The 60,948-nt window shown below is 47.0% G+C and overlaps 4 protein-coding genes across 13 annotated transcripts in view; 1 reads left to right on the top strand and 3 right to left on the bottom strand.

Annotated features, from left to right (window-relative positions):
• Positions 1–395: 395 nt before the first annotated feature.
• On the bottom strand, positions 396–32,468 carry TIMELESS (timeless circadian regulator). Of its 2 annotated transcripts, none has more exons than XM_003824910.4 (29): positions 32,313–32,468; positions 17,299–17,456; positions 16,998–17,151; positions 16,763–16,877; positions 16,606–16,668; positions 16,251–16,352; positions 15,598–15,753; positions 14,703–14,836; positions 14,111–14,198; positions 13,335–13,511; positions 12,128–12,345; positions 11,792–11,895; positions 11,479–11,648; positions 8,252–8,389; positions 7,999–8,150; positions 7,038–7,135; positions 6,825–6,948; positions 6,515–6,716; positions 6,088–6,233; positions 5,347–5,432; positions 5,140–5,257; positions 4,968–5,050; positions 4,592–4,734; positions 4,204–4,375; positions 4,054–4,122; positions 3,810–3,928; positions 1,402–1,627; positions 1,175–1,276; positions 396–1,056 (listed from the first exon to the last, which is right to left on the bottom strand). In XM_003824910.4, exons 2-29 carry the CDS (start codon positions 17,393–17,395, stop codon positions 986–988), a joined length of 3,627 nt encoding a protein of 1,208 aa, XP_003824958.3. In that variant the 5' UTR covers positions 17,396–17,456; positions 32,313–32,468; the 3' UTR covers positions 396–985. The 2 variants fall into 2 exon arrangements, with proteins under 2 accessions (XP_003824958.3, XP_024786977.3); XM_024931209.3 differs by having other exon boundaries at positions 15,598–15,750; positions 32,313–32,448.
• Positions 32,469–32,504: 36 nt separating this feature from the next.
• Positions 32,505–37,973, bottom strand: MIP (major intrinsic protein of lens fiber). Its single transcript, XM_003824912.4, has 4 exons — positions 37,614–37,973; positions 36,951–37,115; positions 36,432–36,512; positions 32,505–34,484 (listed from the first exon to the last, which is right to left on the bottom strand). Exons 1-4 carry the CDS (start codon positions 37,971–37,973, stop codon positions 34,299–34,301), a joined length of 792 nt encoding a protein of 263 aa, XP_003824960.1. The 3' UTR covers positions 32,505–34,298.
• A 13,876-nt stretch (positions 37,974–51,849) lies between these two features.
• Positions 51,850–54,321, top strand: SPRYD4 (SPRY domain containing 4). Its single transcript, XM_003824913.4, has 2 exons — positions 51,850–52,011; positions 52,374–54,321. Exons 1-2 carry the CDS (start codon positions 51,927–51,929, stop codon positions 52,910–52,912), a joined length of 624 nt encoding a protein of 207 aa, XP_003824961.1. The 5' UTR covers positions 51,850–51,926; the 3' UTR covers positions 52,913–54,321.
• Positions 53,047–60,948, bottom strand: part of GLS2 (glutaminase 2) — an 18,662-nt gene continuing 10,760 nt past the window's right edge. For 5 of the 9 annotated variants that reach the window (XM_003824911.4, XM_008978585.3, XM_034935648.2 and 2 more), the window contains 11 exons: positions 59,280–59,312; positions 58,959–59,017; positions 58,379–58,445; positions 58,181–58,231; positions 57,885–58,061; positions 56,796–56,927; positions 56,561–56,653; positions 56,024–56,085; positions 55,457–55,533; positions 55,111–55,174; positions 53,047–54,979 (listed from right to left, as the gene is read on the bottom strand). In XM_003824911.4, the coding sequence (XP_003824959.1) occupies positions 54,823–54,979; positions 55,111–55,174; positions 55,457–55,533; positions 56,024–56,085; positions 56,561–56,653; positions 56,796–56,927; positions 57,885–58,061; positions 58,181–58,231; positions 58,379–58,445; positions 58,959–59,017; positions 59,280–59,312 (972 nt within the window). In that variant the 3' untranslated portion in view covers positions 53,047–54,822. Of the gene's footprint in view, positions 54,980–55,110; positions 55,175–55,456; positions 55,534–56,023; positions 56,086–56,560; positions 56,654–56,795; positions 56,928–57,884; positions 58,062–58,180; positions 58,232–58,378; positions 58,519–58,958; positions 59,018–59,279; positions 59,313–60,948 lie in introns of all 9 variants that reach the window. The other 4 variants (XM_034935645.2, XM_063593417.1, XM_063593419.1 and 1 more) reach the window with 2 other exon arrangements.

Genomic DNA, 60,948 nt, shown 5'->3' with positions numbered 1-60,948 from the left:
TTTTTTCTTTTTTTTTGAGACAGAGTCTCGCTCTGTCGCCCAGGCATATGCACTGGCGTGACCTTAGCTCACTGCAACCTCTGCCTCCTGGGTTCAGGCAATTCTCCTGCCTCAGCCACCCGAGTGGCTGGGATTACAGGCGCGTGCCACCATGGCCGGCTAATTTTTGTATTTTTAGTGGAGGTGGGATTTCGCCATATTGTCCAGGCTGGTCTCAAACTCCTGACCTCAGGTGATCCGCCCGCCTCAGCCTCCCAAAGTGCTAGGACAACAGGTTTGAGCCACTGTGCCGGTCTGTTGGTCTCTTTTTACCCTAAAATTGTTAAGTTCTTCTTTCAAGAGCACAGCAGGGGAAGGGCTGGGGAACTTAGACATATCGACAAGTCAGACTGAGATGAGAACTTCTAATCTTACATGTTTAATACCAAACACAAAGCAAACACATTCATCATCTAGAGTACTATATTCCAACCCTATCTCAAATGCAGGAATGGGCCTCTATCTGGTATCTAGAGGATGATCATAGGAAAGAAAATGAGGACAGAGGCATCTGGTATCTTCTAAAAGTGGTACAAAACTCCCGCCTGTCATGTCATAAAGCTCCCCATCTGGTGCTGCGACCCACCTCCAAGAGAAAGCCAAAGGAACAGACCAATAAAAGGGGTCCAGGGTGCTTTCTCTATTTCACTCACTCCTCTTATTTGCTAAGGAGCTCCAATAACCAAAAGAAATGGTTCCTAGAAGAGAACTAAATCTCCAGAGAGCTGCTGGGGCATACCGATAAAAACTGGGAGAAACAAAGACTGACAGCAGAGAAGTCCAATACTGCTGCTGAAGTTTCTCAGCCTAAATCCGTGGAAGAGCCTGGGATTCTACTGCTCTGTCCAGTAAGAGGAGCTTCCGGGTCCTGTATGACCCTTCCAACTCTGACTTGAATGCACCATCTAAAAACGTGTCTATCTCTACCCCTAGGCTTCTTAGCTCTTCAGTCATCCTCATCATCCTCAATCTGATATCGTTTCTTCTTTTGGATTCCTGGAGCTCCCAACTCTGGTGCTGTGGGAACGATGGGGGTGAGAGAGAGAGAATATCTAAATATGTTAAGGGGTAAGGACGTGGTAGAGTTTGTCTTCAGGATTAGAGAAGAAAAAGAAGGTCCCATTAAATTCCCTACCTCTGTTCCTGCCCTCATCTTCTTCCTGTTCCTCGTCGCTGTCCAGCAATTGTCGTTTCTTGGGTGCTGCCTTCAGCGGCTCTTTACCAATAGCGTCTTCCTCTGCAATGACCATAAATGACACAAAATTAGGAACTTGGTCCTCATATTCTCAGAACACCTTTCCTGCCCTCTAGACCAACATGGCTGACACGTTAATACTCAGAAGATGGCTGTCGCACTATTACCCTCTGGGGATGCCAGGCCCGCTTTCTTCTTGTGGGCTAGCAAGAGGGCCCTCAGGGCTTGTGCTCGGTGCTCTTTACAGTGCTCCTCATCAGAGCCTTGCTCTCCAGGGACTTTAGGCTGTAGCTCTGGCTGCAGCTTCTGTTCCTCCTCTGGTTGACTCAAAGAAGCTGCTACCCTCCGGAGCTGGGTAGGACTCAGCTTGGCTGGAATTCGCCAGAAGGTTTCCTACAGGGGCCAAAAAGTTGAAAAGGGAAAGGACCAGCTTTTTGTTTCCCAGAGTATGATATTCATTGAATATATATGACCCAACATTGGTGAAGATCCACAAGGGTTGTGAACTCTACTTATTATAATACTTACTATCTAATATATACCCAGTGCCTAGCACAGTGCCTGCTACATTAGGAGGTTCCCAGTTATAGGTTTTTTTGGTTGTTCTTTTTTTTTTTTTTAAATGAGAAGGGGTCTGCCTCTGTCACTCAGGCTGAAGTGCAGTGGCACAATCATGGTCCACTGTAGTCTCGATCTCTTGGGATCAAGCTATCCTCCTGCCTCAGCCTCTCAAGTAGCCAGGACCACAGGGGTGCATGCCACCATGATGCCCAACTACTTAAAATTTTTTGTAGAGACAGGGTCTTGCTGTGTTGCCCAGGCCAGTCTCAAACGATCCTCCCACCTCAGCCTCCCAAAGTGCTGGGATTACAGGCATGAGCCACTACACCTGGCTATAGTTGTCAATTGAATAAATAAATAAATAAATAAATCCTGGGGATGTAAAGGTGAATCAGGTATGATCCTTGCTATCAAATAACTCACAATCCAGTGGGAAAAAGAACAAATGTACTGTAATATCACAGGATTTTTTTTTTTTTTTTTTTTTTGAGGCAGAGTCTCACTCTGTTGCCCAGGCTAGAGTGCCGTGGCAAAGCAATAAAGGCTCACCCTCCTGGGTTCAAGCAATTCTCCTGCCTCAGCCTCCCAAGTAGGTGGGACTACAGGTGCCTACCACCACACCGGGCTAATTTTTGTATTTTTAGTAGAGACAGGGTTTTGCCATGTTGGCCAGGCTGGTCTTGAACTCCTGACCTCAGGTGATCCGCCTGCCTCAGCCTCCCAAAGTGCTGGGATTACAGGTGTGAGCCACCGTACCCAGCAGATTCCACAGGATTAAGGCTGCATCAGGGGCATGAACAAATCACAGCTGCAAAAGTGATTTTTTTTACTTCAGGGGTTGAAAGAATGACAAGGACTGCTTCTCTGACAAGGTGACAATTGAGCAGACTCTTGAAGACTGGGTAGAGGTCCATCAGTAAGACAGATGGAGTGTGTGTGTGTGTGTGTGTCACCTTGTGTGCACGGTTGCAGCCTTCCAATAGAGGGACTGGCATGATTAACCATTTGGAGGCATGAAAAAGCCTACCAGGGTGACTATGATGTAAAGTCGGTGTGTGAGTGGTGTGGCTGTGAGGCTGCAAAGGTTGGCCAAGAATGGGGATGCCATTTGGAGTTTGTGGATTCTGTCCTGCAAGCAGTAAGGAACCATCAATGGCTCTGGACAGGGGACTTGACCCTCCATATCCACAAGTTCTGAGTCTGTGGATTCAAACCACTGTAGATCGACATATTAAAAAAAAATAACAATACAACATTAAACAATAATACACAGCCTGGGCAACATGGCATAACCCCATCTCTACAAAAAATACAAAAAATTAGCTGGGAGTGGTAATATAGGCCTGTAGTCCCAGCTACTCAGGAGGCTGAGGTGGGAGGATCACCTGAGTCTGGGAGGTTGAGGCGACAGTGAGCTGAGACTGAGCCACTGCACTCCAGCCTGGGTGATGGAGTGAGACTCTGCCTCAAAAAAAAAAAAAAAAAAAATTATATATATATATATATGTGTGTGTGTGTATATATATATATAAATAAAATGTATATATATATTTACAATACAGTATAACAATTATTTACCTAACATTTACATTGTATAGGTATTATATGTAATCTAGAAATGACGAAGTATACAGGTTGTACCTAGGTTATTTACAAATACTACAAAAAGGGACTTCAGCATCTATAGATTTTGGTATCTGTGGGCAGGGGGGTCCTGGAACCAATCCCCTCTCAGATACTAAGGGACAACTGTAATCAAGACTATATTTTAAAAAGATAAATCTGGAGGCAGTCTGGAAGATGGATCTAGGGGAAGGGGAGATTAGAGAGAGGAAAAGAAGACTAGCAGAATGGCTGCTGCAGGAATCTTGGTCAGAGATGACAAGACAATGAGAAGGACCAAGATGACGATAAGGATGATAAGGAGGACCACCATGACAGTGAGGAGGAGGAGGAGATGTATTTGGAAATAGGACTAACTCGCCTTGGTTGACACTGTAACTGACATATTTACCTGCCCAGAGGCAGGGGGCCGAACCCCTAGCTTGCGCAACAGCTGCTGAAACTGTTCGTTTTCCATGGCTTCCTCATTTTCCTCTGTGAGTGGCACCAATGGAACGGCCTGGGAGCAGCCTAAGACAGGGTCAATAGTCATATGGTGAAGATATAAGGGAAGAACTGGTTCTCCATCCCATGACCAGGTAGGTCTCCAATAGCCTCCAGGGCTCTTCTCCTAAAAGTGTCACCTGTCCACTCACCATCCTCTTCCCGATCATCAGCTGCTCGGATCAGGCAGTTCTGGAGCCATAGGAGCGGGATAGAAAAGCCTAAGGAAATGAGGGAAACTTACATTTGACCCTACTCCCAAGCCCTCCACCTGAGACATCTCTCCCAGCCAAAGTCCTCACCTTCCTGATGCAGGCTTTGACCAAGGTTTTCATTTGAAAGGACTAAGCTACCCTGGACTTGTTCTGCTTCTGAGCCCCCTTCTTCTTCCTCTTCGCTGTCTTCCTCAGGCAGGTTTTCCTCTTCTTCCAGATCTTCCTGGCAAAAATCTTTCAGGGACTCCGCTCCATTTGGCTAAAATTCATTGGGGGTTGGGGGAATGAAAATGAAGGCAACACAAGGAACTTAGTGGAGTCTCCTCGTTCCTGACCGCCGCACCCCCCCGCGCCTGCTCTCTCGGAAGGACCTGGTCAGAACAGCCTCAGGCAGGAAGAATCCGGGTGGACTGCTCCTAAGGAGCACTTCAAGGGAAGCGAGCCCATGCCAGCAGAGCTAGGGTCAGATTGTTACCAAGATGGAGGATGCCAACTTTTTCCGCCGTTTCTTGTACAGCTCCCGCCGCTCAGCCACCAGCCCCAGAGCCAAGAGTTTATCCACTATTCGGGCCCGTGAGCGTTTGGCTGTGATATTCTTCATGATATGACCCAGGACATCTATAAAAAGCAAGCATGTGAATACCCAAGGGCAACAGGGAAAGAGATGAGTAAAATAAATCAGAGGTCTCTGGAAAGAGGGTACCTCAATTCATCCAAAAATGACACTTACAAATATAGTAAGTGAACAGAAGGGATGGGAGAATCTTTCCTTGGGAATAAAAGGCAGCCCCAAAATAAATGGATAGCTTGGCTTTCATCTCAAAGGTCCCCTGAGTTTCCAGCTTACTCACCATCTGAGTCCCGGAATTCCTCAAAAAGCCGCTGCAGCTCCAACTCCTGATCCCCCGTCCACAGTACAATATGGGTTCCTTTCCTGATTAGGAAGGTGTCAGTGGAAGAGGAAGCCCAGGAAGTGATCACGAGTCCCCATCCCAATAGCCACCAGAGCATGTGCCTCTCTACCTTTGGAAGTCCTTGACACTGTCAGCCAGTCCCATCTGTACCAGATGGTGGATGATCTGCTTGCGTGTTCGAGGAACAGTATTCAGGTGGGCCAAGATGGCTTCCACCACATCCTGCCCTGGCGTGGGGAAGGACTAAGGCAGTAAAGAAGGTCCCACAGCTCAAGCTGCCCTCCTCATAAACTCTCCAGATCCCAAGGCCTCTCACCTTCCACGTCCTTATTGGCGAGGTACAGCTCCCGAAGATGAGCCTCTTCTTCGGGGCTCCATGTAGGTGCTCTGCGACTGGAAGACCTGAATGGTGAAAGGAGAAAGGGAGCATATAGGTTCTTGGCCCAAAAAGAGGAGACCAAAGGCCTTCTCTGATCAGTTCTGAAAAGAACAGGAAGGATGAGGCAGGTAACTGAAAGAAGCCAGCCAGCAGAGGCCTACAGTGTGCCTCCTTCCCCTCACTTTCCTTCCACCTAAGAACCTAAAAGTCAAACTAAGAGATTTTCCAGGTTGGGCCAATGGAACCCTGACCATTCTGACTCTAGGGACTGAGAATATTATGGGAAAAAGAGACTAAGTGTGAAAGGAGAGGGGCTGAGATACTAAGGGAAAGAGGACAAACATTTCTACAAATCCTCATGGTTTCCCAGCACATTTTGGGAGAGGTCGCACACAGACTCTCTCTGGGCAACCACCCAGCTCCCAACAGTGACTACCTCTATGGAGGCTGGTGATGGAGAAGGAAACTAGATACACACTAGACTTAGGCTCCAGTCCCTGCTCCTCTCTTGGATAACTTTAGGTAAAGCATTTTACCTCCTGAGCCTGTTTTCTCACCCATGATAGGGAAAGAAACAGTGGGCTAAATGACATGCAAGCTCTTAACAGCTTTGACATTCTGTGACTCTGCATCAAACTTCCCCTACCCCCACCCACCCTTTGCCAACTTCAAGCTCACCTGTCATCCAGGGAGCCGTAGCCCTCAGTCATCTCTCGAACCACAGCTGTGTTCTTCCAGAACAACAGCTCCACAAAGGCTTTTTGGTTGACTGCAGCCAGTGCAAAAAATTTGCCCAGGATGTATTTGGCAAAAGTCACTAGCTCCTGTAGGAGAAGGAGGTTACTATGAGGCCTCTCTGGTCCAATGCAGACCCGAACCTGGCCCTCTAGGTATTTTCTCTATAGCTGTTCCCAGCTGCCCCCTCCTCACTCACTCTCTTCTGTCCTTCTCCATGCAGCTCCCTCAACCTGCCTGTCTACTTTCTCATTGTTTTCCCATCTTCCAGCCCTTGACACCTCTCAGCACCTTCTATCTCCTGAAGATTATTTATTTACCTGAGGGTTCCCATACCCTTCCAGAACCCCATTCCTTGTTATCCCCTCACTTTGTAGGCTCCAGCAGCAGGGTCACTAAGCAGACGATTGAAGAGGCAGAAGACTGACAGCTGAAAAAGTAGGGCTTCCATTTTGAGGTCATGGGCCAGCCGGTGCAGCATCTTCACAATGCAATGGTTAGTGTGAGCACTATTCTGCTGGTAGCTCCTTAGTAGCAGCACATAGGCTCGAACGACAGTTGAACATGCAAAGCTGCACCAAAACAAGGAGGGAGAGGATGTCAGCATAAGGAAGACATAGCTCATCCTTACAGCCGCACAATTGCCATTCTAGGACCAACTCAGGCCTCTCAGCCCGCACCGTTTCAGGTAGTCCAGAAAATTAAATTCTTTCTCCGACACCTGGACCACTTGCAACTCCTCCTCTTCCTCCTCCTCCTCCTCTTCTTCTTCCTCTGCCCCACGTTCCTCTGGGCCCTGCTGCCCTATAGACAGAGGGAGGATTACTGAGTCTCTGTTATGTTGGTGCTAGAAAAGAGCTGGAAGGAGACAGATGTGAAGGGTGGAGACTCACGGGGAAGTGGAGCAGAGAGGATTTGTTTCAGCAACTGGATCTCTTCCTCTGGAAAAATGTCTTGAGAGCCAAACACATCTCCTTCAGGCCACACCTCCCTGGAGCACAGATAGAAAAAAGGCTTTACCCAGGGGAAATCTGGCTTTAAATTTATAATTCGAAGTAGAAGAAGGAATTTAGACTTATTTCTTTTGTTGGCCAGAAACAGAATGCAAACTGTTACCTCAAATGAAACAAAGACTCCAGGGAAAATTTTCCTCATAAGCCACAATTCAATAAAAACCAGGTAAGAACAAAATGCAAACAATCTAAATGTTTGACACCTGGTTGAACAAATGTACATATTCACACAATGGTGTTTTAAAGCCATTAACACTTACAGAAATATATCTGATGAGAAATCATGCTCATAATATACTGAGAAGTGAAAAATTACTATAAATCAGCATGTACAGTATTTCATTTTTGTAAAACAAAGTATATACGATATTTTTACATGTAACAGAGCAAAAAAACCTCTGGATGGTTACTCATCAAAATGTTAATGATGCATATCTTTGGCTACTAGAATTAAAGTTAAGTCCACCCTTAATGTCTTCAATAGGTTCTTGGATACTGCCACTTTAAGTGAAACAATGTATAACAAAACCAGTTTTTTTTCTCTTAACGTTATAAGAAACATGCTGTAGGTCATTTTACTCAAAGCTGCAATTACCAAGGACTTATTGATGATGTCAAGTGAGGATTTGCTTTATTTTTTTCTCAATTAACTATGCTTTTTTAATGTTTTTCAGAAACAAAAAAACCCAACAAACCAATCAAAACGCCCCAGGAGTCAGTTGGTATACAGTCCCAGAGCCTTGATGAGATGACTCTCTTTTGAAGACTGAGAACACTGTACCGCAGTGATGGCCTCCTCCTTCCCCCAAAGCCCAAGAGGATGAGCAGGCAGGGTTCTTACCGAGCAGACCTCAGGAGAGTCAGGGCCTGTGGGGCCTGGCCAGCCAGGAGACAGTCTTGGATCCGTACCATAGCTTCTGCCCGCTGCTCCTCCACTGGCACCTCTGAGGCCGCATCAAAGGGAACCACGGAGTCCATGCTGAGCTCAGAATTCTAGAGATGGATAAAGCTATGGGAGCGGAGGGAGTGGAAAACCCAGATTGTATACCCTGAGCACTATTCTCAAAAAAGACAGGGTTTCTGTAACCACCTACCTGGGCACAGCACTGTAGCTGCTCAGCCAGGGCTGGCCACACAGCCTCCACTTCTTCTGGGCTAGATGGGACATTACCAGAAACAATGGCCTGGTCTAGGACCTTCTTCTTCTTCTTCCTTCTCTTCTTTTGTTTGTTCTGTGGGGAAAGAATTGTATTAGGATGTCAAGAGAGCTAAAGAGGCCTTTTCCCCATCAGTGTCTTTTCTATTACAAAACTAATTAACTGGACATTCGCAGAGTGCCCATTATCTGCTATCCATCGGTAATAGAAAGCAATAGTGAACAGCATATTTCCTTCCCTTTGAGGAGCTTTTACTCTAGTGGTGGAGACAGGAAGTAGAAAGGTAATTACACTAGAGTGTGGATAAGAGCTATAATGTGAGTGAGCATAAGATGCCATGGCAAAACTCCTGACCCATTTCCTGAGTTCAGAGGTTTGCCAAAAGCAGTGCTATCTCAAGAGGTCTATAGAATAAGCAGATGCTATGAGGATCAAATAAGACACATGGAAAAGCTTCATAAAATGCAAAGCACTATGTAAATAAAGCCTCTAATTTTTTCTCCTGAAAAGTGGGACAGCCAGGCGCAGTGGCTCACACCTGTAGTCCCAACACTTTGGGAAGCCTAGGCAGGTGGATCGCTTGAGGTCAGGAGTTCAAGACCAGCCTGGGCAACACAGCGAGACCCTGTGTCTACAAAAAATACAAAAATTAGCCAGGCATGGTGGTGTGTACCTGTAGTCCCAGCTACTTGGGAGGCTGAGGCAGAAGAATCACTTGGGCACGGGAAGGAGAGGTTGCAGTGAGCTGAGATTGAGCCACTGCACTCCAGCTTAGGTAACAGAGCGAGACCCTGCTTAAAAAAATAAATAAATAAATAAATAATTAAAAAAAAAGAAAAGCAGGAGAGTGAGTCAATACCCAAATCCTGCTTCTCCCAAGTCAGGGCTGTGAACCAGTCTTTGGTGTGGGTGCTCAAAAGTCAAACAGGATGAACTGAGAGGCCCCTGAAGGTCATGCTCCATTAAAGAACTTACAATCAAACACACCAAATCTTAGGAGCATGGAGTCCAGCAGATCTGGATTTGAGTATTGAACTAGTATTACTAACAAGACTTTGGACAAGTTGCTTAACCACTTTGGGCACATGTGCTACTGTGAGGATTACATGAAAACGTCAGCACAGTGTCTGACACACAGTAAATGCTCAATAAATGATAGTACCTAGTATTACAGATAATACCACAGAGCTCTGAGTGCAAAAATACCCTTTAGCAAAGTCTCGTTGGTACTACTGCATCTTTCAAGTCCAGTTATGACAGAATTTTAAGCTGTAGCAACTAGAGTTATAGGAAGGTTCTGGTACAAAATCTTTTTTTTTTTTTTTTAAGACAGAATTTCACTCTTGTTGCCCAGGCTGGAGTGCAATGGCGTGATCTCGGCTCACTGCAACCTCTGCCACCTGGGTTCAAGCGATTCTCCTGCCTCAGCCTCCCAAGTAGCTGGGATTACAGGTGTGTGCCACCACACCAGGCTAATTTTTGTTCGTTTGTTTTTTGAGACGGAGTCTTGCTCTGTTGCCCAGGCTGGAGTGCAATGGCATGATCTTGGCTCACTGCAACCTCCGCCTCCCGGGTTCAAGTGATTCTCCCACTTCAGCCTCCCAAGAAGCTGGGATTACAGGTGCGCATGACCATGCCTGGCTAATTTTTGTATTTTTAGTAGAGACAGGGTTTCACCATGTTGGCCAGGCTGGTCGTGAACTCCTGACCTCAAGTGATCTGCCCGCCTCAGCCTCCCAAAGTGCCGGGATTACAGGCATGAGCCACCGCGCCTGGCCCAAAATCTGTTTATACAAAGCAAAGTCTCTGTGTTTCCAGGATACAAATTCCTTGGAGTTTGCATTTTGTCCCAGGGTTTTTTTTATTTTAATGTGAACCAATAATTTTATTTTTCAGAGATAGGGTCTTGGTCTCGCCCAGACTGGAGTGCAATGTCTCAATCACAGCTCACTGCATCCTCAAACTCCTAAGTTCCAGTGATCCTCGTGCCTCAGCCTCCTGAGCAGCTGGGACTACAGGTATGTGCCACCATGCTGGTGAATCGTTTTTGTTTTTTGTTTTTTTTTTTTGAGACAGAGTCTTGCTCTGTGGCCCAGACTGGAGTGCAGTGGCATGATCTTGGCCTACTGCAACCTCTGCCTCATGGGTTCAAGCAATTCTCGTTCCTCAGCTTCCCAAATAGCTGGGACTACAGGTGCGTGCCATCACACCCAGCTAATTTTTGTATTTTTAGTAGAGAAGGAGTTTTGTCATGTTGCCCAGGCTGGTCTCAAACTCCTGGCCTCAAATGATCCACCCACTGTGGCCTCCCAAAGTGCTGGGATTACAGGCATGAGCCACTGTGCCCAGCCTGTCCTAGGCTTTTCACTGATTCTACTTTGGGTTCATGGACAACTGTCACAATCCCAACTTTATGGATCTGGAGACCGACACGACCAGCTTGAGCTTATTCCAATAATAACCAATACAGGACTAGATTCCAGACTTTCTAAAGTTCAATTTAAGGCTCTTTTTGTGTTGCTGTTGAGACAGAGTCTCACTGTGTCACCCAGGCTGGAGTGCAGTGACATGATCTTGGCTCACTGCAATCTCCACCTCCTGGATTCAAGCGATTCTGTCTCAGCCTTCTGAGTAGCTGGGATTACAGGTGTGCATCAACACGCCTGGCTAATTTTTGTATTTTTAGTAGAGACGGGGTTTCACCATGTTGGCCAGGCTGGTCTTGAACCCCTGACCTCAAGTAATCTGCCCACCTTGGCCTCCTCAAGCGCGGGGATTACAGGTGTGCGCCACCATGCCTGGCCGCAATTTAAGGCTCTTTCCACCTCACCACAATGCTTTCAAGGTATAACCAGAAAATGCTATAGCATAATTATTAGACTCTAAAATTATGAATCCCCAGGGTTTTTGTACTTGGCATGTGGTAGGTGTTCAATAAATGTTTCCTGACTGAACTAAAATATTTATGGCAGATCAGAGATTATTCTAATGGGAGAAGGAAACTGTAGTAGACTCACACTGGCCAACACCCACAAACCTCTTGCTGTCGTAGTTCAGAGCACGTTTAACAGATGAACTTAAGCTGTACAAACTGTGAGAAGAAAGAGCCCCCCTTCCTTGACTCTCCCTTACAGCTCTTTCTACATTGTGGGGCTGCCCAGTACCTGCACCACCAGGTTCCCACGGCTCCGACAGAATCGCTCCAACATTTTGAGGAAGAGGTGGGTGGTCTCCACCAGGTCACGAAGGAAAGAGCGGGGCTGGCATCTCTCATCAAACTTTCGAAAAAGTGCCAGGAATAGTTCTCGGTACTCCATCACATAGAAAATATTGTCTAGGAATGGGGAAGAGAAAGGGATGGAAGGGCTATTCTGGAAAGCTTGAAAAGGAGAGATGGATGAAGCTGGGACTGGGAAGAATGAGATTCTCATCACGAGATGGGACAGGCTGGGATCGGGGACCAGGCCAGGGCCTCACTCTTGATGATGCGGCTGCTCTCCCTCACAGCCTCATCTGGAGATATGTCCATCTCATTCACTGTTGCCAGCAGCTCCTGATAGGCCTTCAGAGCCAAGTGCATCCTGAGAGTTGACGGGAAACGGTGAAATGGAGGACAACTTAGGGCAATGGCCCATGGAAACAGCAACTTCCCACAGCCAAAAAAAAAAAAATGTGCCACCCAAACTAAATTTCCCAGCCAGTCCTTGCTCCCCAGACTGATCACCTGAACCCTGAATCAGGAAAAAAGCACCAGCCAGAATTCAAGCATTCAGATCCCTAGCTCACTCTATCTCCAGTAACCATCCCACTCACCGGCGTGCCCAGGAGGCAGCTTCCTTGCGGTCAGTCAGCATCATCTCATAGTAGTTGGTGAGGTTCTGCTCAATGAAGTGGAAGGTACGGACACTGAGGGTCTCAGAAACCAGGCCTGGTCGGAAGGAGGCAGCTCGGTTGAAGGCCATGAAGAAAGCCAAGGCCCACATATAATAGGTCTCATCATGCTGCTGAGCTTTCTCCCGAAGCAGGTGATCCTGACATTTAAAAAAGAAAAAAAAAGATCACCATGACTTCAGGGCTTCCAACTTCTTCCTTCCTGTCCTATGATGATGGAATGGATGCTGGACACCACTGTCATAATTTTTTTTTTTTGAGGCGGAGTCTCACTCTATTGCCCAGGCTGGAGTGCAATGGCATGATCTCGGCTCACCGCAACTTCCACCTCCTGGGTTCAAGCGATTCTCCTGCCTCAGCCTCCTGGGTAGCTGGGATTATAGGTGCCCGCCACCACACCCAGTTAATTTTTTGTATTTTCAGTAGAGATGGGGTTTCACCATGTTGCAGGCTGGTCTCAAACTCCCGATCTCAGGTGATCCACCTGCCTTGGACTCCCAAAGTGCTGGTATTACAGGCGTGAGCCACTGCGCCTGGTCTTTTTTTTTTTGACAGTCTTGCGCTGTCATGATGAGGCTGGAGTGCACTGGTCTGATCTCGGCTCACTGCAACCTCTGCCTCCCAGGTTCAAGTGATTATCCTGCCTCAGGCTCCCGAGTAACTGGGACTACAAATGCACATCACCATGCCGGCTAATTTTTTTTTTTTGTATTTTTTTTTTAGTAGAGATACGGTTTCACCATATTGGCCAGGTTGGTCTTGAACTCCTGACCTCAAGTGATCCACTGCCTCAGCCTCTCAAAGCGCTGGGATTACAGGTGTGAGCCACCACGCCGGGACACCGCTATAATACTCTAGGATCCACAATTTCCAACTCTCTCCTGTTCTCCCTTTCCTCTCCCTCTGAGGCAATTTTTCCAGAGCCTCTTTTGTCATGCCAGGAGCCCACTCGCTCCTGGCATTTTCACTATCTCTCAGGGACATCCTAACTGTATATCCTTCCCACCTACGAGTCCACATTCCAGGGGCAGCCTCCCCGAGCTCCTCCCCACTTCTTACCCACCAACAGCTGCATCATCACCTGTCTATTCCATTCCTGATTATCTCCATATCCTTCACAGGTTCTCACCTTTACTGATCCCATGAGCCGGTTGTAACAGTTCTCCAGGAACTCAGAGCAGAAGTCTCTGAGGAAGAGCCTCACATTGAGGGCAGAACGGCGCTGAATGGACAGCTCTCGGGCGGCCTGGCGACGTTTAGGCACCTTTTTCGGCTGCTTTCCCAAATCTGAACTGTAGTTTCGTAGCTGGGTGTGTCGGTTGGGGGATCAGAATTACTCCTAAATACCACCTTCCCCTTGCAGCTCTCGTCAATTTTCTCAGAAGAAACTAATTTTTGTTTTTGTTTTGAGACAAGAACTTGCTCTGTCACCCAGGCTGGAGTATAATGATGCAATCATAGCACACTGGAGCCTTGAACTCCTGGGCTCAAGGAATCCTCCCACCTCAGCCTCCTGAGTAGTCAGGACCACAGGCGGGTGCCACCATGCTCAGTTAGTATTTTTCACTTGTTGTAGGGACAGGGTTTTGCCATGTTGCCCAGGCTGGTCTCGAACTCCTGGGCTCAAGCAATCCTCCTTCCTTAGCTTCTCAAAGTGTTAAGATTACAGGCATGAGCCATTGCACCCAACCTTTACTTTAATTTTTTTTTTAGAGACAGGGTCTTGCCATGTTGCCCAGTCTGATCTTGAACTTCTGGGCTCAAGCAATCCTCCTGCCTCAGCCTCCCAAAGTGCTGGGACCACAAGTGTGAGCCACCAGGCACAGCCAAGAACTCTTAAGATGATTACCCTGCTTAAGCTATGCAACTCCACTATGTTCCCACTCCAGATGTAAGAATACTCACGTTGTGAAGGCCTTTGTGAAAGATGAGGTCCCTCTCCCCAATGGATTTCAACCCCTGGACAATATAGGAGCCCCCAAATCGAGAATGCCTGCAGAAACAAAAAGGTCCAAGGTGATTTTTCAGTTCTCTGGAAACTTTATCTCCATTCTCTATCATCGGCACATTGGAGCAAGTTAAAACTACAAAATGTTGGTCGGGCACAGTGGCTCACGCCTATAATCCCAGCACTTTGGGAGGCTGAGGCAGGCGGATCACCTGAGGTCGGGAGTTTGAGACCAGCCTGGCCAACATGGTGAAACCCTGTCTCTACTAAAAATACAAAAATTAGCCTGGCATGGTGGCATGCGCCTGTAGTCCCAGCTACTGAGGAGGCTGAGGCAGGAGAATCGCTTGAACCCAGGAGACGGAGGTTGCAGTGAGCAGAGATCGTGCCAGTGCCCTCCAGCCTGGGCGACAAGAGCAAAATTCTGTCTCAAAAAAAAAAAAAAAAAAAACACTAAAATGTTGTTCAATCACCCCACCTTAGAATTTGCCTTCTATGCCCTCAGCATTCCATGATGTAGGAAAAAGAACCTGCCTCTCTGTCACTCACCTGTTGCCTCGCTGGAGGGCTCGAGTCTTCTTTTCTGCCATCTCTCGCTGGCGCAACACCTCCAGTTCTGCAAAATCTGCACTCCGCTCCTGAGCTAAGCGTCCCTGCCCTACTCCCGCCAGCTGCTCGGGGTTCTAGATTGGAACAAAGAGGGAAGAATCAGGAGGACAGTCATTCCTTATCCTGAGTTCACGCCTACTGGGGATGCAAAGAGTGAACAAAATAGAACCCCATTAATGGGGCATTGTGCTGTCGTTCTCCCTTATCTGAGGGGGAAATGTTCTAAGACACCCACTGGATGCCTGAAACTGCAGACAGTGCTGAAATATATATATGTATATATTCATATATATATATATTTGTATGCGTATACACATATACATAGAACATGTACGTTCTATGTTTTACAGAATGTATATATGTGCTATATATATACGTTATCAGAAAACAGAACATGTATACATATATATATACGCACACACACATATTCTATTATGTTTTTTCAATTTGATAACCAAGATGGCTAGTACGTGACTAACAGGCAGGTATACAGTGTGGATATGCTGGGCAGAGGGATGATTCACATCTTGTTTAGGACAAACAGGGACAAAAGATTTCATCACACTACTCAGAACAATGTACAGGTTTAAAACTTCTAAAATGTTTATTTCTGAAATTTTCCACTTAATATTTTCAGACCATGGTTGACTGTGAGTAACTGAAATCAAGGAACGAAAACCATGAATAAGGGGGTACTACTGTACTCAAGACATGGCTACTCCTGCTGTCGCCTGCCTTCCCCAAATAATGCAGCCGTTATCACAAGAGCAATTCTGGCTGTACAGCAGAAAAGTACATGGGCGGAGGGGACTCGGACAATAGGCCGGGGTCTCACCTGGTCACGAAACATAAGGGAGACAATCTCTAGCACATGTAGGCTCCATTGCTCCTCAGCAGACGAGCTGGCCAGAAAGAGGAGCAGGTCATCCAGGCCGCTGAGGTGAATCGCCCAGAGGAGCTGGTCATGGGCACTGGCGTCATCATCAATCTTCTAAGCAGTGAGTGGTGAGGGTAGAAAGGGAGCTCATTCAATCCCACTGCCCTGCCTTGAAGCTCTCCAACTCATTCTTTGACCAAGCCTCCTCTCCCAGACTTGTCAGAGGACAGAATAGCCCGAAAAGGGCAGCTTGGCTGGGCGCGGTGGCTCACGCCTGTAATCCCAGCACTTTGGGAGGCCAAAGCGGGTGGATCACAAGGTCAGGAGATCGAGGCCATCCTGGCTAACATGGTGAAACCCTGTCTCTACTAAAAATACAAAAAAAAAAAATTAGCCAGGCATGGTGGCGGGAACCTGTAGTCCCAGCTACTCAGGAGGCAGAGGCTGAGGCAGGAGAATGGCGTGAACCCAGGAGACGGAGCTTGCAGTGAGCCGAGATCACACCACTGCACTCCAGCCTGGCGACAGAGAGAGACTCCGTCTCAAAAAAAAAAAAAAAAGGCACCTCAACCTAACCATGCACAAGAACACAGAACACCCAAGACCCTCACCTTCTCCTGATCAAGGTCAGCTGGGACATGGAGAATATTTCTGACCAGCAGTAGGATCCGTTCAATCAGCAAGTTGTCTTCCTCCTGCCGTTCCTCCCAGCCCTAACCAGAAGAGAGTAAGAGGAAGAGACTCCCTGTGGAAGGCAGGCAGTATGTACTCTGGCTGGAAGACCCAGGCATAGAAGAGAAGCAGGATTAAAAAGAAAGAGTTCAAACAGTACTGAGGCAGCCAGAGACTATGGATCGGACTACCACATCCCCAAGGACTGGGACCATATCTCAGCATCTCCTCCTCTGCCTGGAGAAGGTGCAAAATGCTGTCCCATGGCATCCTGTAAGGTGAAGACTCACTCACCAGCTGCAGCAGCTCATACAAGGTTTCACTGAGGACTCCAAAAGCCTTCTCACTGGCAAAGGCCTGTGAAATAGGGAACCTGATCTTCAGTAGCAGTCATCCACTTCTTCACCACTGCCCCATATTCCGCCCCAGGGACTCCAAAGGAAATCCTCACCTCTTTGTAGGCCTGCAAATAAGTTAGCACCTGCAAAAAATGGTGCCGAAAGCTGGGCTCCTTAGGCAGATTGCCAAAACAGAGCAAGGCTGGTTGTGTCAAGTTCACCATCAGTCTGGGAGACAATGAAGGAGGGAGAAGTTGTTAAGTTTCCTTACCAGCTCAAACGCCAAACCTATCAGCTCAAACACCAAAGCCTGGCAGGTGGCAAAAGTTTAAAAGCTAGGGAGGCAACCTGATAACAGCATCAAAGAGAGGCTTGTCCTGGTGGTGCTGGGTGAGGATGGGCAGAAGGTCGCTCTGTAGGATCTGGGCTGCCCCCAGCTGCTGCCGCACATCTCGTGTCTCATCCTCATGCCTCAAATAGCGGATCAGATCCTTCACACTCTCTTCAGAGACAGAACAAAACATGCATGTGGAACCTTGGAAGAAGCTCCATCCAGACCCACATCTTTTCACACCCATGGTTTGAGGAATTCAACAGACCTCCTTAATTCAAGCCAATTTTTTTCCTGTTTCATCAAAAAGGTACTCACCTAAGCAATCTGGTTCCTTATGGTAAGTGTCTCCCTCCAAGTACCCAAGGGCACTACATGTGGCTAGAAGTTCACAGTTCATCATGTGCAAGTCCATATATCAGTGGACCAACCAACAGAGAAGGAAGTGGAGAAACAGGAGACAGAAATGATGAGGCCTGGAGAGATAGAGAAAGATAAAAAATCTAAGTTCCTCTCCATGAAAAGAAGACAGGAACAGGACGAGGCCCTAATGCTCAGAATATTCTGAACAAGATCCTCAAATGTTTGACTTTTGTCACAACCAAAAGTTCTGCTCTCAGTCCCAGAGAAAGTTTTAAATAATGGCTTCTACCTGATCAAAACCAAAGAGGCTCCAGCCTATGAATTAAGCGCCTGCCCTGGCCAGGCGTGGTGGCTCACGTCTGTAATCCCAGCACTTTGGGAGGCCAAGGCGGGCAGATCACCTGAGGTTGGGAGTTCGAGACCAGCCTGACCAACATGGAGAAACCCTGTCCCTACTAAAAATACAAAATTAGCCGGGCGTGGTGGCGCATGCCTATAATCCCAGCTACTCGGAAGGCTGAGGCAGGAGAGTGGCTTGAACCCAGGAGGCAGAGGTTGTGGTGAGCCAAGATCATGCCGCTGCACTCTGGCCTGGGCAACAGAGCGAGACTCTGTCTCAAAATAAATAAATAAATAAAATTGTTAGACCCTGGCTGGGCACAGTGGCTCATGCCTATAATCTCAGCATTTTAGGAGGCCAAGACATGATGATCATTTGCCCCAGTGTTCAAGATTAGCCTGGGCAACAATGTGAGACCCCATCTGTACAAAAAGCCAAGCGTTGTGGCACACACCTGTAGTCCTACCTACTCAGGAGGCTGGCTGAGACGAGAGGACTACTTGCGCCTAGGCGTTCGAGGTTGCAGTGAGCTGTGATTGCACCACTACACTCCAGCCTGGTCTACAGAGTCTCTGGAAAAAATAAATTGCTCAACCCTGTCACCCTCCACCTTCTGTGGCTCTTCCATGCAGACACAGCTCTGATGTACCACAGGAATTAAAAAAACCGAGCTCTGGCCATACAGTGATTCCACCAAGGATCTAATACATCTCAGGAGCCCTGAGGCTTCTGAGACACTGCGAATGTGTAGAGAAAGGTCCTTCACTCTCCTCTCCAAAGTTACTCTTAAACCTTGGTAATTTCAGTAGAAATCAGCATCTAACAGAACAGGTGAGGAAATGGAGTGAATAGAAACTGGTACATTCCCTATCACTATCTCCCAAAGAATCATCTTCCTTTAAAAAAAAGAAAAAAGAGAAACAGGGTTTCACTCTGTTGCCCAGGCTGGAGTACAGTGGCATGATCACAGCTCATTGTAACCTCAAATTCCTGGGCTCAAGCAGTCCTCCTGCCTCAGTCTCCTGAGTAGCTATGACTCTGGGCATGTGCCATCATGCCTGGCCTTTTAAAAAATTTTTGTAGGCCAGGTGTGGTGGCATCCCAGCACTTTGGAAGGCCAAGGCAGGCAGATCACCTAAGGTCAGGAGTTCGAGACCAACTTGGCCAACATGGTGAAACCCCATCTTCTACTAAAAATACAAACATTAGCTGGGCGTTGGCCGGGCGCGGTGGCTCATGCCTGTAATCCCAGCACTTTGGGAGGCTGAGGCGGGCGGATCATGAGGTCAGGAGATCGAGACAATCCTGGCTAACACGGTGAAACCCCCTCTCTACCAAAAATACAAAAAATTAGCCGGGCGCGATGGCAGGCGCCTGTAATCCCAGCTACTCAGGAGGCTGAGGCAGGAGAATGGAGTGAACCCGAGAGGCGGAGCTTGCAGTGAGCCGAGGTCGCGCCACTGCACTCCAGCCTGGGCGACTGAGCGAGACTCCGTCTAAAAAAAAAAAAAAAAGAAACAGCTTGTTTAACACTCCGAAAAAGTATACAGTATATGATATAATCTCAGCTATGTCCTTTAAAATCCATAATCACTATGAAAAACTCCATACTGTCTATGGAAAAACCAAACTCTGACAAATATTTAAAGAGACTTATTCTTAGCCAATGAGTAACTGCAGTCCAAGAAAACACTAATTTAAGAAGTCTTGGCTGGGCGTGGTAGCTCATGCCTGTTATCTCAGCACTTTGGGAGGCCGAGGTGTGTGGATCACCTTAGGTCAGGAGTTCAAGACCAGCCTGACCAACATGATGAAACACTGTCTCTACTAAAAATACAAAAATTAGCTGGGTGTGGTGGTGTGCACCTGTAGTCCCAGCTACTTGGGAGGCTGAGGCAGGAGAATCACTTTAACCCGGGAGGCAGAGGTTGCAGTAGGCCGAGATCACGCCACCACACTCCAGCCTGGGCCACAGAGCAAGACTCCATCTCAAAAAATAAATAGAAATAAATAAAAATAAAGAGTTGGAGTCAGTAAAAAGGAATGTTTAATATTAGTGTAACTTAGTTAAGGAAGTCTGCTAACCATAGTGTGATTGATGCTATGCCAGAGTCAAGTTATGAGAGCAAGCCATAACATACTGGGTCCAAGTGACCTGTTTAGCAAGATGGATGGGCTGCAGACATGGCTCTCTCCAGGCTCCTCAGAAAGGAATTTAGAACACCGAACAGTGGTCAGAATTCAGTAAGAATACATTATCCTTATTTTTCTCATTTCACTTCAGACGGATGGAAATGTCATCATATATTAGTGTTCTTCTAGCATTTAGAAATCATTGATTTATATAGTAAAAATCATAAACCAGTCCAACAAAAGGAAAGCTCCATGCTGCAGGGCTTCATTTTGTTTTGCTCATTGCTGCATTCTCCAGTGCCTAGAATAGAGCTTGGCATATAGCGAGCATGCAATTTTTTTTTTTTTTTTGAGACAGAGTCTCACACTCTGTTGCCCAGGCTGGAGTGTAGTGGCGTGATCTCGGCTCACTGCAACCTGTGCCTCCCACGTTTAAGTGATTCTTTGCCTCAGCCTCCCAAGTAGCTAGAATTACAGGTGCATGCCACCATACCAGGCTAATTTTGTATTTTTAGTAGAGACGGGGTTTTACCATATTGGCCAGATGGGTCTTGAACTCCTGACCTCAGGTGATCCACACACCTCGGCCTCCCAAAGTGCTGGGATTACATGCTTGAGCCACCGCGCCCAGCATGCAATAAATACTTGCCGAATTTTGAATCAACAGATTATCCTGGGTCATACCCTTTGAAACAGTAAACTCATTTCGGAAAATATAACCGAAGAAAATAATTCATAAAAGAAAGGAAATCATTTGTACAAAACCAAAAATAGTAATACCTTTTCCTAGTACACTCGAGTTTGCAAAATGATTTTATAGCTTTTTTTTTTTTTGAGACAGGGTCTCACTCAGGCACCCAGGCTAGCACCCAGGAGTGCAGTGGTACAATCACGACTCACTGTAACTGAGGAAGCAGAATACGGAAAATGAGGCAGGATAATAGTAAAGGCAATTTAAAGTTGGATAAAGGGCAGAATGAGTAAGAATATGAGAGCAGAAGCAAGGTGAAGGGGTAGGTGAGCAAGAAGCAAGATAAAAGGCAGAAGTTAAGCAGACCAAAACAAAAAGTAAGCTAAGAGAAGCAAGCAAGGACCCCATGGCCCGCAGGATCAAGTTGCAAGCACTAAGCAACACACCCATCAATCAAAAAGGCAGACACTGACTAGAGATTAGGCAGCCAAAAAAAACACATAAAAAGACCCAAACTACACCAAACTAACGCTGATCTCATTTTGCAGAGGTCAGTCTGCTCTCTCGCTCCGAGAGTGTTAATACTGGGCTTGATAAACATTTTTTTTTTTTCTGAGACGGAGTTTCGCTCTGTCACCCAGCCTGGGGTGCAGTGGCACGATCTCGGCTCACTGCAACCTCCACCTCCCTCCCGGGTTCAAGCGATTCTCCTGCCTCAGCATCCCAAGTAGCTGGGATTACAGGCATGCACCACCATACCCAGCTAATTTTGTATTTTTAGTAGAAACGAGGTTTCTCCATGTTGGTCAGGCTGGTCTCAAACTCCCGACCTCTGGTGATCTGCCCGTCTTGGCCTCACAAAGTGCAGGGATTACAGGCGTGAGCCACCGTGCCTGGCTTGCCCAGCTAATTTTTTGGTATTTCTGGTAGAGACAGGGTTTCACCATGTTGCCCAGGCTGCTCTGGAACTCCTGACTTCAAGTGATCCTCCTTCCTCCTAACTATGCTAACTCAAATTTAAAAGTCTATATTTAAAAAGGGCGCAGCCAGGCTCAGTGGCTCACGCCTGAAATCCCAGTACTTTGGGAGGCCAAGGCGGGAGGATCACTTGAGCCCAGGAGTTTAAGACCAGTTTGGGCAATATAGTGAGACCTCGTCTCTACAAAAAATTTAAAAAACAAAATTATCCGAGTGTGGTGGTGTGGGCTTGTGGTCCCAGCTACTAGAGAAGCTGAGGTGGGAGAATTACTTGAGCCTGGGAGGTGGAGGCTGCAATGGGCTGATATTGCGCCACTGCATTCCAGCCTAGATGACAGAGCAAGGCTCTGTCTCAAAAAAAAAAAAAAAAAAAGGAATGGAATACTGACTGATACATGCCATGAAGTAGATGAAACTTGAAAACATGTTCAGTGAAAGAAGCCAAACACAGCCGGGTGCAGTGGCTCACACCTGTAATCCCAGCACTTTTGGAGGCCAAGGTGGGCAGATCACCCTGAGGTCAGGAGTTGAGACCAGCCTGGCCAACATGGTGAAACCCCGTCTCTACTAAAAATACAAAAAAATTAGCTGGGCATGGTGGCGGGAGTCTGTAATCCCAGCTACTCAGGAGGCTGAGGCAGGAGAATCGCTTAAGCCCTGGAGGTGGAGGTAGCAGTGAGCCCAAATCGTGCCACTGCACTCCAGCCTGGGCAACAAGAGTGAAAACTCCATCTCAAAAAAAAAAAAAAAAAGAAGCCAAACACAAAAGGTCATATATTGTATGATGGAATTTATATGAAATGTCCAGAATAGGCAAATGCAATAGGCTGATATGGGCACAGTGGCTCACGCCTGTAATCCCAGCACTTTAGGAGGCTGAGGTGGGCAGAAATGGTTGTACAACTCTCTGAATATACTAAAAATCACAGAATTGTACAGGGTTTTTTTTTTTTTTTTTCTTTTGAGACAGGGTCTCACTCTGTTGACCAGCCCAGGCTGGAGTACAGATCAATCATGACTCGCTATAGCCTCAACTCCTTGGCCCAAGCAATCCTCCCACCTCAGCCTCCCAAGTAGCCGGGACCACAGGCATTCAATACCACACCTGGCTAATTTTTAAAATTTGTATAGAGCTGGTACCTCCCTATGTTGCCCACACTGGTCTCAAACTCCTGACTGGCCTCAAGCAATCCTCCTGCCTTGGCCTCCCAAAGTGCTGAGATTACAGGTGTGAACCACCACACCTAGCCTGAATTGTACACTTTAAAAGGGTGAATTTTACAGTATATGAATTATATCTCAAACAGCCGTTATAAACAACACTCCACACAATTACTATACGCATTCTGTTTCTACCATTTTAACACCAAAAAAACTATAGACAAAAATCTCAGGATAAAATACTGTCCTTTAAATTTAATAAATATGACTTCATGAAAAAATTCATTACATTGACTTTATTTTCACATTTCATCATAGACCAGGTGAGAACTTTGTCAAACACCACAGAGCCAGTGGATCTGGACATTTAAAAGGGATGTTAGTTACTTTTCCTACTCAACTAAGTATCAAGCAGTTCAGATGAAGCAATATGCATCTGAAATCAATACTTGGAGGCATTAAAATGCAAGAACCAAAAGAAAACAACAGATAAAATATTAAATGTATTTGCAATTCAAATTAACCTTTTTTTTTTTTTTTTTGAGACAGAGTCTTGCTCTGTCGCCCAGGCTGGAGTGCAGTGGCACGATCTCAGCTCACTGCAACCGCCACCTCCTGGATTCAAGCAACTCTTCTGCCTCAGCCTCCCAAGTAGCTGGGACTACAGGCGTGCGCCACCATGCCCAGCTAATTTTTGTATTTTTAGTAGAGATGGGGTTTCACCATATTGGCCAGGCTGGTCTCGAACTCCTGACCTCATGATCTGCCCACCTCGGCCTCCCAAAGTGCTGGGATAACAGGCATGAGCCACTGCACCCGACCAAATTAACTTACTTTTTGAAGACGAAACAAAACACTCTACCTGCCCCAAACCAACTCTGCTCCAAGGATCCTCTTTGAGACCCAGTAGTACGAACAAAATGGCATCTAGCACTTAAATTCCAATTCTGTCTGGTACTAAATTGGTGAACTTGAGCAGGTGGCTTAACTAAATCTCTTTCCTTATCAGTATACTGAGGAAATAATAATAATACCCACCCTCACAAGATATTAGGGAAGTGTAAATGAGATAATGTAAAGCAATGCTACTCAAACCTTGGTCTTCAGACCACTGCCAATCCACAAACTATTAGCAGTCTGCATCAAGGTAAGTACAGAAAGAAAGCATTAGCACTTAGAACATCTTAGGGCAATTTGACAGGCAGTTTACAGTTTTGTTTTGAGACAGGGTCTCCCTCTGTCACCCAGGCTGGACTGCAGTGGTGTGATCTTGGCTCACTGTAACCTCTGCCTCCCGGGCTCAAACTATTATCGTGCCTCAGCCTCCCAAGTAGCTGGGATTACAGGCCTGTGCCACCATGCCAGGCTAATTTTTTTGTGTTTTGTAGTTGAGATGGGGTTTCGCCATGTTGCCTAGGCTGCTGAACTCCTGGCCTCAAGTGATCCACCCACCTCGGCCTCCCAAAGTGCTGGGATTACAGGCATGAGCCACTGCCCCCAGCCAATGTTTGTTGAATCTAATAATGATAATAATAAAAAGCCTGTATTCTTTATGTCTTTTTAAATGTTATTTTTCTAGTAATTTTACTTTACAGAAGTGCTTTTAGAACACTACTGATCTGCAACAGCTTGAGGGAAAAATCTACCTGGTCCTTTACCAAGACAGTTTGAGAAGCAGTGATATTAAGCACTCTACCCAGTGCTGAGCACAAAGTAAGAATCCCTGGCTGGACATGGTGGCTCACGCCTGTAATACTAATACTTTGGGAGGTTGAGGTGGGAGGATCACTTGAGTCCAGGAGTTTGAGACCAGCCTGGGCAACATAGCGAAGCCCAGTCTCTACAAAAAATAAAATACAAAAATCAGCCGGGCATGCTGATATACACCTTTAGTCCCAGCTACCCAGGAGGCTAAGGCAGGAGGATCACTTGAGCCCAGGAGGTTGAAGTTGCAACGAGCTGAAATCGTGCCACTGCATTCCAGCCTGAGTAACAGAGTGAGACCCTGTCTCAAAAGACAAACAAACAAAACAAACAGAACCCCTCCCCCCCGCAAATATTAATTTCCTCTCCATCTGTCAGATTCTATAGTCAGTTACTAAATGCTTAGGGAGAACCTTCCTGGCAAAAGATAGCGTGCAGGTGCAATGGTAGTGCTAAAGAAATTTAAGAAATGTAGTTGCAGAGGCCAGGCGCGGTGGCTCACGCCTGTAATCCCAGCACTTTGGGAAGCCAAGGTGGGTGGATCACAAAGTCAGGAGTTCAAGACTAGTCTGGCCAACATGATGAAACCCCGTCTCTACTAAAACTAACAAAAAATTAGTCGGGTGTGGTGGCGGGTGCCTGTAATCCCAGCTCCTCGGGAGGCTGAGGCAGGAGAATCACTTGAACCAGGGAGGTGGAGGTTACAGTGAGTTGAGATCGTGCCACTGCACTCCAGCCTGGGCGACAGAGTGAGACTCCATCTCAAAAAAAAAAAAAAAAGAAAAAGAAATGTAGTTGCAGAAATAAAATCCACAAATATAGAACAAACAATGTAAAAGATAAGGCAGTACAAGCTCTAAATACGTGATACTGAAAAAAACTAAAAAACTAGTACTCTTTTCAGGTTAAAGTGGTCAAGGAGGTTTTGTCTGAGGAAGCATGATTAGAACTGGGCCTCTGAAAGCTGCATAGGATTAAGGCAGCTGGGAATAGGATGGGCATTTAAGCAGAGAACTGCCAGTGCAAAACCAAAGAGGGAGCCATTATGAATAGATGAGTCCAACAGGAAAGCAATGGAAAAGCAGCTGGAACCAGCTTTATGGGAAAAACCTCATCTTTGTCCATCAGTTCAAAGATTTAGAACCTAAGCCAGGGAGCCACTGAAGATTTCTGAGCTAGAAAACAAAATGATCAAACCAGGGTCACACATATTCTACTACTGTATCACTATATACATCAGTTTGGCCATTTTCCCGTGTGGCCTCTATCTCTTTTCCTTTCAGTGCACTCACCCTGCAAAAGACCATACATAACCTCAGATCAATGCAACCATCTGCTTCCTAGACGTCAATTCAAATCTAGGCCCAGATGTGCTGGAGAAAACCAAACGACCCTGTATAGTGATAGAAGATAGATGATGTTGCAGGAAGTCAGGGACCCCGAACGGAGAGACCGGCTGAAGCCACAGCAGAAGAACATAAATTGTGAAGATTTCATGGACATTTATTAGTTCCCCAAATTAATACTTTTATAATTTATTACGCCTGTCTTTACTGCAATCTGTGAACATAAATTATGAAGATTTCATGGACATTTATCACTTCCCCAATCAATACTCTTATAATTTCCTATGCCTGTCTTTAATCTCTTAATCCCGTCATCTTCATAAACTGACGATGTATGTCATCTCAGGACCCTGTGATCACTGCATTAACTGTACAAATTGTTTGTAAAACATGTGTGTTTGAACAATATGAAATCAGGGCACCCTGAAAAAGAACAGAACAACAGCAATTTTCAGGGAACAAGGAAAGATACCATAAGGTCTGACTGCCTGGGGGGTCGGGCAGAATAGAGCCATAGTTTTCTTCTTGCAGGGAGCCTATAAACAGACGTGTGAGTAGGAGAAATATCACTGAATTCTTTTCCCAGCAAGGAATATTAATAATTGATAACCCTGGGGAAGGAATGCATTCCCAGGGGTAGGCCTATAGACGACTGCTCTGGGAGTATCTGTCTTATGCGGTTGAGACAAGGGATGAAATATGCCCTGGTCTCCTGCAGTGCCCTCAGGCTTACTAGGATTGGGAAATTCCAGCCTGGTGAATTCTAGTCAGACTGGTTTTCTGCTCTCAAACCCTGTTTCCTGTTAAGATGTTTATCAAGACAATGTGTGCCCAGCGGGACATGGACCCTCATCAGTAATTCTAATTTCGCCCTTGCCTTGTGATCCTGCTCTGCCCTTTTGCCTTGTGATCTTTTATTGCCCTTTGAAGCATGTGATCTCTGTGATCCACTCCCTATTCGTAACCCCCTCCCCTTCTAAAATCCCTAATAAAAACTTGCTGGTTTTGTGGCTCAAGTCGCCATCATGGTCCTACCAATATGTGATGGCACCCACAGAGGCCTAGCTGTAAAATTCTTCTCTTTGTAGTCTTTCTCTTTATTTATGAGACCAGCTGACACTTAGGGAAAATAGAAAAGAACCTACATTGAAATATTGGGGGCTGGTTCCCCCGATAACATGTATAGCCTGCAACCTGAGCAGGGCCTTCAGCCTGGTCCAGCAAATCATTTTGGTATTCTCTTTTTTTTTTTTTTGAGACAGAGTCTTGCTCTGTCATCCAGGCTGGAGTGCAGTGGCGCGATCTCGGCTCACTGCAACTCTGCCTCCTGGGTTCAAGCGATTCTCTTGCCTCAGCCTCCCAAGTAGCTGGGATTACAGGTGCCCGCCACCACGCTTGGCTAATTTTTGTATTTTTAGTAGAGACATGGTTTCACCATGTTGGCCAGGCTGGTCTGGAACACCTGACCTTGTGATCCGCCTGCCTCGGCCTCCCAAAATGCTGGGATTACAGACATGAGCCACCGTGCCCAGCCTCATTTCTGTATTCTTGGTCCCCTTCATTGTCTCTTCCCAAAGAACCACTATTCCTAACTTTCATCATTATCCTCAAGCCCCTTCACTCTACTGCTTCCTTGCCTCCCACCTGGTTTATCTGCTTCCTTCCTGTTAGGAATAATTGAGGTTATCAGACATGAACTCTCTCAACTCTCTCCACCCAAGCCTAAAAACATACATATTTCAAACACCCACCCTTAGTTCTTTGCTTCTAATCTAAGTACTCTGTGATCCTCATTAATCACTTCCTGTCCCTTAGTTGGTTACTCCTTATTTCCAACCTTCCCTTTATACTAGCCCCATCCCCATATATTATGAGTTGCTCAAGGCTATTCCATCTGTTTTTTTCTTTTGAGGCAGTATCTCAAAAGTGTAGTGATGTGCAGTGGTGCGATCTCGGCTCACTGCAGCCTCAAGCCCCCAGGCTCAAGCTATCCTCTGACCGCAGCCTCCCAAAGTGCTGGGATTACAGGCATGTGCCCCCACACCTGTCCTAGCTCATCTTAAGGGGGGAAAAAATCCAACATAAAACAAAACTTTCCCCTTTGACTTCTTATTGGCTGTTCCTCCTCCTACTTAAGTGCTGATTTTCCTTAGGCCTGCATCTTTAGCCTTCTTCCCTTCTCACTGTACACGGCCTGATTGGGCAAACTCACCCTCTCCCATGCACTTCAACTACCATCCAAGCCAGAAGCCAGCAAATCTGTATTTCTGGCCCCTCTGAGCTATTGAGTTGACAATCTCATATGTTAAACTGACTAACTGAATAGCATTCTCTACCTTTATGTCTCAAAGATACCTTACACTCAATAGGTCTAAAGCTGAACTCATCTTCCCAAGTCTGTCTCCACTTTGGCTCTCTCAAGGACTGACACTATCTCCTCAGTGAAGAAGGCTAAGAGTTTCACCTTATTAAAAGAAACCTAGGGCCAGGCGCAGTGGCTCATGCCTGTAATCCCAGCACTTTGGGAGGCCGAGGTGGGCGGATCACCTGAGGTTGGGAGTTCGAGACCAGCCTGACCAACATGGAGAAACCCCATCTCTACTAAAAATACAAAATTAGTTGGGTGTGGTGGTGCATGCCTGTAATCCCAGCTACTTGGGAGGCTGAGGCAGAATTGTTTGAACCCAGGAGGCGGAGGTTGCGGTGAGCCGAGATCGCACCATTGCATTCCAGCCTGGGAAACAAGAGTGAAACTCCACGTCAAAAAAAAAAAAAAAAAAAAGAGGCTGGATGTGGTGGCTCATGCCTGTAATCCCAGCACTTTGGGAGGCCGAGGCGGGTGGATCACCTGAGGTCGGGAGTTCAAGACTAGCCTGACCAACATGGAGAAACCCTGTCTCTACTAAAAATACAAAATTAGCTGGGTGTAGTGGTGCATGCCTGTAATCCCAGCTACTCAGGAAGCTGAGGCAGGAGAATCGCTTGAGGTGGAGGTTGCAGTGAGCTGAGATCGCACCATTGCACTCCAGCCTGGGCAACAAGAGCGAAACTCTGTCTCAAAAAAAAAAAGAAACCTAGGAGTCACCTTAGCTCCATCTCACTTAACTTCCTTAAGTTCTTCTATCAGTTGCTGTCTATCCTTCTATCCCAATTGCTACTGCCTTAGTTCAGTTCCTGAGTAGCTCTTGCTTAGGTTACTCAACCTCTTCCTATCCTCTTTCTCTGCCTCCAGACTTTTTTTCTTTTTTGAAAGAGGGTCTTGCTTTGTCACCCAGTCTGGAGTGCAGTGGTGCAATCACAGCTCCCGGCAGCCTCAACCTCCCAGGCTCAAGCGACTTTCCCACCTCAGCCTCCCAAATAGCTGGGACTATAGGGTACATCATCACACCCTGCTAATTTTTGTGTTTTTTGTAGAGACAAGGTTTTGCCATGTTGCCCGGGCTGGTCTTTAACTCCTGGGCTCAAGCGATCCACCCACCTGGGCTCCCAAAGTGCTGGGATTACAGGCATGAATGCAGCTGCCTCCAGTCTTGTTCAATCTAGCCTCAATATGGTTACCTGATTTAGGCATATAACAATCCTGCTTAAAACACTTCAATGGATACATAAGAAACTTCATAGTGATGGTCTCTGAGAACTAGGGGATCTAGGATAGGAGAAATATTTGTCTTTCCCTTTGGTACTATTTGAATTCTTTACTATTAGCATGCATTACTATACAAAACTAAAGTTTCAGTGACCTCCAGTGCCTACGATACAAAGTCTTTCATGAATCTCTCTCCTGTTTACCTCTCACGCTTCTCTCTCAAGCCACTATTCTATCTAGGATGGCCTCCCATCCAAATATCAACTTAGCTCTGAAGACTCTGTGCAGGCCAGGCGCAGTGGCTCACGTCTGTAATCCCAGCACTTTGGGTGGCCGAGGCGGGTGGATCGCCTGAGGTCAGGACTTCAAGACCAGCTTGGCCAACATGGTGAAACCCTGTCTCTACTAAAAATAAAAAAAATTAGCCAGGTGTGGTGGTGGGTGCCTGTAATTCCAGCTACTGGGAGGCTGAGCCAGGAGAATCACTTGAACCTGGGAGACCGCGCCACTGCACTCCAGCCTGGACAATAAGAGCAAAACTCCATCTCAAAAAAAAAAAAAAAAAAAAACTGCCCAAAAGGGACTTCCTCCTGACTTCATACAGAAGTGACCTCCTTTTCCTTAATGTCTACTGTGTACCATATTCAGACTTCCAACATGGTACTTACAATTCATGTTGTATATAATAGTTAAAATCAAAGTCTATCTCCCTCCATTAGCCTTAGATTCCCTGAGGACAGGAATTCTTTTTGTTTTGTTTTTGTTTTTTTGGAGACGAGTCTCACTCTGTCACTCAGGCTGGAATGCAATGGTGCAATCTCGGCTCACTGCAACCTCCGCCTCCCAGGTTCAAGTGATTCTCCTGCCTCAGCCTCCCAAGTAGCTGGGATTACAGGAACATGCCACCATACCCAGCTAATTTTTGTATATATATATTTTTTTTAGTAGAGATAGGAATTCTTATTCACCCTTGAACTTTCAGAGCCTTGCTACAGGATCAGAATTTCCAGAGATGGGGCTTAGGCAAGTGTTTTGACAATGTTCCTCAGGTGATTCTAACTATCCTATGTTAACTGCACGAAAACGTAAACTCTTTCACATCAGGAATTAGCATTACGCAGCACAATGTAAGTGCTCAATAAATGCTTTACTAAATTGAACTGAAACAGAGAAGTCTGGAAGATGAGGGAGAAGAGTTTGGAGCTAAAGATTTGGAGGCATCAGGATGTAAGATGGTGTGAGTGCAGTGAGAGGAGGAAGGAAGCCAGGAAGGATTTCTTGATGACCCTTTCACTGTAACCATAGAAGACTCAATTACATGTGTTTTCCTTAGGACTTGAGTTCCTTAAGGGTCAGGAACTCTCCGTCCTACTCATCTCTGTAAGCCTGGCGCTAAGCACAGTGCATGGTATATGTTAGGAGCTCAGTAACCTTTTATTGATCTTTTATTGAGCTGTATCAGTGCCCCTGGTAATAGAGGGGGGTAAAAAACTTCAGGGACACACAGGAAGAAGTGACTAACTTGGCACAGGAAGCTGGATACATTGATTTTCAGAGGGACAATTAAGCTCAGTCTTCAAAGAGAAGTTCGCTTGGCAGAGCAGTGTCAAGAACTTCCAAGCAGAAGGAACAGCAGGAACTAAGTACTGAGATATGAAAGAGGGCAGCCACAATCTTTCCACGTGGCCAGGAGTCAGGTGCGTAAGAGATTTACAAAATGAGATTTAGAGGGTCAGGGCCAGACTGAGAGGCCACAGACACCCACCTACGGATTTAAGGCTAACTGTGGGTGGTCAAAGAGGAGTTTTAAATTTAACATCAGATGATCTACCTTTACTTTGTACAAAGTACTAGTAGGGCGATGGTTCACACCTGTAATCCCAGCACTGTGGGAGGCCGAGGCGGGCGGATCATTTGAGGTCAGGAGTTCGAGACCGGCCTGGCCAACATGGTGAAACCCCATACAAAAATTAGCTGGGCGTGGTGGCGGGCACCTGTAATCCCAGCTCCTGGGGAGGCTGAGGCAGGAGAATCGCTTGAACCGGGGAGGCGGAGGTTGCAGTGAGCCGAGATCGGACCACTGCACTCCAGCCTGGGCGACAGAGCCAGACTCCATCTCAAAAACAAAACAAAACAAAACAAAACAACCAAAAAAAAACAAACAGGCCACGCGCGGTGGCTCACGCCTATAATCCCAGCACTTTGGGAGGCCGAGGCGGGCGGATCACGAGGTCAGGAGTTTGAGATCATCCTGACCAATAAGGTGAAACCCCCATCTCTACTAAAAAAAAATACAAAAATTAGCCGGGCATGGTGACGCGCGCCTGTAATCCCAGCTACTCAGGAAGCTGAGGCAAGAGAATCGCTTGAACCCGGGAGGCGGAGGTTGCAGTGAGCCGAGATGGCGCCACTGCACTCCATCCTGGGCGACAGAACGAGACTCCGTCTAAAAATAAAAGAAAATAAATAAAAAATTGAAAGTACTAGTCGAAGCACGAATGGCAAAGAATTGAGAGGCTCAAGGAAAAAAGCTTCATTAGCGGCTGAGGTCCAGGTGACAAACCCAAACAAGGCAACGAAGGGAGGGAGTGAGAAATCCATTCCATAAAACCCACGATATAAGTAAAGCGGCCTGTGAATTCCGACCACTGCTGACCGCCAGGCCACACACCGGTTTTTTTCAGGAGGTCTCAACTAGATGCTAAGCTCCGAAGTGGAACTCCCCCAGGCACTTTCTGTTCTAATTCAGGAATTCCAAGCCCCTTTCCATCACAACCCCACCCCGCGGGAGACCCAAGCTGTGCGGAGCAGCGCAGGGCTAAGCCCGCGTCCGGTGAGACCCGGGAACGCGGCGCGGGAGACTAAGGAGCAGAGTACAGAATTGCGCGTGCGCGCCTGCAGCACGAGCCCCGCCCCCTGGCTCTAAACCGGGTGGCGGGAAAAGGGACTCAGCGTCTCCCGAGAATGCCCCCATAGCTTCGAAAGGATCCCCGTGTCCGCTTAGCGCCCTCTCGCCACACACTCACTCACCCGCTCCCTGCGGGTCCTCAGAAGCCCGGAGGAGCCACCGGCCCTCCGGCGCGGGGCCGCAGCCTTTCCGCCACCAGGCTCAGCTGGACCGGTCCCCGCCTGCGCGGAGAGCGAGGCGGGGCGCGCCGGGCTGGTCCACGTGACTCCGAGCGAGCTGGGGCGGAGATTGGTGAAGAAGGAAGGAAAAGGGAAGCGAGTGCAGGGACTGTTTTATGTGAGGTCGATCTAAAAATCACAGCGCTATGAATTTTCTGCTGAATTATAGTAGAATCAAAGTCCGATTAGAGGTGAATTTACAAACATTCTTCCCCTTCTTCTAGTCAAGCGGACTATTCCAAGTCTTAAATAGTTAGTTAGAAAAGTTAGGTTTTATTTGGGAGGAAGTAAAGAGCTGAAGTACAGGGAGGAATGGTCTTCTGGGATAGGGGATGTCCGTTGTATTATAGGTATAAATTTAAAGCTTTCAAAGTATGCAAGAGGCTCATAAAAGGAAGAAAGCAACCGTAAATATTCATTGAACAGTTGAGGGTCTCTTCTGGCCTCTGCTGAGATGATCTTGCCAAAAGGAAAATAAAATAGGGCTGTGCTCTGGCCCCCTGTAATCCCAGCTACTGGGGAGGCTGAAGCAGGAAGATCGCTTGAGCCCAGGATTTCTAGACTGTAGTGTGCGATGATCGTGCCTGTGAATATCCATTGCACTCCAACCTGGTCAACATAGTAAGACCCCCTCTCAAAAAAAAAAAAAAAAAAAAAAAGAAGATAGGGCTCAAACAAATAATAATCTCCTGAATTATTAAGCATTTGAATAGAAGGAATCAATTTCTGGGGTATGAGGGAGTTAGAAGAGATTTGCTTCAAGATGAAAGGACAGATGACAGAGAGATGAAAATACACAGACACAAAACAAGAAAAAAAACACGGAACTAGTGATAAAAGCAGAAAGATGCCATTTGAGGAGTGTTTTGATTTGCTCTAAATAAATTAGAACAGCGTCAAAGCCTCTCCCCTCATGCCCCCTACTACCACCCGTTCATTTATTTGCTCCAGGAATCAGATTTCCTGTGTTGGCCTTAGGGAACAATTGTGGGGCTTAAATACCATCTGCCAGGCAGCCACAACAGTGGATGTCAGGCTGACCAGTTAAGCTGCTTAATTTTTCTAGATTCTAGGCTTGCTCAGGCTCTATTTAGGTTGGAAGCTCCTTGGCCCAGGACCTCTGAAGAGATCCATTATGTCAGAATGAACACAACCAGCCAGCGGATGTAGACAGGTTTACGTGGCTTTACAGAACAGCTAAATCCTAGTGTTCACTTTTCTCAGAGCTACTTCCCCACCCAAGTCCCTGGGGCAAGCATCCCTAAGATAAGATAAGTAGGCTATATATTCCCATTAACTTCCCCCCAATTCTTCAGTACACCTACATCCTGATCTGGGGCTAATACTCCATTTTCACCACCCACCTCCCTTGAGTCCCTTCTCCTAACCCTTGGAAGCCTTGTCTCCTCCACTTCTCTCCATCTGCCTCGTGTGAGGAGTAACTCCCTGCTTCTCTGTTCCCTCAGAAATCAAGAGCCACACACTTGACTGGCAGCAGGGTAAAGGCCAGAAACTTAAGGTGTCGGTTACCCAGTACTCACCATACTGGGTCGAGGAAGGGAGGTATAGGATGGCACCTCTTTTTGCTTCCTTAGCTCTCATGCCCCAAAACTCAGACACAGCCACACTCACATTCATATGCACAATCAGCACACACGGCGAAGGGTGGTGGGATGGGGAGGAAGGGAAGTTTGCACCAACCAGCTCATGAATGCAACTTGAAAGATTTCACACAGCAAAAGGAAAAAAAAAAAAAAACAACCACATACATAAGTTAAAAAATAAAGAAGTACATGCCCCTCCCCACAGTCTCTTTCTTCATCTAGGGGCTGGCTAAACCCCTCCACGTAAACTCAGAAGCTTTCTACTCCCTCTATTCAGCTGGAGCTTCTACAGGGCCTGGGTGTTCAGTTCAACAGGTTCCCCTGTGACCTCTGGTTGTCCATTGGAGACATCGGGTTTGGCACCCTTGAGGACAGACAGTCTCTCAGAAATACTCTTGAGCCGGGGGAAGAGAAGAAAGTCGTACAGGAGGCTGCCCAGACCCCCTCCAATGATTGGGCCTACCCAGTACACCTGTGGAAAGAGAAAAGGAATACTCAGGCTTGGGGAGGGGACAGAGCAGCAACGCTGCTCTTTTTCCAGCCACCTTAGTGGAAAACAAGATATTGTACACTTGATATCTACAATAAACTCACCATTTATTTTCTGATTCATCAAATTACTCCTTTATCCCACACCTTAGCATGTGTATATTCTATTTGTTATCAATTTGCACTAGTTTGTATGTTGCTTTCAAAAAAATTTTATAAATTGTGGTAAAACACATATAAAATTTACCATATTAAATATTTTTGGGCCGGGCGTGGTGGCTCATGCCTGTAATCCCAGCACTTTGAGAGGCCGAGGTGGGCGGATCCCCTGAGGTCAGGAGTTCGAGACCAGCCTGGCCAATATGGTGAAACCCCATCTCTACTAAAAATAAGAAAATTAGCTGGGCGTGGTGGCAGATGCCTGTAATCCCAGCTACTCAGGAGGCTGAGGCAGGAGAATCGCTTGAACCTGGGAGGTGGAGGTTGCAGTGAGCTGAGATCATGCCATTGCACTCCAGCCTGGGTGACAGAGTGACACCCTGTCTCACAAAATAAATAAATAAAATAAATAAATAAATAAATAAATAAATAAATAAATATTTTTGGACAGGCGCAGTGGCTTACGCCTGTAATCCCAGCACTTTGGGAGGCTGAGACGGGCGGATCACAAGACGGGCGGATCACAAGGTCAGCCATTTGAGAACAGCCTGACCAACAGGGAGAAACCCCATCTCTACTAAAAATATAAAAATTAGCTGGGCGTGGTGGCAGGCGCCTGAAATCCCAGCTACTCGGGAGGCTGAGGCAGGAGAATTGCTTGAACCCAGGAGGCAGAGGTTGCAGTGAGCTGAGATCCTGAGATCAAGCTCCACTGCACTCCAGCCTGGGTGACAGAGGGAGACTCCGTCTCAAAAATATATATATATGTTTTTAAGTGTACAGTTTAGTAGTGTTAAGTATATTCACATTGTTGTGCAACCTATGTGTAGAACTTTTTCATCTTGCAAAGCTGTAACTCTATACCCATTAAACAACTGCCTATTCCACCCCACCCCCATCAGCCCCTGGTAACTATCCTTCTACTTTGCGTCTGTGAATTTGAGTACTCTAAGTACCCCATATAAATGTAATCATACAGTATTTGTCTTTTTGTGACTGGCTTATTCACTTAGCATAATGTCCTCAAGATTCATCCATGTTGTGGTATGTGTCACAATTTCCTTCCTTTTTACAGCTAATATTCCATTTATGTATATACCACATTTTGTTTATCCATTCATCCACTGAGGAACACTTGGGTTGCTTTTACCTCTTGGCTATTGTGAATAATGCTGTTATGAAAATGGGTGTACAGCTTTGAAAAATTTTTAAATTATTTCCATATGTTTGGCTTGCACAACATCAACATAAGCAATATTTATTGAGTGCTTACTTTATATCAGATTCTGTGCTAAATGTTTCTCACATATAACTTTCACACATTTCTCGTAATGTCCCATTTTATAGTAAAACAAACTGAAGCACAGAGTGATTATTTGCCCATGGTCACACACAAAGCCGATAACGTATTAGAACTGGAATGGGGCTGAGGCCCATCTGTGCTCACAACACATCTTGATCTCTGAGAGCAGAATTTATTCTGCTCATATTTAGTTGTCTCTCTTCATACCCCCTAGTTCAGCAACCAGTGAATACTCAGTGCATACTCCCTGACTAACCAGAGAAGGAAAAATATGAGCAAGAGCCTCTCCTTCTAGCAAAATCATGAATCCTGCTTACACAGGCATGCCAAACTCTCTGACAGCCCCCTTAGCTGAGTGCTGGTAGAGAAGCCAACACACACAGAAGGAAAGCAGGAATCCAGCCTGGAACCTGCAGTCCACAACCATCCAGAAGGGCTCCAGGATCTTGCCCCTCTCCCTTCACTCACCCAGTGGTTAGTGAAGTTCCCAGTGAGAATGGCAGGAGCAAAGGAGCGGGCAGGATTCATGCCTGCACCAGTATAATACATCTGCAAAAGAGACAGTTGTAACTGAGACACCCCCCTACTGCACCCCAGCTTCTCTCCCCACAACCCACATTGCCCCTGAGAGCTGCCATCTTTTCTCCAGCCAGCAGCAAGTGGAGAGGGACAGCCTGCATGACTCTCCAGGGGTTCCTGCAATGGGGTGAGGGCGACTGATGCCCTGTCTGGGAACAGACTATGGATCCATAGGCAAAGCCCATGTCTAGCCATGATACGTTCATTTCTACCTTGGGGTCAAGAAGGACTAGATATAGCAGTCACAAGAGAGGGATAGGGCAGAGTTGATTCCTTTGTGCCAGTAGAGAGTGCAATGGACAATGTTCATGTTTGACAGTGAAGTAGGCAGGAAGAACCCTTAAAAGCTGGGAAAGGTTTAGGGGCCCCGGAATCCTTGAATGAGAAGTTGCTCTCCTTCCTGCTTACCCCAAAGAGGTGCCCCAGGGCAAGGGAGAAGCCAACGGCCAGGGCCACGGAGCCCAGTTGGCCATTCCGCCTCTCGTCGTATGTGGCAAAGATGCAGAGCACGAACTGGAGCGTCAGGAAGATCTCCACTGTGGTTGCCTGGCCCACGCTCACCGCAGGGTGCAACTGTGCAAAGGAAGAAGAAGAGAGACAGCTCAGGAGGGCTGCCACAGTGTTACCTCCTCAAGACTTCCCCGGCAAGGATCTCGTTATGGCATCAGGTCCCTGGAGAGGAAGGATAATACAACCCCGTTCATAATCATTGTATTTGCATCTTAGCGTCTCCTAACAGTGCTCCTTCATGATGGAAATGATTGCAGCCACTTACATGTATGAGGAAACTGAGGCCTTGAAAGGTAAAATAAGTTTCCTTAAGAACCTGCAAGGAGTTGGAAGGAAAGCTGAAACTCAAACTCAGGTTTCTTAATTCTCAGTCCAGGGCCCTATGCCTTCCTTAAAGCTCTAAACCACCTGTCAATCCTCACCACTTCAACACACACATGCTCACACATGCACATATTGTCCCAGACCCCAGGGGAGCTGATTCACCTGCACCAGTCAGGGAGTCAGGGCAACAGAGAGTCAGGACACCAGGTTCCCCATCCCCTCTCAGCCAACCATTACCGTGTTGAGTGCTAGGTTTCCTCGGACGGCAGGTGGGGTAACGCTATACAGCACAGCGGCCCCAGCCACAGCTCCCAGGAGCTGGGCTGCCATATAGCAGAAGGCACGGAGCAGGGACATCTGGGAGCCCACAAGGAAAGCAAAAGTGACTGCAGGATTGACGTGGGCTCCACTGATGTGGCCCACAGACTGCACCAGTGTAGCCAGGGCCAAGCCAAATGCCATAGCCACCTGCAGAACATGCAGGGGTCCAGGAGCCCAGCGCAGTGAGGACCCCAGCCCAAAGAAGACATAGAAGAGGGTGGCAAAGAACTCAGCGAATATGGCCCTCCAAAAGGAGGCTGATCGCAGTTCCCACATGGCAGGGGGGATGGTCACAGTGCCTGGGTCCCTGCTACCCCCATGGCCTTGTCTGGGTGGACAGTCCCCTTTATAGAGGACTCTTAATCCCTGGGAGGGGCAGGCTGAGGTAGCAGGCCCAGCCTCTTAACCCCTTCACAGCTGTGGAGGGCTAAGTCCCCTCCCCTACATGGTAAAGATGCTGGATTTTCCCGCCTTTCTCAACTGGGAGATGAGCCGACAGAGCCATGGCAGTGAGGGTGGGATTGGGGTCACAGCAAGAGAGACTACAAGAAGTGGGGGTGAAGAACAGCAGGACTGGAAGAGTCTGCCCTTCTGTGTGTGTCAAAATTGGGGTTCATTGTCCTGATTGACATCAACATTAGAATACTCTTCAGCTCTCTTTGGAAGGTCCATCAAGCTGAGCTCACTTCATGGCATTTGGGACTGAGCTCCTGGGGGCCTCAGCCTCCTCTGAGTCTGCCAGGGGTAAGGGTTGGGGGGAGTGGTAAGGAGTGGGGTTCAGCAGGGAAGTTGGATAACTAAAGAGAATTCTTTAGTTCCCAGGGATTAGAAGCCTTTCTCCCATTGGCTAGTTTGGGCTGGAATCTGTGGACCCTGCAGCTCTGGGACAAAATAGTTCTGCTGCGTCTGGCTTTCTCTGAGCCCGGGTTCCCTACCCCCAGTCCATGACGGCACCTCCCTTTTCAAACCCTAGGCCTGGCTTTTTAAACTACAGGGACCGACAGAGAGAAGACACTATCATCCCTGCATGGGCTGGGAGTGGGGTTGGAGGGATAGGAATAAGAAAGGGACTCGTATTTAAACCTTAGAATCAGCTTGTATTTCATCTTTCCTAACTCACATGGTCATAGCAAGAAGTACTGAAAGGAAGGAAACAGTCATGGCTATGAAGCAATGGGAAGGTCTAATGTCCTTTAATACAGCCATGATCAGCACACCCTAAGCCTTGATCCCCAGGGAAAGGTATGGGTGTGCTGGGATCAGATCTGGGGAAACAGCCGATCAAGGAGAGGGAAAAGGATAATATGGGGAAGGAAAGTTTGGGGAAAGAGGTTCAGTTGTGCTCGGGCTTGGTGAGGGACTTGGGACCTAGGCGTGGGGATGTGTGGTGATGGAGAAGGTGGAATGGGACATACTGATAGGTTCTACCATCTCCACATAGTGGCAAGTCATACCGGCCACAAACTTTTCTCATGAAGCACCAGAGAGCAGAAATTCGAGGCGAGGCCTGCAAGAATGGTGCCCAGCATGGGTCCTACCCAGTACACCTGTGGGGAGAGAGAAGGAACACAGATCAGGGGCTGTGCTTTCTCCTCATAATACCCAGCTTGGGGATGGACAGAAAGAGAGTTATAGTGAAGGTAGAGGGTCCATCTAACCTATCCACTGGCAGGAAGAGTTGCTGAGAACAGGTCAGAGAGCACCCAAAGGGTTTGGAGCTCTCAATTACATAGAAGAGAAACAGTCCACTAGAAGTCATTGGAATCTCCTATATTCTAGAAGCCTCATCAGTCTCCTGACTTAAGGCCCTGTAACCCTCAGTGCATCTCACCCAGTAATGCTCCCAGATCCCAGTCACCACTGCTGGCCTCAGGAAGCATGCAGGGTTCACGCTGCCTCCAGAAAAGTTCCCCTGGACAGGATAAAGAGAGAGGGTAGCACATCATAGTGTTAAGAGCAGAGATTTTGGCCACAGATACTCTGGTCCAATTAGGTGAGGATAAAAAGTGACAGAACCAGCTGGGTGCGGTGGCTCACGCCTGTAATCTCAGCACTTTGGGAGGCCAACGCAGGTGGATCACCTGAGGTCAGGAGTTCGAGACCAGCCTGACCAACATAATGAAACCCCGTCTCTACTAAAAATACGAAAAATTAGCTGGCCATGGTGGTGGGTACCTGTAATCCCAGCTACTCGGGAGGTTGAGGCAGGAGAATCGTTGGAACCCGGGAGGCAGAGGTTGTGGTGAGCCAAGATCACGCCATTGTACTCCAGCCTGGGCAACAAGAGCGAAACTCCGTCTCAAAAAAAAAAAAAAAAAAAAAAAAAAGAACCAGTTACAACTGCTGGTGGGAATATAAACTGAGATATTACTTTTTTTTTTTTTTTTTTTTTTTTTTTTTTTTTTAGACAGGGTTTCACCCTGTCACCCATGCTGGAGTTGAGTGGTGCAATCACAGCTCATTGCATTTTCAACCTCCTGGGCTCAAGCGATCCTCCTACCCCAGCCTCCCAAATAGCTGGGACTACAGGTGTTTACCACCATGCTCAGCTAACTTTTTTATTTTTTGTAGAGATGGGGTCTCACTGTGTTGCCTAATCTGGTCTCAAACTCCTGGGCTCAAGTGATCCTGTCACCTCAGCCTCCCAAAGTGTTGAGATTACAGGTGTGAGGCACTGTTCCCCACCTGAGATAATGACTTTGGGACACAGTTTAACGCCTACTTATAAAGATGAACAAATTACATAATTTCTTTTTTTTTTTCTTTGAGACAGAGTCTCACTCTGTTGCCCAGGCTGGAGTGCAATGGCACAATCAGCTCACTGCAACCTCTGCAATTTTTATGTCTCAGCCTCCCAAGTAGCTGGGACTATAGGTGCCCACCACCATGCCCAGCTAATTTTTGTATTTTTAGTAGAAACGGGGTTTTACCATGTTGGCCACTCTGGTCTCGAACTCCTGACCTTAAGTGATCTGCCCCTCTCGGCCTCCCAAAGTGCTGGGATTACAGGTGTGAGCCACCATGCCAGGTCAAATTACATAATTTCTGACTCAGCAACTCCACTTCTCACTTATATACCCAAGAGAAACTTGGGTAGCACATCATGTAACTTTATGTAATTGTTGGCTGGGGGCAATGGCTCATGCCTGTAATCCCAGCACTTTGGGAGGCTGAGGCAGGCGGATCACCTGAGGTCAGGAGTTGGAGACCAGCCTGGCCAACATGGTGAAACCCCATCTCTACTAAAAATACAATAATTAGTCGGGCATGGTGGTGGGTGCCTGTAATCCCAGCTACTCGGGAGGCTGAGACAGGAGAATCGCTTGAACCCGGGAGGTGGAGGTTGCAGTGAGCCAAGATTGTGCCACTGCACTCCAGCCTGGGCGACAAGAGCGAAACTCAGTCTCAAAAATAAAATAAAATAAAATAAAATAAAGTAATTGTCAAGGTTCTAGTTTTTCTATTGGATGGATGGTTAGAAATGATGCTTAATCATCATTATTAAAAACAAATAAGTGGGAGCCATATATATAGGCCAATGAGGAGAGGATATCATGAACAACAAAATATTCTGTGTACCCCAAATTAATTAAAAACAGCAGTGACAACAATATATGCTTTACCACTTTCTAGTTGGGCAAGTTATCCCCGCTATATATAGGTTCCAGGAGGGCAGGGCCCATGTCTGATTTTTCACCAGTGCGAACCTGGTGCTTAACACACAGAAGGCAGTAAATAAATATTTGCCGAATAGATTAGATTAGCATAAGCTTGCTTGCTTTTTTTTTTTGAGACAGAGTCTCTCACTCTGGAGTGCAGTGGTGCCATCTCAGCTCACTGCAACCTCCACCTCCTGGGTTCAAGCCTCCCAAATAGCTGGGATTACAGGTGCACGCCACCACACCTGCCTAATTTTTGTATTTTTAGTAGAGACAGGGTTTCACCACGTTGGCCAGGCTGATCTCGAACTCCTGGCCTCAAGTGATCCGCCTGCCGAGGCCTCCCAAAGTGCTGGGATTACAAGCCTGAGTCACTGCACCTGGCCAGATTAGCATAAGCTTTCTGAGTCTCAGTTTCCTCTGTATCAAATAAGATAATGTAGGTAAAGAGACTAGTACAGTGTCTGGCACAGAATAAAGCATTTAAAAACAGGAGCTACCTGCACCTGTAGTCCTAGCAAATCAGGAGGCTGAGGTAGGAGGATCGTTTGAGCTCAGGAGTCAGAGAGCAGCATGGGCAATATGGCAAAACCCCTCCTGTACAAAAAATACAAAAATTAGCCAGGCACAATGGCACACATCTGTAGTCCCAGCTACTGGGGAGGCTGAGGTGGGAGGATGACTGGAGCCTGGGAAGTAGAGGTTGCAGTGGACTGAGATGGCACCACTGCACTCCAGCCTTGGTGACAGAGTCAGGCCCTGTCTCAAAAAAAATTGAAAATTTGGCTGGGTGCGGTGGCTTACACCTGTAATCCCAGCACTTTGGGAAGCTGAGGTGGGCGGATCATCTGAGGTTGGGAATTCAAGACCAGCCTAGCCAACATGGCAAAACCCCATCTCTACTAAAAATACACAAAAAAATTAGCCAGGCGTCATGGTGTTCACCTGTCATCCCAGCTACTTGGGAGGCTGAGGCAAGAGAATCACTTGAACCCAGGAAGTGGAGGCTGTGGTGAGCTGAGATCACACCACTGCACTCCAGCCTGGGAGACAGAGTGAGACTCCGTCTCAAAAAAAAAAAAAAATTATAATTAAAAAATTTAAAAAGTAAACAGAAACCACTCAATGGGGTTTTATTAACAGGAACGGGTTATCTCTACCCACTAATCCTGTAGCCTCTTATAATAAGAGATGGAACAGCAAAGGGCAGTTAATTCAATCTCTTATAGATGACAAATAAAATGGCTAGCTTTCCTTATCTGCAGCTACCATCCTCTTGCCTCTATTCTTCATCAAACGTTGACAAGAATTCCATGGAGAACTAAACCTCGGCCCATTTCCTTTGACATCAGTCTCCCCACTTAGATAAATGCCAGCCTCTTTCAAACCTAACTAGAGATGAACTCTTAAAAGCTTACTTGAGTTTTTGCATAGATTTACATACAATTAGTATGCTTATTGTTTTCTACTAGCCTAGCCTTTTATTTTTATTTTTTTTACAGACATAGTCTCACTGTGTTGCCCAGGCTGGAGTGCAGTGGCGCTATCAAAGGTCATTGCAGTCTTAAACTTCTGGGCTCATGCAATCCTCCCACCTAAGCCCCCTGAGTAGCTGAGACTACAGGCACGTGCCACTGCACCCAGCTTATTTAAAAATTTTTTTTAGAGATGAGGTGTTACTGCGTTGCCCAGGCTAGTCTCAAACTCCTGGCTTCAAGCCAACCTACCGATTCTACCACCTCAGCCTCCCAAAGTGCTGGGATTACAAGCATAAGCCATAGAACCTGGCCTCTTTTTTTTGAGACGGGGTCTTGCTCTGTCTCAAAAAAGGAGAGACTCCAGGCTGGGGTGTAGTGACGCAATCTCCCAGGCTCAAACAATCCTCCCACCACCTCAGCCTCCCAAATAGCTGGGACTACAGGCATGCACCATCACACCTAGCTAATGTTTGTATTTTTTGTAGAGATGGGGTTTTGCCATGTGACCCAAGCTTATCTTGAACTCTTGGGCTCAAGCAATCTGCCTGCCTTGGCCTCCCAAAGTGCTGGGATTACAGGCGTGAGGCACCTCACCCAGCCTTAGCCTAGCCTTTTAAACAAAAAAACAACAAAAAACAAATACAATCCAGGTGCAGTGGCTCACGCCTGTAATACCAGCCCTTGGGAGGCCGAGGCGAGCGGATCATGAGGTCAGGAGATCGAGACCATCCTGGCTAACACGGTGAAACCCCGTCTCTACTAAAAATACAAAAAATTAGCCGGGCGTGGTGGCGGGCGCCTGTAGTCCCAGCTCCTTGGTAGGCTGAGGCAGGAGAATGGCGTGAACCGGAGAGGTGGAGCTTGCAGTGAGCCGAGATTGCACCACTGCACTCTAGCTTGGGCGACAGAGCAAGACTTCATCTCAAAACAAAAAACAAAAAAAGGCTGTGTCTCCCTTCAGAAGTGGGATGCACCTGTGGTCCCAGTTACTTGGAAGGCTGAGGCGGTGAGCTGTGATGGTGCCACTGCACTCCAGCCTGGGCAACAGAGTGAAACCCTGTCTCAAAACAACACCATAAAATAACCAGGCCTTAGCCTGGTTCACTGAGCCTGTGGAGGTTGAGGCTGCAGTGGGCCATGATTGCACTACTGCACTCCAGCCTGGACCACAGAGTGAGACTCTGTCTTAAAAAACAAAACAAAACAAAAACAAAAACAAAAGAAAAGAAATCTGCCAAGGAAGGTGACTTTGGAGAATTGCCTAGGAATAAGGGGATTTCTGGGGTCTAACCCTCCCGGGTGATGCCAGGACACACTCCAATTCATCTTCCTCTTTTTTTCTTGTTCACTTGTTCCCCCCTTTGCTATTATTCTACGTCATTCTTGTATTTGGGGTTCTTTTCAGGGGTTGCAAAATGTTTTTAGCTATAGATTCTCCACCTTTCTTTTCTTCTGGCATTAAGTAAGTATACAAATGTTTTTGAAGTTTTTTCCAACAGGGACTATGAAAATGGAGAAAGGATTTGTAAAATAACAAATTTGAGTAATTACAAAGTTATTATAAATCTTAATGGCTCCTAGCAGTAATCACCCTGAATTCTCATTTGTCTCTATACTTAACTGAGTTAGCTCTTGATTACTAATGATCAGTCTTTCAAACTTTAGGACAGTGACAGTGATCCTAGCTTACTCCCCACTTCAATAAGGAAGGTTCCATTGCTTAGTCCCAGAGAGTGCTATACAACCATAATCCATAGTAATAGAGAGCAAGTGGGTCTATATAGCTTAGGAAATCTGCAGGCAGAGCTATTTTTCTTGCTGTGTTCCTCCACAGTGGGTCCCATGTGATTACCATAGTCACCTCTAAGGATGTCCAGGACTGACTCACCATCTTACTGCAGCTACTCCCTAGCCAGCTCATATTATCAGGACCTGAAGAATATATCAGGTTTGAGTTCCATAAACGATCTACGCTGGACAGGTGTGGTGGCTCGTGCCTGTAACCTCAACACTTTGGGAGGCCAAGGCAGAAGGACTACCTTGTCAGGAGTTCAAGTCCAGCTTGGGCAACATAACAAGACCCTGTCTCTACAAGAAATTTTTAAAAATTAGAGGGTGTGGTGGCACGTGCCTGTAGTCTTAGCTACTCAGGAGGCTGAGGTGGAAGGTTCACTTGAGTCCGGGAATTCAAGGCTACAGTGAGCTATGATTATGTCACTGCATTCCAGCCTGGGTGATGGAGCGAGACTGTGTCTCTTTAAAAGAAAACAAAATAGTATTTTATTGCCTATCCGGCCAGATTGTAAAAATATAAATAAATGTAAATATATATAAATAAATTATATATATAAATTATATATAAAATAAATAAATAAAATGTAAAAGGAAAAATAGCCAGTCATGGTGACTCATGCCTGTAATCCCAGCACTTTGGGAGGCCAAGGCAGGAGGATCACCAGAGGCCAGGAGTTCAAGGCTGCAGTAAGCTTATGGCACCACTGCACTTTAGCCTTGGCAACAGAGGGAGACTCTCTTCAAAACAATAAATAAAGGCCAGGCGCAGGGGTTCACACCTGTAATCCTAGCACTCTGGAGGCCGAGGCAGGCGGATTACTTGAGGCCAGGAGTTCATGACCAGCCTGGCCAACATGGTGAAACCCGTCTCTACTAAAAATATAAAAATTAGCTGGGCATGGTGTTGTATGCCTGTAGTCCCAGCTACTTGGGAGGGTGAGGCAGGAGAATGGCTTGAACCCGGGAGGTGGAGGCTGCAGTGAGCTGAGATCATGCCATTGCACTCCAGCCTGGGTGACAGAATGAGACTACGTCTCACAAAAAAATAAATAAATAAATAAATAGATAAAATAAAAATAATAAAAACAAAATAAAATAAATACAAATAAATGAGCTGGGTGCAGTAGCACATGCCTGTAGTCCCTGCTATTTGGGAGCCTGAGGTTAAGGATTGCTTGAGCCCAGGAATTTAAATCCAGCCTGGACAATGTAGGCAGACCTGTCTCTTAAAAAAAAAAAATCAAAGTATAAATGAATTGACGTGTGAATCACATATAAACATAAGTTATTATTATCATATATTGAACATCCTCTCTAGTGATTTCATTGTGGATGAATGGAGATGCAGTCCTCAGGAACTAGGTGACTATCCATCTCTGCTTCCACCGTACAGAATCTCTATCCCAGCCCCCTACTCAGAATGCCAGGTCAGCATGTAACCCAGCTCCATTGTGTGGACAGTTTCAGCAGGACAAAGGCCCCAGCATAGCACAAGCCAGCCCAGCAGCCCCTTTGGCTAGCTCCTGAGGCCCTCCCCACCCCCTGCCCTTCTCTCTCTTTCTCTGGTTATGCTTTGCTGACTGCTGACTACTGGCAAAGTCCAGAACAATCACCAAGCACTGAGTGCATCATCTTTCTCCCATCCATAGTTAAGGGATCCAATTAGCACTTGGATCAGGCCAGGATTCCCACAAATTAGAAATGGGGTAATCCAAGAAATCAAGTAATAAAGAGATTAGCCCACCTTGCCTCCTCCTTTCTTTTCCTAGGGAGTCAGATACAACTTCAAGCCAAGCAGACCAGTGCTCACTATGGTCAGGTTCTGTTCTAAGCATTTTATATTTATCTCATGTATTGGTATTTTTTAGGGTTGTACCTTCCGTTTATTCCCTACTTACCATATACCCTCTCTTTGGATGACCTCATCTACATCTACATCCACCTCACCCTTGAGATGCATATCCATATATCTATAGAACATTTCATTTAGCCTGTCCAAAACTGAACTGATTATCTTCTCATCCAAACATGCTTCTCCTTCTGCATTCCCTTATTAAGTCAGAAAGTCAGAAACTTATGAATCAGCTTTGACACCTTCCCTCATCCTCTCACTTCCATCTAATGTCACCAAAGCTCCAAGAATTCTACCTCTCAGTTAACTGAGTCTGCACCACGTTTCACCTGAGAACTTTAGTGGTCTCAGACCCTGTTTGTCCCTGTTTCTAGTCTCGTCCCTTCCAATTCATTCTCCATATTGCTGCCAGCTTTATCTTTATATGGTACCCATAATTTGTAACTTCTCTGTGTTCCCTTCAACAGTTCCTGAATGCCTGAAAGACAGTCTAAACTCCTTCTCATGGCATGTAAGCCACTTCATCATCCAGCCTCAAGTTTTCCAACTGCTTTCCTTGTCTCCCCAACATGAGACTCTGGCAATATCGTGTTCCTTGTGGTTCCTTCCAATACTCTGTTCTAAATTTCATAACCCAGTGCGTTAGTCTAAGCTGTTCCTGTTGCCTCAATGTCTTTCCCGTTTTGTCTGTTAAGTAAAATTCTATCATATTCTAATTATTTTGCATTTAAGAATTATAGGCTGGGTGTGGTCAGCACTTTGGGAGGCTGAGGTGGGCGGATCACTGGACGCCAGGAGTTCGAGACCAGCCTGGGCAACATGGTGAAACCCCGTCTCTACTAAAAATACAGCCAGGCATGGTGGTGCGCATCTGTGATCCCAACTACTTGGGTGGCTGAGGTAGGAGAACTGCTTGAACCCAGGAGGCGGCGTTTGCAGTGAGCTGAACTGCACTGCAGCCTGGGTGACAGAGCGAGAATCTGTTTAAAAAAAAAAAAAAAAAAAGAATTATAATTACAATGAGCAACGAGGCAGCTAAATCATCTGAATGAGGAAGGTGAGTTTATCAAATGAATGGTCAGCCTGTAAAAGGTAAATAATACAAGAGATGACAAGCAAGGCTATTCCCTGAATAAGGAATAAAGTAATGGATGTGTCTTAAGTGACGGTGTGAGGGATGTGTAGTGATTGCTTCAGCTCTCACAGGAACCAAAGGGGAAATCCTACAGAAACACAATCCTGGAACCTTCCCATTACTACCAAAATGCAAAGTATTGACAGAGCAGGACTTTGCTGAAGGAAATCTCTAAGCTCTCTTCTCACGTTATTTAGCTGACTGAAAAGTCTGGGCCATGCTGACCCCTGGTGGAGACAATGGGCCACTGCACTCCAAACTGGTGGCGAGGCTGGGCGGGAGGCCAAGACGGGTAGATCGCTTGAGGAAAGGGGTTCAAGATCAGCCTGGCCAACACGGTGAAACCCCGTCTCTATTAAAAATACAAAAAATTAGCCAGGCATGGTGGTGCATGCCTGTAGTCCCAGCTACTCGGGAGGCTGAGGCAGGAGAATCGCTTGAACCTGGGAGGCGGAGGTTGCGGTGAGTTGAGATCACGCCACTGAACTCCAGCCTGGGTGACAGAGCCAGACTCTGTCTCAAAAGAAAAAAAAAAAACTGGTGGAGAGAATGAGCCACTGCAGTCCAAAAAATATGGGAACAAAACTTTTTTTTTTTTTTTTTTTTTTTAGACAGGGTCTCACTTCGTTGCCCAGGCTCACTGTAGCCTCGACCTCCTGGGCTCAAGCAATCCTCGTGCCTCAGCTTCCCAATTAGCTGGGACTACAGCCGTGCACCACCACACCTGGCTAATTCTAAAATTTATTTTGTAGAGATACGGTCTCCCTATGTTGCCCAGGCTGGTCTCGAACTCCTGGGCTCAAGTGATCCTCTCACCTCAGCCTCCCAAAGTGCTGGGATTACAGGCATGAGCTACCATGCCCAACCACCCTCTCCTTTTATACTCATTCGTTTTAATGAGCACATATTCTGTGGTAAAGGGAACACTAAGGCCCTGGGGCAAAGAGAACACAGTATTTAATCACCTTTCTTAAGAATTCACGACCTAAGCCGGGAGTGGTGGCTCATGCCTGTAATCCCAGCACTTTGGGAGACTGAGGCAGGTGGATCACAAGGTCGGGAGTTCAAGAACAGCCTGACCAAGATGGTGAAACCCCCGTCTCTACTAAAAATACAAAAAAATTAGCCAGGTGTGGTGGCAGGTGCACGTAATCCCAGCTATTCAGGAGGCTGAGGCAAGAGAATCGCTTGAACCTGGGAGGCGGAGGTTGCAGTGAGCCAAGATCACACCACGGCACTTGAGCCTGGGCAACACAGTGAGACTCTGTCTCAAAAAAAAAAAAGAATTCACAACCTAATGGGTGATATAGGTTTCACTCAGCAGCACTGGGGAGAATGGAGACAAGTTAGACGGCTGATGCAGTTGACGGTGGGGGCTGGTAGGAGTAGGGGGAATGTGATAGGGATTCAGTGACAATCAGATATGTGAGAGGAGACAGACAAGCCAAGGACTCCATGGTTTCTGGGCAACTGGCTGAATATGGGTTGCAATTCATGAGATTCCCTCACTTGCTTAACCATTTCTGCTTTTCAAGCCATAGGTATGGCTTTTGGGAAGTCTCTTCCCACCACTCTCAAATATACTAAATCAGAGGTTTCTCCTTTGTTTCCTGAGCATCCTGTATGACTTCAGTCATGGCACCTAGTGAATTATACTGCAATGGCCCTGTGAACTCTTGAAGAAATCATGTTTTGTGAAAATGAACAAAGAAGGTAGGCAGTAGTCATATCATGTAAAGCCTTGTGACCATGTAAGGGAATTTGAGGCAGGCACATTAACAGATTTAAGCAGGGAGGTTGCATGTCTGACTGTAATGCCGACATTGAATTAGAAGCAGACAGATAGAAGCTGGCAGATCAGCTTAGAAACTACTCACATTTCTACATTGAAATGAGAAAGCCTTGGCCGGGCGCGGTGGCTCATGCCTGTAATCCCAGAACTTTGGGAGGCAGAGGTGGGCAGATCACCTGAGGTCAGGAGTTTGAGACAAGCCTGGCCAACATGGCAAAACCCTGTCTCTACTAAAAATACAAAAATTAGCAGGGCGTGGTGGTGGGCGCCTGTAGTCCCAACTACTTAGGAGGCTGAGGCAGGAGAATTGCTTGAACCTGGGCAGTGGAGGTTGCAGTGAGCCGAGACTGTGCCACTGCACTCCAGCCTGGGTGACAGAGTGAGACTCAGTCTCAATAAAAAAATAATAAAATAAAATAAATAAATAAAAGAAATGAGAAAGCCTTAAGGCCAAGGATGACAGTGGCCTGAACTAGGGCCATGTGCACCATTCAAGGCAGTTACCACTCTGGGAGAGGAGGAAGAATTTTTGGTTAGTTATTTAGGCTTTTAAATATCTAGGCCAGAAGCCAGGTGTGGTGGCTCACACCTGTAATCCCAGCACTTTGGGAAGCTAAGGTGGGTGGATCACTTGAGGTCAGGAGTTCGAGACCAGCCTGGCCAACATGGTGAAACCCTGTCTCTACTAAAAATACAAAAATTAGGCCAGGTGCAGTGGCTCACGTCTGTAATCCCGGCACTTTGGGAGGCTGAGATGGGTGGATCACCTGAGGTCAGGAGTTTGAGACCAGCCTGACCAATATGGTGAAACCCGTCTCTACTAAAAATACAAAAATTAGCGGCATGCGCCTGTAGTCCCAGCTACTCAGGAAGCTGAGACAAGAGAATTGCTTGAACCCGGGAGGCGGAGGTTACAGTGAGCCAAGGTTGCGCCACTGCACTCCAGCCTGGGCAACAGAGTGAGACTCAGTCTCAAATAAAAATTAGCCAGGTGTGGTTGGTGGGCACCTGTAATTCCAGCTACTCAGGAGGCTGAGACAGGAAAATTGCTTGAACTCCAGAGGCAGAGGCTGCAGTTAGCCAAGATCAAACCACTGCACTCCAGCCTGGGTGATAGAGTGACACTCCGTCTCAGAATATACATTTTAAAAATATATATCTAAAATCCTTTTTTGAGGGGTAGGAGGATGGAGGTGGGATGTATGTTGCTATTGCACTGGCCAGCAGAACCTTGAGAAGTGGACTGATTCAAAACATGTAGGCCTGGCATAGTGGCTAACACCTGTAATCACAGCACTTTGGGAGGCAAAGGTGGGAGGGAGGATGGCTTGAGCCCGAGAATTCGAGAACAACTTGGTCAACAAAGTGAAACCCCCGTTTCTACAAAAAAGTTAAGGGCGCATGGTGCGTGCACATGTGGTCCCAGCTACATGGGAGGCTGAAGCAGGAAGATCGCTTGTGCCTCGGAGATGAAGGTTGCAGTGAGCTGTGTTTGCGCCACTGTGCTGCATGCAGCCTGGGTGACAGAATGAGACCCTGTCTCAAAAAAAAAATAAAATGGAATGCAGATCGAAATGTTCAATATAGGCTGTCCATAATCTCCTACCTCATACCCTGAACCAAAATATTGCTACTCTTGGTTAAGTTCAGAAAACTGAATGCTGAGTTAAACCATCCGTTCCTAGCCTTGAACATACAAAACCAACATTAACAGTATTTATGTATTTACTATTAATTATAAACAACTGTGAATTACCCAATGGTTGCTATTTGCCAATATATATCTAGATTAATTATTATTATTATTTTTTGAGATGGAGTCTTGCTCTGTCACCAGGCTGGAGTGCAGTGGCAGAATCTCGGCTCACTGCAACCTCCCACTCCCTGGTTCAAGCGATTCTCCTGCCTCAGCCTCCCGGGTAGCTGGGATTACAGGCGCGCGCCACCACGCCCGGCTAATTTTTGTACTTTTGGTAGAGGCGGGGTTTCACCATATTGGCCAGGATGGTCTTGATCTCCTGACCTCGTGATCCGCCTGCCTCGGCCTCCCAAAGTGCTGAGATTACAGGCGTGAGCCACCGCACCCGGCCTAGATTATTCTCACTTAATTATTACTAAGGTCTGTATATAATTTCTATTTTATAAATTAGAACACTAAGGCTCAGAAAAGTGGAGTGAGTTGCCCAAACTCACACAGTGAAGCCGGGATCAAAGCTAATTACAGTACTGTCTAATTTTAAAATCTATACTTCTAAGCATCTGGCTACACTATATCTCTAAAAGTTTTACGTAGTTCAAATGTGAGCAGCGTTCGTCTACGCAGAAAAACTGAATAAGCAGCATTAACCGCGGGTAGAAACAGAACAGAAACCACTACCTTGGCGGCCGCCCGTCCCCGGGCGTCGCTCTACGTCATAACACTGCGCGGCCGCCCCTCGCGCACCACGTGCTAGGGGAGCGGGCGAGCAGATGGCTGTGTCTGTAAGCGGGAGGCGTGCCCGGTTCATCCAAGGCGCAAGATGGCGCTGGTTTTTGCACGTTCTTTGCGCTTGTGCCGCTGGGGAGCCAAACGATTGGGAGTTGCCTCCACAGAGGCCCAGAGAGGTAGGATTATCTGTTTTTACTCTTTTACCTCCAGAATGGCTGCCGTCTATTATTCCCAGACCCCACTCCGAGAAGCAACTCCAACCCTCTTGGGTCTTTTCCTTCCTTACCTGCCTTGGTCTCGAGATTCCAAACCTGTGATACCATTTGGTTTCTTTAAATTCCGGGACTTACTCAATCCGAGTTTTTCAGCTCCGTGAGCTATCCGTAGTAAAGCGACCTCGCGACTCTCTTGCCCGCTTGGCATTCTGACTCTTCCCTAGTTGCTCGTGTATCATGGCTGCCTGCCTCAGATCTGAATATATCACCAGCCCTAGGGTTCTAGCCCCTGTTATTATCCCGTCTTTTTGCTCTGCCCGCAGGCGTCAGTTTCAAACTGGAAGAAAAAACCGCCCACAGCAGCCTGGCACTCTTCAGAGATGATACGGGTGTCAAATATGGCTTGGTGGGATTGGAGCCCACCAAGGTGGCCTTGAATGTGGAGCGCTTCCGGGAGTGGGCAGTGGTGCTGGCAGACACAGCGGTCACCAGTGGCAGACACTACTGGGAAGTGACAGTGAAGCGCTCCCAGCAGTTCCGGATAGGAGTGGCAGATGTGGACATGTCCCGGGATAGCTGCATTGGTGTTGATGATCGTTCCTGGGTGTTCACCTATGCCCAGCGCAAGTGGTACACCATGTTGGCCAACGAGAAAGCCCCAGTTGAGGGTATTGGGCAGCCAGAGAAGGTGGGGCTGTTGCTGGAGTATGAGGCCCAGAAGCTGAGCCTGGTGGATGTGAGCCAGGTCTCTGTGGTTCACACGCTACAGACAGATTTCCGGGGTCCAGTGGTGCCTGCCTTTGCTCTCTGGGATGGGGAGCTGCTGACCCATTCAGGGCTTGAGGTGCCCGAGGGCCTCTAGTATGTCCATTACTGGAGTCCCTAATCACGCCTTTGGCCAGCCTCCTTTTGAAAGTGTCTGAAGCCTTTTTACTTTGCCTCAAGCAACCTCTAGCTCCCACAATTCAGTGTTGGATCCTCTGTGCAATATCATAATCATCTTCCTCATCCCCTACCTTGTGAAAGCTAGGCATACAGCCAAACCCTCCTTTTCCCCACCCACCAACTACTGCCAATTTCCTAGGCTACCATGGGTGTATCTTCCCTGACCTGCTTCCTTCAGTCCCTCTGCCTCCCTTTGCCCAGGCCTTTCTCAGACTGTATTCCATCCTGGGGTCTTATCATTCAGCTTTGTTTGAATTTATTAATCACCATGATACCTCTCCCTCCCTTTGTCCACATGTAACTTGTTCTTGGGGCTCTACCAGATCGCTGAAGAGTAAATCCTTTCTACCTCTGGCTGAAGGAGTGGTGCAGTCAATGACTTGGCCCTTTTTCTACAGCACATTTAGAGTTTGGGCTCTGGCTCCCTCAGTAAGTGCTTTATTAACTCAGTGTGTCAAAATGAAAACAGAGCCCTCCTTCCCCAGTAGCTCAGTGCCACAGACCTTCAGCCCCACACAGCTGTAGCTATCCTTACCCTGAGTCCATCTACCTTAAATCTGTACCTCTGACACCCAGCCAGTCTGTCATAATCATTATCCCAGTTATAACCTTGACCAAAGGGGAAGAGAGACACTTGGGCGATATCTAGGGGATGAGTGCTAGAAACTATTTATTTATTTTTTGAGACAGAGTATCACTCTGTCACCCAGGCTGGAGTGCAGTGGCATGATCTTGGCTCACTGCAAACTCTGCCTTTTGGGTTCAAGCGACTCTTGTGCCTCAGCCTCCTGAGTAGCTGGGATTACAGGTGTGTGCCACCATGCCCGTCTAATTTTTATATTTTTAGTAGAGATGGGGTTTCACCATATTGGCCAGGCTGGTCTCGAACTCCTGGCCTCATGTGATCAGCCCACCTTCGCCTCCCAAAGTGCTGGGATTTCAGGCGTGAGCCACCACACCCGGCCAAAACTGTTTATTCTTGAGAAATTCCATCTTCATTTCTGCCACAGTTGGAACTTCCCGAGGAAGGAAGGAGGCCTGAGGTTTTGCACAATCTGTTTCAGAGCCTGTTTAGACTCAAACCTACGCTTCCCTTGGCAGCAGAATACACTTAACCTAAAGCAGTATTTGGAGTTGAGAAAAACCTGGTGGGGTAAGTGAATATGTACTGTTTGGTAGGGTAGGTAGAGAAGCTGTGCTTTGACCCTGTGATTCCATCTTTTTCTACCTTCTATGATGGTGATGAAGCTAGATACCCCTAGGGAAGAAAGAAGGACTGGGTTTAGCAAAAATGATTTGGTAATTAAAGTTTATTTGAACACAAAATACTTTCTCTGTCTATAAAATTGGCTGTTAGCAGTAGCAGCAGCATGTCCTGGCCAAGGGGAGTAGATTTCTCCAGACTACTAAAGCCATGTATATAGCCATTCCCACTTCCCATATTCTGTGGATATGTACATGTGCATGGTAGCTAGAGTCCCTCCACCAGAGTATCTCTCTCATGATGGTTTCTTCAGGGAGAGGAAGAGGAGACCTGGGTGAAGAGCTGGGATGGTTTTGAGTGGGGCAAGCCATTAGGCTGTACCTTGAAGCCCATTCTCTCTGGATAGCTCTACTGCAGGTGTCCTCTGAGGCCCTTCTCTGTACTCTGTCTGCTGAGGGAATGGGGTATTTTGACTCCCATAGAAAGCACTAGCCTAAGTCACCAAATTACTGCTTGGTCCCCACTGAAGCAGTGTAGCTCTCCATAGTATTTTTGGTGGTTATGGATTACATGTGTGGCCAGCTCATGCTTTTTCTTGAGCAGGGGCTGTCCATGACCTGTGCTCATACCATGCTTTCTAAGTTCTCTTTGGACAGGGCCTCAGCTGCTGCCTCAGCCTGAGTCTCAGAGAGTGTGTAGGAGTCCTGGTAATCTTGAAGCAGTTTGACCACCTCCAGATGGTTGAACTGCACAGCATCATCCAGGGGAATGTTGCCCCACCTGAGAGGAATAATGATATGATCAGGCAAAGGAGACGTGGAGAGTGTGGTGGTTGTATATATTTGCATGGTGGCTGGAGGGTAGGTGGAGAAGCTGTGCCCACCCTCCTCCACTTTTAGCCTATTCCTCACCTGTCCTTGGCAAAAGGATTCACTTTGCAAGCCTCGATCAGGAATTTAACAACTTCGATGTGTCCTAGGAATATGGGCAGAAGGAAAATGAGAAGGCGCAGGTCTTGAACCCTTTGGTGCAGACACTTAGCCACTGAAGTCTTTACCAAGAGGGGAGGGGAAAAGGCCTCTTCCCATTTTGTACCCTGCAGCACTCAGTCATAGTCTAGCTGCAAACCGAAGGGTGTCTAGATAAAACTAGTTGCTGCCCCTATAACCTTGAGGGCACATATAATGAAGGTACTTTTGGTGAAAAAGAAAGGGTCTTATGATTACCCTCCTCCTCCCCTCCTTAACCCTTCAGTACCTTCAGCTGCAGCAACATGCAGAGCTGTGCGCGAGTCATAGTCTTTCTGTTCCATATCCATGGCTGACAAGGCAAACCTGAGGGTAGTGGGAAAGCAGCTAGAGTTGCCTAGATCAGACTGGAATCACAGGTGTTCTTTGTGAACTGGTGTCAGACTGGATGAGTTTCAGAGAAAGTGAAACAGCCTATAGCCAGATTTGTTGGCTCTGAATAATCTTTTTTCCATATCCAGATGAGACTGTTATACTCATATTAGAGAGATGGGAATGTGATCCTTCCAGAAATATCACTCACTGCCTACCTGTGGTAAGTGCCCATTTGAGGCAGGGTACCTACTTCCTAGGACACTGCTCTTAACACTCAATAACAATGGCTAACATTAATTATCATAGAGCAGGCAGTTTACTTTTTTTAAAAAAATCTTTTTTAAAAAAATTTCATTTAAATGCAATCTATATCCATTCTAATTCCAAAGCTGAAGCACTTAACTATTTTGTTATGCTGCCTCCTAGTAAAATCTCTGACCAGGAGTATTTTATTGTGTATATTTGGTCACAGTAGCATTACCTTCGAAGAGCTGAGACATCGCCACTATAGGCAGCAAATAACAGGTTGACCACAGTCTTGTTCTGGAACACAAATCATACCCACATGACATTAATTGAACTCACCTGTGCCAGCTGTGCCCTGTGACCCTCCTCCATGGATGCTTAGTCCAAGGGTATTGCTGAAGTGTTATGGAATATGCTACTCTGAAATATTCTTTTTTTTTTTTTTTTTTTGAGACGGAGTCTCGCTCTGTCGTTCAGGCTGAAGTGTAGTGGCGCGCGGTCTTGGCTCACTGCAACCTCTGCCTCCCGGTTTCAAGCGATTCTCCTGCCTCAGCCTCCCAAGTAGCTGGGACCACAGGCGCGTGCCACCACGTCTGGCTAATTTTTTGTATTTTCAATAGAGACCAGGTTTCACCGTGTTATCCAGGATGGTCTTGATCTCCTGACCTCGTGATCCGCCCGCCTTGGCCTCTCAAAGTGCAGGGATTACAGGCGTGAGCCACCGCACCTGGCCTTTGAAATATTCTTACAAGTCACCTGGAGTTTTCCTTACCCGAACTTCTGCCCCTTCACGCCGTGGGTCTAACTTCCGAGCACAGTGCCTCAGGTTGTCATAGTTGTGGAAATTGAAGAGAGACACCAACTTCTAGAATTGTAAGCCAAATATATTGTTTATTTACTCCTTACACTTAGTAGGAGCTCAAAATTGCTTTATTACAGTAAAAGTGGTACCATTAAACAAATTTATTGCTTCAAAAATAGTAAGTACTACATGCAAAGCATCTCACCTGGCAGAAGCTGGTCCCCCTATGGCTGTTCCCCAGCTTGTCCAATGGGGGTGACAGGCACATCATTCCCATGACATTGGGTACCACCAGGAGGATGGCTCCTGATACAGCTGACTTGGCTGGCAGGCCCACCTGGGGAACAGAACTGAAGCTGAGGATAAAGTGGGTGTGCCCCAAATCAGAAAATAAACAAGTTAGGCTGTACTCTTAACAAGTTTACAAATGACTGCATGACCACAATCCACCTCAACCTTTTGGCTTGTTAATTAGCTTCTTTTATTACTCCTGTCCTTTCCTTCTCTTAAATTCATTGATTCAGCTAGAAAATATTTTTTGAAATACTTACAGCATTCTGTGCTAGATGCTGTGCTAGAACTAGGAACTTCCATTCTGGTGTTAGGAGATAGGTAATAAACAGGTAAATAAATAGACACGTAATTTTTTAAAGTAATTGTGATAAATAGTGAGAAGTAGGGTGCTGTAAATAGAGGTAGAGGGGGGCCACGTGAGATAGGGTGGTCAGAAAAGTCTTTCTTTGGAAATGACATCTAAGCTGAGACCCCAAGGAGAAGAGCCAGCAATGTGAAGCACAATTCAGGAGCTGCAACACCTCTGGTTGGTTTTTTTTTCTTTTTCTTTTTCTTTTTTTTTTGAGATGGAGTTTTGCTCTTGTTGCCCAGGCTACAGTGTAATGGCACAATCTCGGCTCAGTGCAACCTCTGCCTCCCAGGTTCAAGCACTTCTCCTGCCTCAGCCTCCCAAGTAGCTGGGATTACAGGTGCACACCACCACCCCCGGCTAATTTTTTGTATTTAGTAGAGATGGGGTTTCACCATGTAGGTCAGGCTGGTCTCGAACTCCTGACCTCAGGTGATCCACCTGCCTCGGCCTCCCAAAGACATCTCTTTATATATTCGAGGAACTTGGTGTTTTTGAGAAACTCGTCTAAGGAGTCTCAACCTAATTGCCTTCCTGGAAGTTAGTGAATGAGAGGCAGGAGCAAGCTTCCACCTCTATCTTGAGAGAGTCAGTGTTCTCTCTTCTTAGCACTGGGCTCATGACAGATGGATAGCAGAGCCAGAAACTCACGTGGAAGGCAAACTGGCCAGAGAAGTCATACATGCCGCAGGAATGCATGAGGCTGAGGGTGTTGCGCACTGCTTCAGCACTCAGCACACTCTCGCCTGTGATGGGGCAGATCCCACCATTGGCGAGGGTGGCTGCCATGACACTGCCTGATTCACAAGTGACCTCCACAGAGCACAGCTATGAAAACAAAGAATAGGTGAAGATGTGATGTGAACCTGCACATGGGACCCTCAGGTGTAGGGCAAGGGCAAGGACAGTCTGTCCTGTTCCCTCGGCCCTGAGCAATGTTTTCTTACCTGGAAGTAGAGATCAAGGGCAGCCATCATGTCCACCCCCTTAGGAAAGCACTGCAAGGAAGAGAGGGGAGAGCATTTCTCTTCAGGACATCAGCCCTTTCACACTGTCAGGGTCTCAGCTGAAGCCCCCAACCCCTACTGCCCTTCCACTAGCAGCAGAATTCCCAGGGACTTTCTCTTCCGGCCTCTTCTGGTTACCTTCTTTTCCTTGAGATAATAGCCGATGGCATAATTCCGATCCCCTGTTTCCTTCTCTGACTGGAATCTGAAGCAAACACCCAATTTAGTACTTGAAGTTGGAGGAGTGGGTGTTGGGAGAAGGGGGAAAATTACCTTCCCTGGAGAGACAGAACTACATCACACCACAAACTAAATGAACCCCTTTATAACTTCTCACAGTAATATTAGAGGAAATTTCTGAACCTGAGCAAACACTCAGCATAGTTTTGTTATAAAGTAAACCCAAACCAAACACCCCAAACTGTCTAGTCATCTAGGAAAACTGGTGAAGTTTTTGGCTTTGAAAGTCTTGGCAAGAAAGGGCTTAGGCACAAACCATCACACTGCCTCTCTCATTATGTACTAATTAGAAATGGAACAAATTATTTTACAAGATAAACAAATGTTTATGAAGGGACTCAGAGGAAGCTGGAGGGCCAAAGTTCCCCTGGGATTTCTTCCTCCTAAGATTCTCTCTCCCCCATTCCTCTTGTCCCCATCCTAAGTACACACACATACACCACAATGCTTTCAGTCAGTCCTCTGAGTAGGAACTTACGTGGCATTGCTGAAACCCATGTATTCATTCCCAGCCATTTTGTTGAGATACTGCAACACCTGGAAGAGAAAAAGGGACATTGAGGCTCCACTTGGTTAAGAAGCTCTATTAATACCTCACAGGTTGACTAGCCCTTCTGAACTCAGGTCTTGTCAAGAGGCTTTCCTCTCTGAGGCCAGCAGGTTTCCACATTTCTGGAAATAAGGCTTCTAGTATGGGCTGGTGCACCTGGTAGTGGGGTTAGAGAGCCACTGGGGCAGCTGGAGAGGACAGCATGCCATGGAGAAATGCAGCCAGGGGCTAAGTAGCAAGGGAACTTACAAAATCAAACTTCTCTGCTTTGTTACAGTCCATCTGCAGAGAAAGAGAGAGATGTCAGCATTCTAAGTGTAGGAGGATGACAGAGGGAAGGGTCAGAAGGATCTAGTGGAGTTCTAGTGTTAGTCTGGTCCTGCTGCTGCAAATGTGTTCAATTTTATAATGGCCCTTTTTTTATCCTTCTGAAAACACCGCACTTCCATTGGCTCCTCTCTTTCTCTTTCTTTTTTTTGAGACAGTCTTGCTTTGTCACCCTTGTCACCCAGGCTGGAGTGCAGTGGCACGATCATGGCTCACTGCAGCTTTGACCTCCCAGGCTCAAGCGATCCTCCCACTTCAGCCTCCAAGTAGCTCGGATTACAGGCATGAGCCAGCTTGCTGGGCCATCCCACTTCCATTCTCAATCCAAACCCTCATCCCTGACTCCCACGTTCATTTTCCTGACTCGAATCCTGTCTCCTAGCCCCACCCTATCCCTGATCTCCATCCCCATTCCTTACACCCCATGCTGGAGCTTTACTCTATCCCATTGGCCAGCATGATGGTTCATGCCTGTAATCTCAGCAATTTGGGGGGCTGAGGCAGGAGGATTGCTTGAGACCAGGGGTTTGAGACCAGCCTAGGCAACATAGGAGAGACCCTGCCTCAATTTTTTTTTTTTTTTTTTTTTTTTTGAGATGGAGTCTTGCTCTGTCGCCCAGGCTGGAGTGCAGTGGCAGGATCTCGGCTCAACTGCAAGCTCCGCCTCCCAGGTTCATACCATTCTCCTGCCTTAGCCTCCCGAGCAGCTGGGACCACAGGTGCCCACCACCAAGCCTGGCTAATTTTTTGTATTTTTAGTAGAGACGGGGTTTCACCGTGCTAGCCAGGATGGTCTCGATCTCCTGACCTTGTGATTTGCCCACCTCGGCCTCCCAAAGTGTTGGGATTACAGGCGTGAGCCACCGCGCCTCGCCTCTATATTTTTTAAAAAAGGTCCTACTTAGATGGGAATGGGATGAGGCAGGTCCCAGATACAGGTTTGTAGATGGAGCCATCACAGAACAAGGGGAGAGACTCAGCCTCGTTTTCTCACCCAGACTCATTGCTTACTCATGTGTCAACTACAGAGTCAATACCACAGGGACTCTGATACCTGAGTCCCTGAGGGGAGGATTCCTAACACCACCTTCCCCAGGAGGGGCTGTGATTGGCTCCAGGGTGTTGCTGCCCAGCTGCTCCCAGGTTCTTGCTCAAGCCCTGGGAGACCTACAGCTGATGGGCTAGTCTGACACCCTGTTCAAGGCCAACTCACAGTTCCAGGTGACGTGAATAACTGCCCTGGCCTGGCCATTCACCCTTGCCTGCAGGTGTCCCACACCCAGAAGTGGCCAATCAGTGCCCAATAGTGCTGTCCTCCCCTTGTCTCTGGCATTTGGCCCTTGGTCCTAGGCAGGGGTCAGGACCTGCTCACTTCTCTAAGGGTCAGAAAGCTCTAGGCTCTAGACTCATGGGTGGGGGCAGGGAACAGTACTGAGTGGGGATGACGGAGGTGGTGCAGTCTCTTATACTGACATTGTCAGCATAACATGTGGGTCCCTGCTGTGCCTCATGTGCCTTCTGGGGACCCTCAAAGGAATCAGAGCCCCACCAGTCTCCCTGGAGAGCTGAACAAATATGAGGGATACAGGAA

Source organism: Pan paniscus, chromosome 10 (assembly GCF_029289425.2).
Source record: "Pan paniscus chromosome 10, NHGRI_mPanPan1-v2.0_pri, whole genome shotgun sequence".
Classification (NCBI taxonomy): Eukaryota; Metazoa; Chordata; class Mammalia; order Primates; family Hominidae; genus Pan; species Pan paniscus.
The sequence above is the reverse complement of the archived record's forward strand: the minus strand, read 5'-3'. Positions and strand labels throughout refer to the sequence as shown.

What these genes read in the sequence shown, in the direction of transcription:
- TIMELESS (XM_003824910.4), bottom strand. Translation starts at nt 17,395, where the DNA reads ATGGACTTGCACATGATGAACTGTGAACTTCTAGCCACATGTAGTGCC. An exon ending in TTCACAAAGGCCTTCACAAC is followed by an intron (nt 13,512 to 14,110) that starts GTGAGTATTCTT and finishes CGACACACCCAG; the next exon opens with CTACGAAACTACAGTTCAGA. An exon ending in TACGGCTCCCTGGATGACAG is followed by an intron (nt 5,433 to 6,087) that starts GTGAGCTTGAAG and finishes TTCACCATTCAG; the next exon opens with GTCTTCCAGTCGCAGAGCAC.
- MIP (XM_003824912.4), bottom strand. Translation starts at nt 37,973, where the DNA reads ATGTGGGAACTGCGATCAGCCTCCTTTTGGAGGGCCATATTCGCTGAG. An exon ending in GAAACCTAGCACTCAACACG is followed by an intron (nt 37,116 to 37,613) that starts GTAATGGTTGGC and finishes TCCTTTGCACAG; the next exon opens with TTGCACCCTGCGGTGAGCGT. An exon ending in CCCTGGGGCACCTCTTTGGG is followed by an intron (nt 36,513 to 36,950) that starts GTAAGCAGGAAG and finishes TCTCTTTTGCAG; the next exon opens with ATGTATTATACTGGTGCAGG.
- SPRYD4 (XM_003824913.4), top strand. Translation starts at nt 51,927, where the DNA reads ATGGCGCTGGTTTTTGCACGTTCTTTGCGCTTGTGCCGCTGGGGAGCC. An exon ending in CTCCACAGAGGCCCAGAGAG is followed by an intron (nt 52,012 to 52,373) that starts GTAGGATTATCT and finishes CTCTGCCCGCAG; the next exon opens with GCGTCAGTTTCAAACTGGAA.